Source organism: Pogona vitticeps, chromosome 2 (assembly GCF_051106095.1).
Source record: "Pogona vitticeps strain Pit_001003342236 chromosome 2, PviZW2.1, whole genome shotgun sequence".
Taxonomy (NCBI): Eukaryota; Metazoa; Chordata; class Lepidosauria; order Squamata; family Agamidae; genus Pogona; species Pogona vitticeps.
The window spans coordinates 136,297,125-136,355,702 of record NC_135784.1 but is presented as its reverse complement, the minus strand read 5'-3'; the positions used below and the strand labels follow the sequence as shown (position 1 = coordinate 136,355,702).

The 58,578-nt window shown below is 42.6% G+C and overlaps 2 protein-coding genes across 2 annotated transcripts; one reads left to right on the top strand and one right to left on the bottom strand.

The window, feature by feature from the left end:
* The first annotated feature begins 1,548 nt into the window (after nt 1–1,548).
* Nucleotides 1,549–9,706, top strand: OTOP3 (otopetrin 3). Its single transcript, XM_072988893.2, has 6 exons — nt 1,549–2,001; nt 3,342–3,478; nt 4,293–4,351; nt 4,970–5,061; nt 5,982–6,943; nt 7,324–9,706. Exons 1-6 carry the CDS (start codon nt 1,551–1,553, stop codon nt 7,492–7,494), a joined length of 1,872 nt encoding a protein of 623 aa, XP_072844994.2. The 5' UTR covers nt 1,549–1,550; the 3' UTR covers nt 7,495–9,706.
* A 1,852-nt stretch (nt 9,707–11,558) lies between these two features.
* HID1 (HID1 domain containing) lies at nt 11,559–56,747 on the bottom strand. Its single transcript, XM_072990573.2, has 19 exons — nt 56,548–56,747; nt 45,628–45,777; nt 43,811–43,981; nt 39,328–39,441; nt 32,602–32,708; nt 31,797–31,913; nt 30,178–30,400; nt 28,215–28,271; nt 27,984–28,124; nt 26,649–26,739; nt 26,193–26,344; nt 25,671–25,749; nt 23,471–23,635; nt 22,262–22,489; nt 19,752–19,885; nt 17,364–17,444; nt 17,085–17,176; nt 14,998–15,156; nt 11,559–13,136 (listed from the first exon to the last, which is right to left on the bottom strand). The coding sequence occupies exons 1-19, from the start codon at nt 56,611–56,613 to the stop codon at nt 13,073–13,075; spliced, it is 2,391 nt and encodes a 796-aa protein (XP_072846674.2). The 5' UTR covers nt 56,614–56,747; the 3' UTR covers nt 11,559–13,072.
* Nucleotides 56,748–58,578: the final 1,831 nt, after the last annotated feature.

The following is a 58,578-nucleotide window of genomic DNA, read 5'->3' as shown; positions in this document are numbered from 1 at the left end:
AGTGCAGTGGTTCTTAACGTGGGCGATAATGCCCCCCAGGGGGCGATTTCATTTTTCAGGGGGGTGGTAGAATGAAAAGGGGCGGTGCGGGGGCGCTGGAGCAGAAGGGGGGCGGTAGGGGGGCTCTGGAGCAAGCCAAACCTGTGAAGATGGCTGCAGCCTTTTTACAGTGTGCATGAATATATATTTTCCTACAATTTTAATTTAGTTTCAGACTTTTTGTCTTGAAATTTTTAGTTCCTGCATTTTTTATGCCCTTTTTATATTTCATCTTGCGTCTTAAAATTCACTTGCAACTAAATCATTAAATGTTACTTTTTGGGGGGCATTTCATTTTCTTGGAATTCAATTTTGTTTTCAGGGATCATTAGATTTAAGTGTCATAGATAGATAGATAGATAGATAGATAGATAGATAGATAGATAGATAGATAGATAGATAGATAGATAGATAGATAGATAGATAGATAGATAGATAGATAGATAGATAGATAGATAGATAGATAGATAGATAGATAGATAGATAGATAGATAGAAGATATCACCGCGGGGAGGGGGGCGATGATAACTTCCTCAATGGCTCAAGGGGGCGTTTCTTTCAAAAAGGTTAAGAACCACTGGTGTAGTGGATATAGTGACAGACTAAGGACTCAGGAAACTACGGTTCAAATCATTGCTCTGCCATGGAAACTCAAATGGGGGTAGCACTTGTAAAACCACTCCTTAAATATTTCACATACCTTGCAAACCCTATTAAGATTGCTCTAAATCAGCTCTGACTTGACAGAAAATAACACACACAACCTTATGCCAGGTTAGATTATTGGTCCCTCTAACCCAATATTTTTAACACTGATTGGCCACAGCTCTCTAGGATTTCAGGTTTCTCTCATCTCTCCTAGAGATGCCTAGTAGAAAACCCAAGACTTTTAAATGTGTATTCAAACTGTACTACTATCATTCCCAAGGACACAGGGGCTGGTGCGGATTACTCAGTGGTGATGGAAGAAGAACACGGTCCCTGTTCAGTATGCTATTACTACTTCATATAATTTTAACAGTATACAAACAGGCTTGAGAACTGTGGAGGACTACGGACAGTTCAGATGATTGATAGGCTACATTTTTTTATTTGGCATTTCCAGATAGGATTTGGGAAGACTTCCACTGGAGACCCTAGAAAGAAATCCTGCCACCTTTACCCAAAACAGAGCTAATATTGATCATTAATCTAATCAGTAATCTAGCTATGAGAGAGCTTCAAATGTGACATTTCAAACCCGTCCTGTTGCAATCTTCCATTCCTTGTTGGAGCCTAGAAATAGGCACATCTAATTCAACAGTAACCTCTAGATCAGGGCTGGGGAAGCCTCGGGCATCATGTTTTCAGCTGGTACCCCCACAGGCCCTTACCATTGACCAAACTGAGCGAGACTGGGAGGCATTGTAGGATGACGATGTTAGAAGACCAAAACATTCCTAACCTCCCTCTATATTCTCTACCCATGTACTCCATAACCATAATCAAACTTTGTTTAGTTCCACAGGATGATGGAAGCAAATACTCCTTCCTATCAAGCAGCCAAGGAGAATAAGGACTTGACCATGGACAGCAAAGAAGCAGTGTCGCTGAACTGCCAGCCTCAGGAAGCAGAACGAGAGGAGTCAGGTCCCACCAAAGCAGGAAGCCAGAAGATTCGCAATGAGAAGTCCTGGCTCAAACGGCATCGCTCTTCATTGCTACGCAGGGACAGGCAGGCCAGGAAAGCTGGGCAACTCTTCTCAGGCCTGATGGCCACAAATGTGGTGTTTCTAGGTAGCGCTTTTATCTGCAGCATGATTTTTAACAAGGTGGCCATTACCTTAAAAGATGTCTGGATTTTCTTGGTTATCCTCAAAATCTTGACCTCAGGTTGGATGGTATACTATTTATTCTTCACTAGGTTGAGGGCAAATGCAGTGTTATGCCGGGATCCTCATGCAGGCCCCATCTGGGTTAAAGGTAAGTACTGCTACTCAAACTTTTAACAGTGTGCTGGATTCAGAGCTGAATACAACAGATCCAGGGAATATCCTTATGGTACCCACTAAATAGCACAGTATACCACATTTCCCCCCAAATAAGACAGGGTCTTATATTAATTTTTGCTCCAAAACACATTAGGGCTTATTTTCAGGGGATGTTTTATCTTACAGTCACTTCATCTTCTTCTGGTTGCTGCACAATGCGGCACAAGGGTGGAGGGCGGGGTTTCACTTAACTGGGGCTTATTTTGGGGGGTAGGGCTTATATTATGAGCATCCTGAAAAATCATACTAGGGCTTATTTTCAGGGTAGGTCTTATTTTCAGGGAAACAGGGTATTTTTTTTACTCCATGTACAATTAAAGGGTGTTATATATTAAACTAGATATTCTTAATGTGATGTTCTTCAGCTGTACTGGACTACAGTTCCCAACATCAAAGTATTATCATTGGCCTCTCTCAATGTTTCTTGTTTCTCTCATACACACACCAAGATCCAAAAATCTATGCAGCCATTAACCAGGCCTGAAAGTGTAGACTATGCCTGGTCATGCATGAATGTCAAACTAAAGCAAAGTGGGTGCTGCTTATATACCAGCCCATAGCACTTAAAGCTCTCTCTGAGTGGTTTACAATTTACATGCTTCCCCCCCCCCCAATGAGCTGGGTACTCAATTTCCTGACCTCAGAAGGATGGAAGGCTGATTCAACCTTGAGCCAACTACTTGAACTGGGATCAACGTACCCTCTAATTTTCAGCACCACTGGGCTCTGCCTCTCTCTCTGACTTCACCTCTGTGCACGCGTGCGTGACTTGCCTCCCTGCATGTGGAGTTCCATTGCGACTAGAACCAAAAGGGCTGAAAATTATCGCTGCACAGAGAAGAAGGAAAGCTGCACAGAGGGAGGTGGAGGCATACGCTCAGCCGTGCGTCTTAGAAGGAACCTTGACTGGGATCGAACTCAGGTTGTGAACAGAGTCTTCACTGCAGTATGCAGCTTAACCCCTATGAGGCTACACAAACCGAAACCAGTAGAATGTCTCCTCCTTCAGACTTCTAATGTCTCTTAATCTGCCTTAGGGGAACTTTTAACTGTTGACAGGTTGGGCAGGGGTAGGTATGTGATTGTTAGAAAGCTAATAAAAGGGACAGATAAGAATTGAGCCAGCCACAAGAGGACAAATACTGCAGATGGGAGAAACACACACAACTCTGTTTGGCCCGTTTCCTTTGGTCTCTGCTTAGTTTTTAAAAGCTACTTTAAAAACCCCTATTGTTAGTTTGCTTTTGACAATCTCTCTCTCTCTTCATACAGGGTCTCTCCTACTGTTTGGAGCTTGCAGCGTGCTTCTGAACATGTTCTGGATTGCATATGACATTATCCACATTCATTGTAAATCCCCAGTGGAAATTGTTTTCCCATCCATAGGAATACTCTTTATCTGCATCCAGGTATTAGACCCTTCTTTTGCTACATGCCAACCTTTTATCTACAGTGTGTAGAAAGGAAAAAGATCAGAGATAGCGTATCTTCTACTAAATGAAGGGCAGTTCAGAGATCAGTTTGTTATAGATCTTATATAAACATGCGCACAGAAAGACAGAGAGAGAGCGAGAGAGCGAGAGAGCAAAATCATGCTCTGATGGACATGTTAATCTTTAAAGGAGCCACAAAAATATTTGTAGTTTTTAAAAACAGAAGTCGTTGTATATTGTTTTGTCAGGCTTCCACTCGGAAATTTTCCCATACATTTAAAGCGGCAAGAGGAAAAGCCGGTTCAGCCAGCCCAAGCGTCCTTGATCTTTCCACTACCTGCTATCTGCAATGAGCAAGACTCCAAAGTATGCTGAACGTTAAGCAAAGGTGGCAGATACGGGTAGGGGAGGGGGAAGAAGAGGACAGACCAGAGACGTTGTGACTATTCCCAGTTCACTGCTCAAATTAAATATATTCCTGCCATGTATGTGCATGAGATCTGCTACGCTGTGTCTGTTTCTGGAGATTTATTTTGTGGTTTAGTATTATGCATAGTGAGATACAAAAGATGTAATCCCCACCCCTCACCCAGTCCATAAATGATATATCCCAAGGAGTGCCACTGCATCTGTGGGATACGATCAAGAGATATTAGGAAAAAAATTACTCTCCTCTTGAACAAGGATGCAGCATACTAACCCAGTTCCACTTCAAAGTACTGTGCATGTTTGTACAGAACTGCTTGAAAGCCTAATGCTATACTAATATCCCTCTCTATGTTGATTTCAGACTTACTTTATATGGTGCCACGCAAAGGACTGTACCCAAGTTGAGCACAACATCACCAGGTAGGAAACGGGCAGCTGCATCAGAGCTACTAAAATGGTCAGATGAAAGGCACATTTGGGCCTTGGAAAGATCTTGCACAGATCCGTTTTGACTGCATTGACCCGTTTTCAGAAGCCCAAACTTCAAAATTTCTTTTTTTGCAGAATGCACATGAACACACAAAGTATGCATATTTTCCCCAGAAGCAGAACATTTGGACACACTTGGTTTGAAATGGTCATCTTGTAACCAGATTATGTTCCTTGTGTTGTAGATCCCCACAGTTTATATCTTCCTCTGTCCAGCATGTAGCAGGGTTCAGTTTTCCCAATTCCTGGAGAGTAATATAACTCTTAATTCAACTTTGTATGAGACACAACATGTCTCAGTTTTTTCTGTTACAATCCGTATTCAAACCTCAGAGTGGGAGGGAAGCGTGACTAAATTAAAATGAAATTCATCTTACTATTGGTATGGCTCCTTAGCTTGCGCATCACCCTCAGTTTAGATATCCCCATGTGTTTTATGGTATTCTGTACCAGGAGGATTCAACACCAGTATTTCATGAATAAGTGGAATACAACTTCATTCATAAAAGCCAAAAGCAAACATAACAAATGTGTGTTTTTCCTTGACAGATGTGGTCTAATGTTGACCTTGGCCACTAACCTACTGCTGTGGGTCTTAGCAGTGACCAACGACTCACTTCACAAAGAGATTCAATTAAAAGGTAATGGAACTGAAGGCAAAGTTCATTCTTCACTTTCTGAGGAAGTGTGGCTGGTAGACAATGAAAAACACGTCAACTGAACACCAAGTAGAAGCCATGCACACATCCTCAGAAACTGGCGATGTTTGTGAAGACACCAACCCCTACAAACTGCTAATCTAGGTTGTGAAATCTAATCACAGAAGCTCTCGTTGGAAAGCCTTTCAACCTTCCCCATTACTAATATAGAAATTAATTAATTCTCAGAATCCTATTCCCCTATGGACCCATATAAAGAAGAGAAGCAAAGTCAGTCAGTCACCTGTTTCCCAATCTATTTTAGAACCCTATAGAGGGTTCCACCTCTGCACCTCGATACACGGAAGAGGGAGAAAAGAGCTCCAGATCTGCCAACACCCTCCCACTGTAGCAATTTGGCAACACAATATTTTAATCTCAGGGGATTACTTGGACTCTTGCCTACCTAAGAGTTTCAACATTCCAGTGTTAAGAAACTAAAACACAAGACACCCAAAGCTGTTGATAACCCAGAAGTCATAAGGAGGTAAGGTAAGGTAAGAAACAACAGGGTCTTGTGGCCCCTTAAAGTCTAGCATGTTTGCTCTGGTGTAAGTTTCCATTAGACTACAACCCACTTCTGCAAATCCATGGAACTTCATGCCAAATATAACTTGTCCAACTTTAAGGCACCACAACACTTTGTCTTGGTTTTAATACACCAGAATGACATAGCTACATCCCTGGAAACACATAAAGGAAATAACACTAATGCCAGCATTGAAAGGCCAAGGAGCCTCTGTCCCATGCAGGCTGGCCGTGAGCATCTCATAACTGAAGGAATTAGATTGAAGGAATGAATGCATAACAGCATTGTGTTCTGAAGGAATCAAGCTGGAAACTTCACAGCAGCCTTCTATAAGACCCTGCTCTTCTCCCCCATCTTGCTGCAGGCAACTGGACCAGTTCCTGCAAATGCTCAAACACAACCACCTGCCAGGTCTTCCAGAAAGGATATATTCTGTTATACCCCTTCAACACTGAATACTGCCTGATCTCCTGCTCCATGCTTTACATCATGTGGAAGAATGTTGGACGACACCTCACTCAGCATCATACTACTTGTATCAAGCCTAGACTGAGACTCCATGGAGTCATTTTTGGGCCTCTGCTTGGCATTTCTGCAGTAATCATTGGCATCTGTATTTTTGTGATATATCAAATTCAAGCCACCAGTTCCACTCTTAGCCTGCAGGCATTCATACTCTATTATTCCTATTACATCTGTTTGTTACCTGTGATGACCATAGGGGCTTTAGCTGGAACCATCATTCATGGCCTAGAAGAGAGGGAGCTGGATACAGTAAAAAATCCAACACGGAGCCTTGATGTGATCTTGCTTATGGGAGCAGCCTTAGGCCAGATTGGCATCTCTTACTTTTCCATTGTAGCCATCGTGGCCACCAATCCAAAGGATCTGTTGAACAGCATCAACCTGGCTTATTCAGTGAGCATCATCATTCAGCACATTGCACAGAACATCTTCATTATTGAGGGGCTCCACAGGCAGCCACTCGTGGTGAATGACGTCCCTAGCCATGCAGCCTCTTCTATGGGAGATACTACCTCAAACCAGGGTCTCCCCAGTGGACACATGGTTGCATCCCACGTTTGTCAAGAGCATGCCCAGTCCACGTCCAACAAGGAGAAAGACCAGTTTGAAAAAGAGGGCTGTGAAGGTAGTTCCCCAGTTGTTTCCCACCTAGAAGAAAGAGAAGGAATCAGGAGAGCCTCACAGAACTACATCCAGACCTACCACCATTTGAACTGGAAGAGGAAAGCTCTGAAGGAAATCTCCAGTTTTTTGATCATGTGCAACATCATAGTAAGTATTTAATTGCAATGCAGGTAGATGAAAATAGTTTGCAGTATGGCATTAAGGCCATATCCTTTTAAATGTCCTCATCAACTTTGGGCATAGATATGGGATGTTGGCCAGGCTGCATAAGATGACTGATGGATCTTTGCACATGTGGCAACACCAGCCACAGTGGGCATCGATCAACAGTATGTGGTATCAGAACCAAGACTGTTATGGTTTTCAGTCACTGATGGCAGTGTCTAAAAATGGTGCTCTAAATAAAGACAGTTACAGTATATAAATGGGGTGTTAACATACTAGAAAGAAATCAAACATAATGCGTACCAACCAAACTAAGATAAGCAACTTTTGATTCCTGTATTCTTTTCACATTGCTTTTCCAGCTGTGGATCATGCCATCATTTGGAGCACATCCATCATTTGAGAATGGATTAGAGACATCATTTTATGGCTATTCCATCTGGTTTGCTATTGTCAATTTTGGGCTTCCCCTGGGTGTGTTCTACAGAATGCATTCTGTCGGTGATCTCTTGGAGGTGTATCGGTTTGTTTGAAGTTAAAATAACCCTTCATTCATTTATAATGGAGTAAGAATAGCAATGAAACAATTATGGGTATTGATAGCTCCTCCAACCTATTCCGACATTTCAAATTAAAAAGGAAGATTTGTAATCTCTTTCTGAATACTTACTATGTGGATCGTGGCAATCTAAATGTGCTGATAAGTAGCTTACTATTTCGTGGAAACACAGAGACACCATAGTAGCTTATGATAGGATTGCCTCGTTCAGTTCCCATTACTGTCTCTAATTAAACTGATGCTAAACTATCATTAACTCCAACGTATACTGCTAATGCAAATTTTGGAAGATGTGGAAACTACGCTTAAGATGATAGACTCCATCCCCTGCCAAGAACATCTTAATCTTTCAGGGTGCAACAGTTGTCTGGCCGGGACCAAAAAATAGGCCATCTTATGTTAGAGCAACATCTCACAGATATTATTCGGAAAAGACATTGTTAAGAAGGAACACTGAAGTTGTGCACATAGCCATGCCCAAAGAGGTATCAAAATATGATGTCTGAATATAGCATGCATCTCACACAAGACAATTCCAGGGATTCTTCTGAAGCCTTGTCCTACAAGATGCCCCAACAGGCATAGAATAAGTACTGTAGTAATCTTCAAGAAGAAATATAACCTAGTATCAAGTAGAGAAACGGGATCAGGAGCAAATAAGATGGTGCCCTTAGCCTGGATTTAGAAGCAATGCTCCCTTAAGTGATGAAAGGCATCTCCTTCTCCTTTCTTAACTCCTTACTGTGCTAGTTAACTTGCTTTGATTTGTGATTAGTTACTGTCAGGTAAACATGAGCTTCATTTGCCAGTTGGGATGACATAGTAGTTTTCTTTAGGGAAATCACTTAGAAGAAGAATAGGCTTATCCTAGAGAATACTTACTTATCCATATACCTCATTTACCTCTCAGTCCCACCAATTCTCTCAGCTTTTCTTGTTCAAGACTACTTTTGGAGTCTGTTTAGATTTTTAGCCTGTTCATGCTGGCACACAGTTATGGTATATGGTGCCCCCCGAAAAAAGACCTGATCCTTTTGTGTTTCTACTTAAAATGAACCATCCTTTCCCTTTAAGAGCTGACCTGTAACTGCCTGGCATGGGGTTAAAGCATGCAATCTTTTGGGGCCAATTAACTGAGATGCAAAAATAGCTCTTTGTTCTGCCTTTGTGGATGAAATTAGATTAGGCATCCTTCAGTCTCGAGAGACTATGGTAATGTGCTCTGTATGGGACTTGGAACAGCGTCTAGTGTGGCTGAGGAGGCCAATTCGAGAGTGACAGTCCCTTCCACACTGAAGACAAATACAATCTGTGAATGGATATCAAGAGTAAAAATAGATTGCACTGAAGATAAGGGCCCTTTTGATAACAATTGCACTAAATTTCAGTGTGGACAGGTCCTTAGCAATCCTTTTAGTGTCAGAGCTATAAAAGAATAATAAAGACTTTAGAGGGTACCGAAAAGGTCACAATTCCTTCCCACAAAGTCAACAAAGAAGTTCCCTGAGAGTTCCCTATTGCTATGGAGCAGCCTTGTCAAGTGTTCAGATAGGGATCCTGTGTTTGACAGGGTAGAAAGGATCTATCCTCTTATTCTGTTTTTCATCTTATCCAAATATTACCTACAAGTGTATACTGAAATGGAAACAAATAGTTTTAAAGGACAGCTGTGTCGTATTGTACTAAGATCGCAGCAGAAGTACTGAAGGCACTGCTTTTGATGGATGAAAACGTACAGAAATGGAACTGTGATGAACCCTGAAAATACCCCAGCATCTCAAAAAAAAGTTGCTTCTCCACCCCCCTTCAGAGGACACAGAGAAGCAAAAGAGAAATAATGGAAAGCTGCCTCTAAATTATGATAGGTCTTGACTCAGCCTGGTTATCGATTTTAAAAAAGGGAATAAAAGCTGGCCCCAGCTTTGTGATCAATTTATCGTTTAGCACTATCTAAATACTTCTTGTTTCTGAAGGCTAATAGATGGAAGTGTAAACATTTCAAGTTTTATTGCTCTCTTGCAAAATAAATCATTCTCAAGAGCTGGGAGATCAGGCTGGGCTTGGCTCTCTCAGAGCGCTCATCTTTTCTTTTCTTTTTTTTTTAAGGACAAGCCAAATCAGATGCAAAAGGCTTATTTAGGCACCTAGCTCAAGGAAAATCTGTACAACAGTGCATTTCTCTCAAACTTAGAAGGACAAAAGATCTTACGAGTTTGGACTCTGCATCTATACTAATTTCATTTAGCCGTATGTCAGTGGGAATTGTTAAAAGGAATAGGAGCTGGATAAATTAGCACTCTGAAGTTAATGATTACCCCGTTCCTCGCAGGTTGCAGTGCAGAATCTCATGAAAGGTCCTTGGCAATGGTTAGGGATTTGACATGAAGAAGAAGGGGAAAGGTTAGAGATCATACAAGAAGGAACAGGCAAGGAAAACAGCTAGGCACTCACAGGGTCTGAAAGTGTGCTCTTACAGTCAAGTTCACAATAAATGGGTGGCACCAGCTAACTAGGCTCCAAGCATGCTATTCAGTTTTGAAAAAAGAAAACTCCTACTGTATACCTTCATTGGAGCACCTTGCACATTGGTGTCAAGGCCTTAGAATTGCACCTTGCTTTGTACACACACTCATCCTGCACACTTTGAACTTACAAACCCCTGTGGCATTCAGGAACACCCACACACACACATCACAGCAGACCCAAACAACTGTGAAAATGCTTTGTACCATGCTGCCCTTTTTTCTTCTTCGGAGTACTGCTTCCCATGACAAACATGCCTAACCAAGAGCTCCTGCATAGCCATGACTTGAATGGAAAGGTACCAGATGCAAAGGGCCCCAGGTCATCATAAATCCAACAGGAACACAAACACACTCATAAACCTCTTATGGTACAGAGAGACTAAAGCCACTTGCAGTGTTTAAGATAATTTTATCTCTATATGTAAAGCAAATAGTTTACAGTGCAACTTTAATTTTTCATGGTACAAAGAGCAGACTGACAACACCAAAAAGAAGGCAAAAGTCAAGAGAAATTCACAAGAGAAAAAAAAAGCACATTCAAATAAAATGAGTTGGGAGAGGTCACAAACATGTGGGTAAAGGAATAAGAATCAGATCAGGATCCCTCTGCAGTGAAGAGCAAGTGTGGTACAATCAGACACACCCTTACTAGGGCACTACTAAATCTGATCTCAATAGCAAAAGTGACTCCAAGGAAAATGGAGACTTCAATCTGTCCATATCGGAGAAAGGTAAAATAAATAGATGGATTTTATCAGGTAGAAGAGATTGTAGTAAGAGAATTCCAAGGGTGAAGAAAAGAAATAATGACTTTTTAGTCTGTTCTTTTTCATCTTCTGTCTATCTAGAACCTGTTGACTTTGTTCCGGAATGGAATAAAGCAAAAAACATATACTGAAGTTCTTGAACAAAATAAGCAAACCATGTTGATGCTATGTTAGGTGTCCCTAGTTATAGCTTTCTGTGACACCCAATGATAATCTTTAGTCTTAACTTCAAATTTGAGGATGGCAAACCTTTGGAAGAGGAAAGATAAAAAGAGGGGCTTACAACAAAATGGCCTCCCAAATTTCAGTCAATGGTCAGATTAAAGGTGGCAGAGTAATGATAACTACAGATGGGCACGAACTGAATCGCGAACTAGAACAACTGATGAACTGGATTGGTTTGTGGTTCAGTTTGTGACCTAAAATGGTTCTGGGATCACGTCTTGTCAAAGCAAATACTAACTTTTTTTCTACCTCCTTCCTGCTGCCCCCATTGCCTCTGCCTACCTGGTCCTGCCACCGCTGCGGCCCATCAGTGCCACTTCAGAGGCAGCGGCAGGCTCCTGGCAGGGAAGCTGAGCCTGTCCTCCCTGCACGTGTGCCCACCTATCAGCTGGCGGCTTGCTTGCACATGTGCAGAGGCAGCAGGCTCAGCTTCCCTGCCAGGAGCCTGCCGCTGCCTCTGAAAATGGCACTGGCACGTCATGGCAGTGGCAGAGGAGGCAGAGGCAAGCAGGACCAGGTAGACCACCCTGCATGAACAGAAAACAAACAAACCACAAACTGCTTCCTTTTTCTGGACAGGGGGTTTAGTTCGTGGCTAGCCATGAAACATTACAAACTACCGATCTTCCCGTTCATGCCCATCTCTAGTGATAACCTCTACTAGACCCACTTGACATCGTCTGTGGTGAAAAAAGAATGGCCTGATACTCTTATAATTCTAAACTGTGGACCACAGATCCTGGAAATCATGTAAGCAAGTGATGACCATGCCAGGAGATCACCTGTCATGATGTTGGTTTGCATCGTGAGAAACAAAACTGAATACTCAAAACATGCATTCTACTCAGGCTTAGCAAGTCCTCCTAAACTCTATTAGACAGAAACTCCCAAATCTGGCTTGCTTTGAATGTATTACAGTGTAACTTAAACAACTGAGAAGAGAAGGCACACCATGCCACTCTCTAAAGAACAAACAGCTAAACTCTGTGGGCTAATCCTGAATTTCAACTAGAATAGACCCAGAGAAGGAATGGGAATTATTAAACTCAAAATGGGACAGGTGTCATGGATTCAACAGGTCCACTCTAGCTGGGATTAACAAGAGGATTAAGCCCCATTACAGCAGTGTTGCCGCCTGCTTTCCCCCTCTTATATTTAAATACAACCAAAAGTTTTTCTCTAAATCTCTGAAAAATAGCTTATGCCTACACCCTCCCACCCGTCATATAATGCCCCACATTAGAATAACTTTTTCTGAGCAATAAATTCTTACAATTAATTCCAGTTCAAAAAATGTGATAGATATATATTTGGTGCACACCCGATTAAAAGGAGTGCCTCCAAAGCTAGGAAGGAAGGTCAAGGGAAAATGGAATTTGGATGTTACATTACAGCACCAGTATAAAGTAGTTAAGCACATTTTTGTGTGGAAGGGAAAAGAGGGCCAAGCCAATAGACTGACCTGAAGTGATTTAAATTAATAGACACCTAGTGAGTGAAGCTATTGCTTCTAGGTACAGTAAAGCAAGACAGCAGCATGAGGGACTGCAATACAAAGAGGTGTTAGGATACATTCTTTGGAAAAGAACCACAGAGATACCTCCCGCAGTAGTGCTTCCTTCATTGGTCCACTTTTATAACTCTTTACATTCAGTGTCTTTTAAATCTAGAGACTGAATCTGACCAGGGAGTGAAGAGAATCCTCTCCAACTAGTCAGGTTCAGCATTCCACCCAGACAGCACACAAGGAGGATTCAACAAGTTGAACTATTTGGTTTTCAGTGTAACCACCATGGCTGGTTTCCTTTGCACATTCCCTTCTATCCGTGTTCCTTGAGTGGTGGGAAAGAAAAAATGTTAGGGAGGGTCTCTGAGCTTGAAAGTGGCAGGCCAGTAAATGGAAGTGATTGTCCTTTGGATCGACTCAGCAGGCAGTGAAATGAAGGAAGAGCTGTGATGAAGAAGCGCACAGCAAGATCCTTGCTTCCAGTGTTTTCCTTTAAAAAGAGTCACGTTCCTCTTCTCTTCCCGTTCCTTAGACTCGCTGAATTTCAAACAGTTTCACATCCGTGTCATACCAGATGGGAGGATCCACATTCCTGGAGAGAAACAGGCATTCATTTTATTGTGCAGAAGATGAAATCCTAGTTTTTTGGCCTAGGATAATGACCCTCTCCCCAAAGCTCTTACAGCTTTGCAAAAGGAAGAGCTTAATGTACCCAAAGGCACAGATGGGCACACGGTTTTGATGCTTAGTGGTGCACACTACTGATTCCGCTCACACCTGAACTCTTCAGAGTCCCTTGTCAGTTTGTGATCTATGTACCAGAGATCCTTAGCCCAAGGAGACTTTTATGCAATGCACACAAACTGCATTGGCACAATACTGTAAGAACATGAGAAAAGCTGGCCTAGATTACAACAAATCCCTATATCTAGCCCAGCATCCCATTCCCATTGTGGCCAACCAGATGCTACGATGAACCAACAAGCAGGCAGGACGTGAGTGCCACGGCACCCCTCCAGCTATTCATATTCAGAGGCATATTCCCTGCCGGCAAGTTTGCTACCCTGCTGCCATCCAAAATTCACACTATTACAATACTAAGGTATTTGCAGCTTCCATGACACTTAGCTTTGCTATCCAATGTCACTAGGATAGATATCTCATTACCATCCTGGAAGTGCCCATGTCATCTGAAAGGGGGAAATATACATATGTAAACAGTACTCAGGGCATGGGAGCAGGCGTTTATAAACTGAGGTGGTAGGTTGCAAATCAAAGCTAAACAAACCTATTAAGAAAGTAATGGCTATAGAGTCATTTAGTTCTAAAATAACCACCTGAACAAACACTGTGCCGTGTGCATATGGCCTCTGCTTGCCCTCTTGCTCTGGATACATTTCAGCCAACAGTTTTCTCAGAGTACGAGACTGACCACTTTTGCTCTTGACCCCTCTTCATCCTGAGTCTTTAAAGTAGCCAGAGATAAACTGATCATGCAGATGAGGAGCAATAAAAACACTTCATTATATGAAGATAAGCTACCAAACATTTTGAAATTGTGGTAATGAAGGAGTCTTCTTTAGAGTAATCATATTACATAATTATCAAACTACAGCTAATGTTCATTTTCAGGTCCTTGAGCATATGGTAGTGACCCAACTCCAATAATTCTTAAATGAGGGCAGTCATTTTGGTCTGGCTTCCTGGTTCTGGGACACTGGCCACCCCCGATGGATGATCTATAGTAGAACCCAGATGAAATGTATGTATGCTTTTAGTTCTGCTGACTGTTTCAGTAGCTTTTGGTATCATCAACCGTGGAATCCTTCTCTACTGCCAAAATGCTAGCTGCACTGCTGGGTTTCTACAAGTTAAACCTAGAAACCTAGATAGCCTTTTGAGCGCGTTTCTCTTCTCACCTTTCACACACACATTTTCACCACCTCAAGGCAGCTTCACCATAATTTAATTACTCTTCTACTTACTATAAAAGGATTTAGTTTAAATGCTTACACTACAAAATAGTTTACTGAGTTTTAAATTTACTTTCCTGTAATTTAAAACCAGAGATTCTGATGTTACTTTTCAGTGGACTTCACAAAAATTTGTCTTCCCTTGCTATCATCAATGCACAATGATCATGTTAAAGTATCCTTTCTAAATGTTGTTTTCAGACTTTTTAAACTTAAACCCATTTCATTCAATGATGAAATGCAATCTGTAGACAGAAGCTGGCAACATGGGTCAAGTGGCTTTCAAGAAAATAATAGCATGGCGTTTATAGAACTTGTCACAGATAGGATGTACATTATACATACAAACGTGAAGTGAGCTTCATCCTTCACAAAATAAAAATAGCCTCTAGTCTCAATCCCGGACCATATCTTCTGAAATCTAGGGGATTGCTCAGCAAACAAATATTTGGGTAGGGAAGAGAATTGGGATGGACTTACCTCAAATAAATTACTCCCCACATGTAGGTGCGGAACCACATAGCAGTACCAGAGTTTGCCTGGTATTTGCGAATCAGGATAGGATGAGGGACAGGAAGTAGCCCTACCAATGTGCCGTGTTGCAAGAACTTCAGAATCTCAGATTCATCTGTGAGTCCCCTGTAAACAAAAAAAAGACATATCAGAAACAGTCTTGGATGCTGCAACCGGGGGGTGGGATGCTTCCATTACTGTAACAAAGGGTATTATCCAACTGGGAAATAGCTCACAGTTTGGACTGCTTGTGGCACACAACATACAGGCAACAGCACTCCATCGCAACCTCCATCCAAGCCCAAGCTGGACCTTTGGGGTACAATGGCAGGGCTACTCTTTTTGGGAGCCAGACTGGAGTGATTCCCAGACAGATGGAAAGATGGCTTTAAGGGAGATTGCTCCAGCAAAATAAGCCTTCACAGCGCAACCAGGCACAATTCTTTCTTGCTGCCTGATCATACCCTAGGCTCCCCATAAGGGATGGAGAAAAGGAATATGAGAACACATATAGAATTCTCAGAAATTCTCAGGACATTCTACAGAAGGCATTAAAAATAATTTACACTTCCTATCGCTCGTCCTATCCTGATTCGCAAGAATGCTGGCTTGAGCTTGATTTTGCAACAGGCTGAGGGAGGGGCAAACTACATATTACATGGGAACTCCCAAGATAATTCCTTACTTGTGAAAAGAGACACCTGGCCTGGGAAAGGGGTTAAACTCATCATAGAACTATGTCATAAGGAAGCGGGGAACCGATAAGAAAGTTAGCATGTATATCAAGGGACAGACTCTGCCTTTTAGTTCCCATGCCCCCAGTTTCAATACTTCTGGAAGGTTAACACCTGCTTGGCCCAGAAAAGAATTCTGTCTCAAAGAATGCAGAAGAGTTACCACACAGGGCAGAGATTTGTTCTCTGCTGCTAATGAGACAGCAGACTTCCTCATTACAGACATATTTAAGTATGTGTTTTCTAATATTAATAGCAACATGCTTCTCATACTCATTAATTCACCATTGGCTTAATAAGGAATATTGCACTATTATATTACTTACTATACTACACGTGGGAAATTTCAACCTAAGATGGTTTTATTAGTTCAACACAATGTTGAGATTTAAATCCCTTGTTTCTAAAGTATCACTTTTACTCTGATTGCCACCAACTACCATCTGTTTCTTCTGGACTCCCTGAGCTGAAACAGTCCTGTTCAAAACAAAGCTGAAGTGGATGAAGATCTCCATCTAAGGAGAAGTGCAAGTTGAAAAACCGCACAGCAAATGTAGCAGCAAACAAGGACGGTATTATAGCTGTGGGACCGCATGTCCCTTTGGCAGCCACTTCTTATTTGCCATGGGGTGATCTGCCAGCCAGCCAGTGCCAAGCTCCCAACCCCATGCTAGGCAACTGAGAGTGGGTGACCACATGCATGTGTACACCTCCCGGATGCAAGACACTATAGAGGAAACCCACTGCCACCTGTTGCAGGGGACTCTCAAGCTGGACATGCCCTGTCAGTCCCTCACTCCTTGATCCCTACTGGAAGATAACTCTTGCCTGGGATAGGGCTGCCCATCCCTCTCCCTTGCCAGCAATCCACTCCTATATGCAAAACCGCAATCAGTGAAGTCAAATCTAAAATAATCACAGAATCAAATCTAAAATAACCACAGAGACCATTCCCCCTACCTTTCCCCCAACAATACACACTCAAATTACAATTCTACTATAAAAAGGAGGGTGGTTGGTAAAGACAAGCAACAAACTGCCAGAGCTTTGGCCAGGTGTTCCTTTTATTCTTCCCTGGCCAACTGGAGTAGAAACCTCCCACTTTCTGGTCCACCAGGGAAGGCTCCACCCATCCACACTTGGCCCGCCTCCTTTTTCTGCACTGCCCTCCCAGATGCAAAACAGCCTGGGGAGGAGGCGCCGTGATGTCAGCAACATGGCGGCCAGTTTCCTGTGCTTTGGAACTTGCCAGGCTGCAAACCAGGCCGTAGGGTGAGTGGACTGGGTGACCTGAGCAACTCACAAACCTTAGACACTTACTTGTCAATGCAAATCTTCTCCACCTGAGGGACCAGGACTTGTAACAGCCGCATGATGGTCTGCAGGGGCAGCTTTGACTTCCAGGATACCACCTGCAAATCAAAAACAGTGGCAGATTCAATCAGTAGGTTTCTCCATTCCAAACAGCGTAAGAAAATATGTTATTTTCATTATTTAATGAAGCAAGAATTGTAATTTTTAGATTCTAAAAAAAACTATTACCATCAACAAAGTTTTCTTAAAAGGTGAAAAACCCCAACAGTTGTCAGCTTATCTCACCCATTCAGGAGTTGGAGTCCACTGAGCAGCTGAGGACACACTAGACAGGCGCCGCCGGTCCCTTCTGGGCTGTGATGATTCCTAAGGAGGTGACACAAGCAAGGTACTTGTCCATTCCTCTGCTCTCCATTGCTACTTGACGTGTATTATTTAGGTGAGAGCCAAGCATTCAAATAGATCATGAAAAGTAAAGGACAGTACATCACATGGACTCAGGGGAAAAAGGAAACGTGTAAAAAGACATCCCGAATTGCAACGCTTTGTTTTGCCACCATATATTCTTTCCTCATTAGTTCTGGGGCATTTCTTGAAGTTTTTTTATATGTGAAGTTTACATGCATAGACATGTCTTGAGATCTGTCATGGATGTGTTCACTGATTTCATGGAACTAAACATTGCTTTTGGCGATTTCATGTTCTGTATAGTCCTCTTCAGAGAACAATATTTATTTTTTCGTTTGCTTCTCCCAAACCCACACTGAAGGGACTTTGTATGGTCTTCTGTCCTTCATTGGCCACCATAACAGCATCTCACCAGGAAAAAGCTGTTATAAATTTAGCATCCACATCCATGCATGTCAAACTGTGTAGCCACCGAAACTCTTCACTGATAACACTAATCTTCAGAAACACTGACTAGCCCACTAAATCACCAGAACTCTTAATGCTGCTTATCTGAGAGACAAACAAGCCACAGGACGTCCTCAGTCCGGACCACTGCTGCCTTCTGGATTGATTTACTGCTGCTGTAAAGTGATAATGCCAGCCTGCATTATTTATGGTGGTGAGAACTTTATGATTCATAGACTTAGGGACTATCATGGCCCCCAATAAACTTTCTAAAGATAAATGCATAAAAATACCTGTTTGGGCCCCACTTGTGTACTTTCCAGTCTCCAACACATAGGAACATTCTGAGCTGACATGTTGATGGCACACTAGCAATAAGTCAAATAGATAAACCTGCTAGATTGTTCCTGATGGTAAGGTAAAATCACTTGTGTTTAACAACTTGGCCTCAAACCCCCTGACCTCTCTCCTGGGGAGAAAATGGTAGCATGGACTAGCTTCCAAATTGTAATGTGCAGAGCTGGGATTTTTATTTTTATTTTTTTACTTATAGAACTTCAAGTTCCAGGAGTTGCTTAGATTCCTCCAGGCAGATATCTGGCACTGGGAGAGAAGAAAGAGGAACACAAAACATCTGTCAGGTGGAGAGAAGGAAATGCCCCCTCAGTCCCACTGCTTGCTCAGAATTGCCTTACTGCAGTATTGGGGGGGGGGGGCAGGTGGTCTTGCTGATCCTTTAAGCGGAGAGCCTCAAATTGAACTACCCTCCCCATGAGGCACAAGGGTAATACCCAGCAAGCAGCGGGACTGAAGGGGTATTCCCTTCTCCCGAGCTGATGCATGTGGAATGAAGTAGGCAATGGTGGTAGAAAGATAGCTCTTTTTTTTTTCTTCATTCTCCTCTCCCAGTCACAGAAGTCTGCCTGGGGGATTATAGGCAACTTCTGGAACTGGAAGTCCTAGAAGTCCAAAACTCCCAACTGTTGAGGTACGCTTTTCTCCCATATGGTGGAAAACAATTTGGATGATGAGTAGTGAGAGTGTTCTTGGCTCCTAGAGGAGTCTTCAGGTTCCTGTTGGGGAGAGAACTCACTCAGCATATGCTACATAAGCTGACTCCACTCCAGGGACTGGCTGAAGGCTGGAGACAAAGCCTAGAGACCAGACGTTTCCTCCAAGTCACAGCCGGTCCTCCTGTTCTTTCTCTGCAAAGATATCTGGTTGTTGGTGGCCATTTTCTTTAGACTTTTTTGGAACCACAGATTGATCCTTGGATGACTAGGGTTTCTGCTTCAGCTTTTCCCCAAAGAGATTTGAGATGAAATCGTTGGTTTCACATAGTGGCCTTCGTAAATTTATTACAATGTTGACAAGTCTGGGTCTGGTGCCTCTCACTGAGGCAAGACCAACATTTAGAAAATTTGTTGGTCCAGGGAATTTTGTTGGGACATATGACACACTTTTTAAATGGGCATGACAGGGCCATAAATGGTAGGCAGCCCTCAAATGATGAAGACTATTTCTTTCTTTTTCTTAGGGCAACTCACGAAAGGGTTGAACACCAAGGCAATGACACTCTGAAAAAAGTCCTCAGCAGCAGCTAAAGGGAACTTAAGGATAACTGCTAGGTCCAAAGATATGTGCACTGGAAGGGGGACTGCCCTAACAGTTGTTTGCTTTAAATTCTAGAATGTTCTGATGAGTTTCATGCAGGCATAGAAACACCCACACGTGTGATTCACAGCAACCACAATGAAGAACAAAAACATTACAAAAAGTAAAACAGCTTTATTTATCCTTACACAAGAGCAGCCTTACCCCACTCCATGACTCTGTATCACTGACAACGGCGGGTGGATTGCCTTCTGTTGGGGACGGTGTGGACTCTGGCTCTAGAGAGCGCATCGTGCCATCCTCTGATACCTGGGATTTCTCTGTGAGTTTGTCAATACCTACATTCGAGACATCAGCAAAAGATCTAGGTGGCATCAGCAACTTAACAGAACTGAAGGCTAACATTCAAGGCATTTCTCTTTCTACTATGTAGAGTCCATCTCACCACTCTTTTAAGAGCACATTTTACCTCTTTCTAAAACAGCTTCTCTAGTACAGTGGTGCCTCACTTAACGATTACCTCATTAAACGACAAATCTGCTTTATGATGGTTTTTCTGCAATCGCTATTGCGATCGCAAAACTATGTTCCTATGGGGAAAATTCACTTCATGACGATCAGTTCCCTGCTTCGGGAACCGATTCTTCGCATTACGACGATCTAAAAACAGCTGATCGTTGGGTTTCAAAATGGCCCTCCCTGTGCAAAATGGCTCCCCGCTGTGTTAAGGACAGATTCTTCGCTATACAGGCACCGTAAAATGGCCACCCTATGGAGGATCTTCACAGCACAATGAGGTATTTCGCCCGTTGGAATGCATTGAACAGTTCTCAATGCATTTCAATGGTTTTTTTAATTTCTCTTGACGATGATTTCGCTTAACAGCTATTTTAACAGAATGCATTATCATCGTCAAGCAAGGCACCACTGTACATATGTTTGGGTTCTAAGAAAATGTCCATCTATAGATTGCATGTTTTCTGGACATCCAATGAATGATGAATGAAACTCTCTTCAAACTACAAGAATTATTTATTTTTCATGCCACTTTTCTCCCAGAACTGGAATGCAAGGTAGCTTACAATACAGGTAAAAGCAACAAAAATTAAAATACAGTAAGGTCACATATATTAATATAAAATTTAAAGTATGATGGTATTAAAATACATTTTAAATTAAAACACTTTAAAATTTCTTGTTTGAAATACTATTATTAAGTGACTATAGAGAAGGCTTTCTCTCAAGTCCCCACCCAATGGACCTCTGAAGGTGGTAGAACCATGGAAAGAGCCTTTCCAACAGATCTCAAAGCCTAGGTGGACTTGTATGGGAGAGTGTGGTCTTTTAGATAGCCCAGAAACAAGTCATGTAGAACTTTATTGGTCATAACCAGCACTCTGAACTGTGTCCACAAATGAAGCAGTAGACAGTGAAGAGAGAGATAGGCATCATCACCATACTGGCAACACTAAACTCCCAAACTCCAGACAACCTCTTCCAGTGGTTACATGTTGTGAGGGGAAGAGTGTGCTGAATAGCTGGCATGCTCATGATGGGCCTGTCTGGCCCTTTTAAGCAGGCTAGGAGAGATAAGGCAGAGAAGAATGTTAAAACCGAGGAGGGAAGGGAAAAGGGAGGTGATGGGAGGGAAAAGGGAGGTGATGGGAGGGAATCAGCCTGGTGGGCACTTGGCCAAGGCAGGATGGAAGCAGATAAAAGTAAGGGAGAACAGGGCTTTGGGGCCTTCGCCTGAAGAACAACAAATGACGAATCCTGGGTGGATGCAGAAGAAGAACTGCTGCTGCCAGCCGGGGCTGATGGGGTGGTGTGTTTCTGTCCAGCCAGAGGGTCAGCTGTTAACCGACAGTGGACCTTGCACCCATCCATCATCTGGGGCAAGCAAGGAGGAGGGGGAAGGGACCGGTTGTTTAGCCAGAGTTCTTGCCGGGGACTGCAGTTGTCAAATCCTACCCTGCTGGACTTGGACTGTGGAGAACTCAGTGAGGGTAACTGGGGGCCCTCTGTTAGGGGAGGACGCCCAGGGGGTCAGTGATAATCTCTCAACCCTCTGCTCTGACAGTGAAAGTGACTCTGCAGGAATGTGCTGTAACTTCAAATAAAGCTCCTCTATGCCTGACATCTGAAACTGGGCCCATGGATTCTTTGCCAGATCACCCAGCTGTGACCAGCTCCCTAGGGCAAGAGGCACACATGTATATGTTAAATAGTATAGGGGTGAAGACAGAGCTTGGGGGACACTACAGATCGACATGCAGTGTTGAATAGGAGTTCCCCAACACTACCTTAAGATTTCTTCCTTCTAGGAAGGACTGGAGCCACTCTGGAAGTCCCATTCCAGAGAGGTGGCCCAGAAAAATATCAAAGTCAATGGTATTAAAAGCTGTTGAAAGTTCCAGAAGAACTCACAACCTCTTGTGTCAACTTTAGCCAACATATTTTTTTAAATATTCCAGATTTTTTTCACATAAAAGTGCAAAAAATACTCCAAGCAGAAAAGGCAATCAGAAAAATTAAAGAACTCATAAAAATGATGGCTTCTTGCTGTTTCAGATCATGGAATTAAGATTCTTTCCCTGCAAGAATTTAGATCTTGGTCTTTGATCATCCAGAACATATATCACAGGTTGAAGAAATCTTGACCTGAACATATCCCCTATTGAAGTTCTTGTACAACAAACAGGATATGTGCTGACCTGGAGTTGCCACCAGGCTGGTCTTCAATGTCCCAGGCTCGGCAGGCACAGCTGGCCTTGACCCTTCCATGGACATGCCCTCCTGCGAGTTTGTGCGAGATATGGGTTCAGGAGCTTTCTTTTTGCGCTGCAGAGCTTTCTGGATAGACTGCAGGTCAGTAGGCAGGTTGGCCAGCTGATGGAACACATTTCGCTTCCGAATAATGGCATACACCAAGTTGGAATTGCCTGGGAAATCACAGCAACAGGAGAAACAAAAGAGCATTAAGATATGCCACCTTTTATTTGGAAGGAGAAATAAGAGAATAACTTGGAGTGCATCAAGGGTGTCATAAGGAAATGCAACAATCCTTTTCTGTAACTGCTCTGCAATACTTTTTTATTAAAGGTAGGGTATGTATTCTTTAAGTAAATAAACAAACACAGTGTTTTAGTAAATAAAGCTTACCTTCTCTGGCAAGGACTTAAAATCTTTTCATGCCCTTTCCTTTAGTCATTCTAAAACAAAATCTAGGCTACAAACCTACGGCACAGCTCTTGAGCTACTACTCTTTATGAAACTCGCTCTACATCCATAAGGTCAAGGTTCTCAAGGCCAAGGAAGAACTAACTGGTACTGTTGGCTCCCACAGAACTATAGCTGCTCCACCATTGCATCAAAATACATTTCTGAAGCATCTCCTGGCTGATACTGCCAAGAAACCGGATGCTTAAATACTAATAGAGGAAAAGAAAATGTGAAGACTACTATTGTCCCCTGAGAAATGATTCTGATTTGAGAGAAACTTTGCATTCAATTTTTTATTTGGCAATTCACTCATTAAACTTTTGGCTACCATGACAGACATCATAAAGTTTTGCAAAAACAAGTGGAAAAGCAGGTCTAAACTGTGTATTAAAACTGACATAAAACTGTGTGAAGAAATGTAAATGATAGCAATCCTTATAGTAGAAGTAGCTATAAATAAGGAATTATTTGGACTGTTCCATATAAATAAAGCAAAAATTGAAAATGTTGGCAAAAAAGCAGAGCCTACTCCCAGCAATAAGAATCAAAATGTAAAAGGACTGAATTGTGCACTATTTCTATGACAGGGAATTGGGAATGATCAGTTTGTATAGTTAGAGCAATATATTTCCAGAAATGCTTTTAACTGGCCTAAGTTATCCGAAAGGGACGTAGGGATACCTTATGGTTTAGGCACTCACCATCAAACTGATACTGGATGATATTGTTGAAAACCTCCAGCAAAAAGAAGACAAGGTGGTGGTTCTGGACAGTGGAGAAGAGGAACCACGTGGTTGAAAAAGCTTCCAATAGGTGCAGCAGTTTGTTGGCAGCTACCATGGAGAGGGACTTCAAGTATGGAGATACTGGAGGGGTGGAACAATAAAGAGAAAGAAAAAAGGTAATTGTGGAAACCAAGAATTCACATTATAATTAAGTGCATAGCACGATCCATCTGTTCAGCTTTTTATGAACTCATGCTGGCAAAATAGTAAAAATTAGACATGGGCTATTCATATTTGTATCTCCGGGGATATGAATATGATGCCGTGGGGACCCAATTCCCTCCCCCAGAACCCTCTGGCCCACTCACCAGGCCCTGTGCAGCGCTGGGGTCCTTCGTTGTCGTTGTCATGCCAATCGCAACAGGAGCCCAGACAGCTTTTCCCACCTCTCCATGCAGCCAACGACTGATCAGATGACCGGGAGATCTCCCGTCCAACCTCCTCGTCCAAGTGGTCAGCTCCATGGGGAGGCAGGGAAAGTAGGCCAGGTTCCTGCTGTGATTGATGTGACAACAATGACAAAGGACCCCAGCACCACACAGAGCCTGGTGAATGGGCTCACCGGTTCTGGGGGAAGGAATTGGGCCCCCAGAGCACCTGTGGCTGACTTGCAGCATTCCTGAAGAATGAATGACTTCTAAAAGTATCCTGTCATGGATAGCCCTGCTTGTCTCTTGCAAACTCAAGCTTAAGGCTTCCTTTCGGGAGTCAAACCCTCTCATATTTTGTCATCCTCTTTTCCTGCTGTCTTTAACTTTTCCTAGCATTACCATCTTCTCCAGCAACAAGAAGCTCCTGGAAATGTGGCATGCTAAGTACAAATTCAATAAATGGAGGAAATGGCAAAATTGTAGGCTCATAGACTCCATTGGAGGGAGCACATTCCCTGAGACTACTGCGGACTGAAAATGCAAAACTAAAGTTGAGAAACAGCACCACCAACGGATATTGAAAAATATTCATTCACACTAAACAAAAGATGATTTCAGGCCTCTTAATAAAGGGTTGAATCACACTGGTGGAAAGAACGGGTGCCATCTACTGCAAAATGAGTGGTACTACATAGTAAGACCCACATAATAATATTTTAAACCTTCCTAATGAAACATAGGACTTCTCATAAAACTGAATGCTTCAGATAATGCATTAAGTAAACATTGCAGAGTGTGTCAAAAGGCTTGAATAGAGACTGAGGATTCTTATCAATTAATAACAATGTGCCATCAAATCAATTCTAAAGGAAAGAGAGCTTTTTTTTAAGTACAAAGCACTCAGAAGTGATTTATCAATCTCTCCTTCAGATGGCACACTGAGACTATGCAGCTTGCCCAAGGCTTTATGGGTGGCAGAGCATCTAACCCCATCAGCCACATGTGGTTCAGGTGATCTTTCCTGGCCTTCTCCCAGAAGGCACAATGGAGCCCAATTCTTTCACAGCCCCTGATTCCATAGCCAGGCACTCCAAACCACTGAGCTACATCAACTCCAAGATTATGAACTAAATATATATATTAACCAGCAGTTCTCTTTAGTCTTCTGTTTGGACTAGCCTCTGAACCAGTGACTGATTCTGGAAATCAAACCACCCACCCAAACTTCCTCCTGCTTCACTATCACTGCACTTCAAAGTCCCAGCTTCTCCTTATCTGAGAGGCTGGCAATGGCTTTAGCAATGATCAGGAAGTTTATGAAACCACCATTTTAAGAGTAATGCTGTCGTCACTCTGAAATGTAATTGTCTGTGCCTATATCCATCTTCACTGAGTTCTCACACTCAACATGTATACTGTATATAAACTTGTGACTAATTATTTCATAGGAAGTGGAATGTAATCCACAGAAGAGCACACTGAAATAAATCCGTTTGTCTTTCAAGTGCCAAAATATTATTGTTTTTCTATATCACTTTTGTTATATTTTTGCTGTACACCAGGATCTAGAGTGAAGATTTTTTTACCCATGATAACGGCATGCAGAGTCAGTACATCTTCAAGGTTAAAAAGAAAACACTGCTCTGCTATTTCTTAACAAAAAGAGAGAGAAGTTATTTAAAAATTGGTTTAAATACAAATCCCAGTACTAAGGTCAGAGTATCAAACTAGTTCAGGCAGCTTACCGTTCACAATGATGGTGAGGAGGCAGTCGAAAAGGGGCTGCAGCCGCTGGTGCCCACTGGTGATTATTTTGTGAAAGACCTGGAGCACATAATGAAAATGATATTAAAGTAGGAATGCCAAAATATCTGGACATGGCAATTCTTGGCAATATTAGTCTCTATCAAGGAGCAATGGATATGTTTCCTGTCAACTCTCTTAAAATGCATTCCTCCTCATTTCCCTAAATAGCAGGAAATTTTCAATTGAATTTTCAGTTTTGGTTGAATATCAGGAAAAACGTCCTAACTGTCAGAGCAGTAAGAGAGTGGAACCAATTACCTCAAGAGGTGGTGAGTGCTCCAACACGGGGGGGGGGCATTCAAGAGAAACTTAGACAACCACCTGGCAGATATCCTTTGATTTGTATTCCTGCATCGAGCAGGGGGTTGGACTCGATGGACTTATAGGACCCTTCCAACTTCACTATTCTATGATTGTATGATAACTGAAGCACGGGAATCATCGGCAATTGTGGCACTCACAATGATAAGAAGATCTGCATGTGTTCCTGTAAATACAGGAATGTCCATTGGTACTCGTACAGAATATGGCTTGTTCAGACGAACCCCAAAATTTCTCTCCCCGCTCAGCAGCAATAGAATGAAGACACCGATATGCATAAGCCCAACTCGAGCTGCAGAAAGAAAAACAGTGGGGAGATTAAATTGTTCAATTGATCAATGGAGACAAATCCAAAAGGTAAAAACAAAACAACATCAAAAACGTGAAAATGGAACATAGAAAAAACATCCTACAAAGGAAATTTTACTGCCTTTCAGAGCAGTAGCCATGATGATAGAAATTCAAGAATCAACTGAACTACGCAATCGGCAATCTCTGTTGAAGTCATTTCTGGTATGAGGAGACAGTCTATCGGAATGATTGCTTAAACAAACTTTTCCATCACATTTTTTTAAAATAGACAAGACCAAACTTACACTGATCTGCTCTAGCATCATTAAGGAAGTACAGAATTGGCACCAGGATATCGAGGACATCACTACTCTTCAGGACAAAGAACAGAAATTTCTGAAAGGAAGAGAAAAGAACTGAAATTCTTCACACAGTTTATTTTTTCCACAGGGTCTACATACACAACCTGGCTGAATAGCTCAGTAAGTTAGTGGAGGTTCTGATTCCCCAGGGCAACCCCAGAAGAAGGGAGTAAGTAGTAAACCACTTCTGAGTACTCTTACCTGGAAAACCATGAAAAGGGTCACCGGAAGTCAGAACTTACTTGATGGAACACAATTATTATTTATTAGACACACAAACTGCCAAATAAGGTGAAGCTGTTGATCCCATGAGCTTATGTCAGCAGAGAGGAGAACTTGCATGTCCAGAAGAGTCTCCCAGTCTTCCAGAAGCTTCATCTTTTAGAATGGTGCTTTGTGAGGTCCTTTGCTGAAGGCTCGGTGGGCAAAAAGATTACCTCTGCAATCTGAGATACATTTACCTAGGAGAACCCCACTGAGCATACTGTGCTACTTCGGAGTAGCCATGGATTGACTGGAGGAAGGAAGGACTATTTTGTTAATTTAACCTCAGCCCCTCTAAGAAAAAAGCTCTGCATTTTCAGTGTATGCCAACAGCCATATTAGCAGGAAGAGATGAAAATGTCCCTTTTGATCAAAGACTTTGAATATGTGGATCAGGAGAAGTTGAAGATGTTTCTCATTTGTTAAGCTGTCCTTTATATGATCACCCCAGGAGCAAATTCCTTGCAGGAGTACTTAGAACTCTGTGTGACACCCCAACATTGGCTCAACTTTGTATGCTGCTTGCGGGCAGGGATGTATTTACTACCCATCAAGTAGCAAAATTTGCCCCAGCAGCAAAGAAGATTTGCACCAAGCTTCAAAAATCATAAAGAAGGGAAGTCTTTTTTTAAAAAAGCGAAACTGTGATACGACAGTGTTACACATGTTTGATGCTGTCACTGACACATTGCGATGACCTCTGGTTTTAAGCAATCAACCAATAAATAAATACTCCAATGCACACATCCTTTCTACTTAGTGCAGTGGTGGTTAATTCGTGAGGGCAGCTCTACGGGGTCAAATTGCTCCCCTACATCTTCACCCACACGCCAAAATTGTTTTTTAAAAAGTCCGCTCAAGAGAGTATGGGAGCAAGTCTGCCATATTTGGGGATGACAGACACACCAAACTGTAAATTAAAAAAAAAAAAACACCACCCCTTTGTTCTCCTTTAGCAAGCTGCCAGGGCTCCCCTCTGCCTCGAATCCACGACAGAACCAAGCAGACACGTACCTTGTTAAAATCACACAGTTTCCAGAAGAGAACCAACAGCTCTTGATGGAACTGGATCTTTTTGGTAGAGTTTGGTAGGTAGGTTTGGAGCAATGGGTTGGACAGAAGGCGGGCCACTCCCTTCAGAATGAACTGGAAATCCTGCCAACGCAGAAAATGCACATGGAACACAACGAATGGCAGCCAGAGGTGAGACAAATTCACAGCCAAGAGGAGAACAGGGCACATTACCTCTTCTCTGTGTATCCTTGAAAGATAATTGACAAACAGATTGTCTGGACCTGGAGGCTGCATCAAAAGGAAGCTGGATAAGTGTTTTTTTGTCATTAAATGCATCATAAAGACATGTGAATTATCTAGCAAGTGAAAATGTCACACCATCTATCAGAAAAAAAACCCCTAAAGATTGTAAAATGCTAACCTTTGGGACTTAAGGGTAATTTTCAATTTTAGGAAATCAAGAACAAAGCAGTTTCGGTAATTCAAAGTCTAAAACATACACATAGAGTGAAATCCCACTGCACTACATATACTTGAATTCTGATGCTGGGACAAAGATACATTTCACACATGCACTGTTTGGGCACGTCCAGACAGGGGAAATTGGAGCAGTCTGGTATGTGCTTAAAAGGTTCTTATCTTCAGTGCAATCTACTTTATCTCTCACTTGAGCAATCTTCTGTTCACACTTATCAACATTTTTTCTCCCATGAGAAGGGTCCAGACAGGTCTTTGGGTATCTTCAATTTGTCCCCTTTCAATTAATCGCACTCCCCTTCCCACCTTCTTCCCCATGGCCATCGTTCACTGGGCAGCTGTGATGTTCCTTTTCGTTGTTGTTGTTAAATAAAGTGAAACAGCTTTGCATCTATCTGACGCTGTACTGCAAGCTAAAACTGTGCTCACGACCTGAGGTTCAATCCCAGGTAGCCGGCTCAAGGTTGACTCAGCCTTCCATCCTTCCGAGGTCGGTAAAATGAGTACCCAGCTTGCTGGGGGGGCAATGTGTAGCCTGTATAATTAAAAATTGTAAACCGCCCGGAGAGTGCTTGTAGCACTATGGGGCGGTATATAAGTCCAATAAATAAATAAATAAATAAATAAATAAATAAATAAATAAATAAATAAATAAATAAATAAATAAATAAATAAATAAATAAATAAATAATACTGTCAATACTACTTCATCTAGAAAGGGGACAAATAGGAAAATATATTAAAATGTTGGAACAGTAAAGTAAATGAAAACAGAGGAGTGGGAGACTCAATCCTCCCTTTCAATGCCACAAACCACCAAATAAGTCACAAGACTGTCAGTTCAGATCACATTGCCCACAGCCCTATTTGAGTGCAAACTAACCATCCACATGGGCTACACAATGTGATAATGAGAAGATATCCACCAGCCTTGTTTCCAGCTTGTAAAAGTAGCTCTGCTCTTCCTGCAGATTTGGACAGCTACAGCAGAATTGCTTTAAGAAGCCGCAAACAAAACCAAGCGTCCATTTCCTCTCCTCCCTCTGCTGACTCCTGTGTAGACTGCTGAAGTGAATTAATCCAGGAAAATCCAACTTACAGCAGATTCATTCACATTTTCCCCACTGTGTAGTTGCACCCTGAGTTTCCTGCCCAGGAAGGGATTTTGTATTGTACGATTTTCCAGATTAATGAATGCTAATGTCAACTTTTAGACTTGTTATGATTGAACAACACATCATGTATCATTCTGTGATTTGTTTGCCCCAGGCTTTTCTTTTTTTTTAATTGCATATCGATGCAGCAGATATCTTTGGATTGAGCAAAGTTAAGAATGAAGCCGAAGGCTGAATGGGGATCTATGTCTTTTTATTATTGGAAAGAAAAAATGCTTAGGTGCCATGGGGGAGCATAAATCTGAACTAACAGTAGCTGGTTAGGAAAGAGTTAAACACTCCTCCTCTGTGTCCAATTGTGCTTTGGCACTGCTAGTGTAAACCTCAGACAGACCACTAGGTACAGACTCCCCATGGGTCTGGGCAGCAGGTGACACCCACCTCAAAACACACACACTTATACAACAGCAATGGAAAACAGGAACACAATTGTCTGACTAGGAGTCACAAAAACGTAAGCTATGAACTGGAAAGAAAACCCAAACCAGCTGCCACAGTTATACAAAATATTCCCATCACAGCTAGACCAGGGAGCAACTCACCTCCGCGTCATCCATGGCTGTGCCAGTGGTAGTGCCATCTATGGTGGGACTGGAACTGGTGGAAGTGTCATAGTCCAGTGTGACTATCAGAACTTGGGCCGCCTGTTCCACCAAGGGCTCACGATAGTCCGAGAACAGCAAGTGGTTATAAGGGATGCCATAGCCCACTGGATCATATGCACAGACGACATTCAAGAGGGAAGTGAACAGTGGCAGCGCATGCCTGAAAGAGGACCCAAAACATTGCAAGGGGAGGGGGGAAAAACACATTTGTAGCGCCTATAAGGTTTCCCAAAACAGGCAGATTGCCTAAATAACATGCCTTCTATCAGCACGGATTTACTGCTCTGCAAACGTGGGAGCAGTGCCTCAGAGTCAATAGAGGAGTGAAAAGGAGACAGACACGATCCGGTTATTTTGGGAAAGCCACATACTATTCTGTTTGCTTGACAACCTAAATCAGACTTGAACCCTCATCGCTGTTATTTTACCTCCAAACCATTTCCAAAGACCTACTGCGGTGAGAACAGCCTATTGTAGTACAGCCTAGGGCTCTGTGAATGGCTGCAGAATCACTAACAACACAGGAAGTCTTTTAAACTCATCAAATCCCCGCTCAAAAGTCTTACTTTACAGTAAGTAACAAAACAACACACATTTCTATTGCGGAATTTAATGCAATAATTTATTTTGCTGCTTCAGAAATAAGTGTTTCCTGACATGGAAACAAAGTGCTCTCTTGCTGAAATGCTATATATATTCTCTCCAGCACCACAGCGTAAGTCTTTCGTCTCTGAAAAGTGGCACTGCTTCCTTCCAGGAAAATGAAGAGCACTGCTGCCATAACCCGGCAAGGCACTTGTTTAGCTTCAAATAATACAAAATACAGAAGGAAGGCTGAGCTGCACATATCTCTTAATATGGATGCCCAAATGAAACACTGTAAGCTCTGTGATGAATCTGTTATATCAGTTTATGTGGCAGATTCGTTAGTTATACTTGCAATTCATCCAGATACTGTTTAATTAACAATGAAGTCGTTGCACGAAAAAGGCCATTTGAAAAACAGCTGCCCTTTCTAAAACATGAATGTTAGTGGGAGAAGTTCAGTCAGCCACCCTGAGGAAAGTGCTGCCATTTTGAGACTTAAAAGATTCCAGGAAACTGACACAAGAGGGCAGGATGCACCAAGGATCCAGAATTACGAATCACCTAAGCAACCTGCCAGAGCCACCAAAACTGTCCACATGTGGGCTTTAATAAATCTCTGAAAATCAGGTGGGGATGAGATAGACAAAAAGGTCAAATCAAATCCATTTTCTTGTGCTTTGGTAACTGGAGTACAATGAATTCTGCTTACAAAAGGAAAGGCACAATAGACCAATTGTCTGGGTAAAATGTGTGTCTTGCACATCAAGTTAGGCATGCAGGGGAGTGAGGCAACAGTAAGAAAATTAATAACACATTTTTAAAACAGGCACAAGATAGGGAGTAGAGAACACGGACAAAGTGCATCTAGGGAGGCCACGTGTAAAATGTTTTCATAACAGGACAAAAGGAATTAAATTAATCCAGAATTGCTTGAAACCACCCACCACGTACAATCAGCTCCTTCTCACCTATTCTCAGTGGAGCAGAAGAACTGGACCCATGGATTTGTGTTGCTGCTATCTGAGGACGGGGGCAGGTACATGACCTCAGAGAAGCAAGTCAGCAGGAGTTTCAAGAGCTCCGTCCTGAAAAACAAAACACAATCATGACAGCTCAGCTGGAGGAGGCCGCCCAAGGGATGTGTGTTTGTTTGCTTGTGGTGCTCTATTTTGCTAATTTATGGGATCACGTATTTTCCTTTGGATAAAAATGTGTATCCACGAAGAGCCGTGTTAGAATCAGAGTTAGTGAGTCTGCCCTACGTTTTTTTAAAAATGCTTTTTAGGTTACTAATGAACAGCAATGTGATAGTCAACCAAAAAGGTCTCTTCTACTTGGCACCATCCCACACCCAATCTTTTTGGCTCAGATCTGGGGAACACAGCTTTTTTAGGATGATACCTCCCAGAAGCCCAAGCCAAGCCAGCCTGCCCTAAAGAAAGCAAAATTGTGACAGCAAGCAAGAAAACACAGTGCTGCCACTGACATGGTCTTTGTATTAGCATCATCAGCTCACACAGTTTCATACATGAAGGAGACCTGTTCTCAATTCATCTTATATGGAGCACCGCACAAACTGTGGAAAGGCTTCCCTTCCCTGAAACTGAGAGCCTCCAACTTTCCTAGCCTTTGTTACAAGACAGATTTAAGCTGCTAGATGTCTACCCACAGGCATAAAGATCACGGGGAATGTCACTTCTCAGTATAGCACCAGCCATCTTGTCTACCGCACTCAGCAGGATTAGCCTTCTTCCACTTTTCTGAAGTCCTCACCTGTTTAAATCATGATTGTAGCTGGGTGGTGGAGAATGAGCAAACCCAACACCAGCCTCCCAGATGTATTCACAGCTATCAATTGCATGGATATCCTCAGCCGTGTCCTGGAAAGAAAAGAAGAGGAAAGAGCAATATTTATGCTAACAGAACCTGCAGGTGCATGAAACCCTTGTGGTATTGTACCAATTACAGACTACTTGCTGAACCTTCCAGCTGCCTGAATAAACAAGATTACAAAGATCGTGGCCTGCTTATTCTATGGCTCTCTTGTACATATCAACAAAAGTCCGAGAGATTCAAGTGGCACAGAAGAATATAACATACGTAGACACCCTAAGACATCAATCAAAAGGCACGCCACAAATGCTTAGCCATTCTTTCTTTAGCAGATCGTCTACGGTAAGAAAAAAATATGTATAGGAACACATTATGATTACAAATCCAGCAGTTCTATGAATGAGACAGAGTGATAACATAAAAGTCTAGAACAGAAACTCTCCTATACCAATAAATAGTCCTAAAAACATTGTGAGCGACTGGCACATTACAGTTTGCTTTCATACTTACAGTATAATCATCTTCACTATTATTTATATGTTAATATTTTTAATCTTCCACTTATATCACCATGCATCTGATGAAACTCTGGTCACTAAAGTTTATGCTTCAGTAAATGCTGATACTGTATAAGACTTCATTATTTCTTGTCTTGCCTTTATGAACTTAGTAGATTGCAGACTATCCAAGGATTTAACTTGTTTTATGTAGATGATTTATATCCTGCTTTTTAATCAAATGGTCCTCAAAGCAGTTTACAATATAGTCATAACACACACACCTATGCACCACAAACTCATAGAGCCCAATAATTCATAATCCTATAGATGACAAATCAAACCAACTCAAATTCTACTCCAACTCTACAGAACCAGGTCGAAGGGGACTAGAGAGGGACATTTAGCCACCTAGAGTGCTCGTTCTGAGCAGATAGGTGGGGTATAAATTAAATAAATAAATAAATAAAATAAATGTGCAAATCTTTAGCAGCAAGCAGGTCCTGGTTTTCAAACTGGGAAAGAATTAATAGTATTTTACTGATCTTTCTCAATGGGTACCGATTTAGCCATTTTAAATCACTACAGTACGCCTTGCTTTTCCAGCATCACATTGCAATAGCAGACCTTCCACATTCCTGTGGTATGTTTTCAAGATGACAAAACAATCCCCCAGGTGAAGACCAATTCCCATCAGTGCTGCAGTGCAAATAGTCATCACTGGGTCCTTTCGAGGAGAAAGGCAGGGTAAAAATATTTTTAAATCTATGTTTTTTATCGAGTGTGGTATATCAAACGGAAACATCTATTATCTATCTGGTATTCTCTTTTGGAAGTAGATCTACACTACAAACAAATCACTAGGACTAATTTTGTAGCAACAATCACTGCAAGCTGTATTCTTTCCAGGAGCAGCTGGGAGTAAATGAAGCCTAAGATTGATATGTTCAAATCAAGCCTTATTAAAACAAGTTCTTTCAATGCTTAATTAGGCACATTCTCTGTGCTGTCCTTTTCCTGGCACATGCAGATTCACATTGTAACATTTGCTGGGTGCCTCTGAATGTTTATTCTATAAATGGCAAATCTCACAATCACAGGCTCACAGCAAAAAGGCAGGGCGGCTGTTTGAAAGGCAGGATCTGAGCGATGTCTTATCACCCCAGAGACCACACCATACTAATAAAGGAATATAACTACTAAGGGCTCTTGAGCGGGAACTGTTGTTCAGAAAATGCTCCACTGATTTCTGCTACACAAGACTTGCTTGTGTACATAATCAAATCAGGTTTGCAAAGCTATTTGGAACAAAACAAGAACACAAATGAGGTCACGCCTCACTTCGCTGAAGTGGCCTTCAAACATCAGCCAGATAAAAGAAAGCCACTTGGTATCTGTCAGCAATGGGGACTCACTGTCAAGTACATACTGGTGACTCGAATCAGGGTTTTTTTTAATGACTCGGACTCAACTCGTAACTGGGAATCCACCCACCGTTTTTTTTTTTTTCTGGAAAAAACATTGTTCTCCAGGGAGAAAACTCGTTGGAGAAGACGCTGATGTTGAGAAAGTGTGAGGGCAAGAGAAGAAGGGGAACGACAGAGGACAAGATGGATGAACAGTGTCATCAAAGCGACCAGCATGAATTTGACCCAACTCTGGGAGGCAGTGGAAGACAGGAGGGCCTGGCATGCTCTGGTCCATGGGGTCACAAAGAGTCGGACACGACTTAACGACTAAACAGCAACAACAACAGACTTGGGGCTTGGGACTTGGCACCAAAGACTTGTCGGACTCAGACCAGTCTGGGACTCAAACTCAAAGACTTGCCAACATCCCTGGTATCTGCTGAAGCAATAATACCAGCCTGTTTGCGGTAGTTAGGACTTCAGCAAAACAACAATGGGGGCACAGTGAGTGAAACCAGTCACCAGTGTTCATCATGCTTCTTGACAGCACGTAGAAACAGCCCAAACAGATAGCTGCTTCATCTTCTGAACAACACACACCTCACCCCAATATAACAGTGGTTCTCAACCTTGCTTAACTCAGGTGCCCCTGGACTGCAACTCCCAGAAACCCTAGCCAGCACAGCTTTAAGACTCCCTGGTGAAGGCTTATGAGAGTTGCAGTCCAAGAACACCTTGGTAACCTAAGGCTGAAAGGGATTGCAATATCACCCGTGTGAAAATCTGTGAGAGAATGGGGTTTTTCCATGCTCCGTATTTAAAAAGACACATGGATAATTCCTTAGCCTTAAAAAAAAATCTGATATCCATCTTGCAGCATAGCAGGTACGTGACCAAACAGGTCAGTGAGAGGAGTGTGCCCCCTTGTTCGAATGTGATTGGATTTTCCCTTTCCTTTTGCATTTCTAGTCATGGTCTGGAGAGTTCCAAAAAGTGATAAGTGAGAGAGGCACAGCAGGACACGTGACACTTTAGGTAAGGGCCAAAAAAGATTAACATGTAAGAAAAGAGTGCTGTCTAGATCCTGTCAGATTGCACTGCTTGAAACTAAAAGAAAAAAAAAATAAAATCTGCATAGCCCCTGCATGCTGTAAACTGTTCCGCAGACTGAAAAAAGCTAATATCATACATATTTCTCAATTTTATGAGTGCAACAAAAATCACATGAAATTCAAGGCCAAAGCAATCAATACTCATATCTTGTTCCAAGATCCCCAGTCCACCACCACTGTATTCTTTGTGTGTTCTTTAGGTCAGTGGTGCCCAAACTTTTCCAAACCACGGATCACTTGAGGGGAGGGGCACCCCCCATGCTCGCGGGTGGGGCATGCTTGCAGGTGGGCGTGCGTGTGGAGGAGTGTGTGCGGGGGGGGGGGCGGAAGATCTGTCTCCATGGCCGGGTCCTGCCAAGGCCACGGACCAGCACCGGGCTGCGAACCAGGGGTTGGGGACCCTTGCTTTAGATAGTTGCACCCATGCACATTTTCAGCTTCCCATCTAGTTCCTAAGTGCACTGCTGTGTACAACCGTTGCAGATTATACAATATGGAACCACACTTTTCAGTTCCAGTAGCACTGTAGAGTCCTAGAGTGAAAATAGCAATATATTTTCAAAAAAATTCCAGATGTTAAAAAAAAACACTCCAAGTAAAATTTTCAGAATTTAAAATAGAAGCCTGTGAAAGTGGAACCGGTGCAGGGCATGTCACCTCCTGTGTTATCAAAGTTCAAGTCTTTCCCTCCCCCTCCTCTCATTAAAAGCACTTTGATAAAAAGATAATGTGCCAGTTCAATCGCTTTGCTATGTTCCACAACATAGCAAAGAGATGTTGTTCCTTTACAGATCTACAGTAACTGAGCAAACAGTTCTAGAAGTGATGGCAACATTATAAAATAAAGTAAAAAAGAAGGCGGGGGAACAGAGTTCAGGTTTTAGAATCCATTTAAGGGTTGCCATTTAGAGGCCTTGACAGGGTTTGCGTTATTCTAGGAAAGGGGTGCTGCTCACACAACAAGAAGCTCTATCACAGCAGATCTGTATTAGCACCCTTTCTTTTCAACTTCTATATAAACAGCTTGATCCCGCAAATGGTTTCCCCCTCTTTTTTCTCCCCAACCATTGGCTGTAGAAAGATCTCCATGTTGCTTTATGCCGATGACATCGTTTTGCCATCCCTGAACAAAATTGGCCTTCAAAGAATGCTATCTAAATTTGGGCAGCTCTGTAAAGAGGAACGGCTAAAAATCAACTACACTAAGACAAAGATCATGGTGTATGGGAAGAGAGCCCCTAAACATAATTGGTCATTGGATGGGCATGTCATTGAACAGGTTCAATCCTTTAAATATCTGGGCATCCACTTTTGTGAGAAACTCTCTTGGAAACTACATCTAAATGCCACTATATTGTTGAGCTCCAGATTCGATAGGGCAACTACAGTAAAAAGATTTTTTATAGTAGAGGACAACTGATAAATCCTGCAGTCAAGGTGTTCTCTGTCAAAATCTTAGCACAAATGCTTTATGAGGTAGAATTATGGGGAGAAGCAGCTAAGCCAAAACTGGAAATTTTGCAGAATAAATTCATGAGGCTAATACTGGGGCTCCCTCCGGGAATTCCCTCAGCTCATCTCAGAGCTGAGTTAGGCCTTCCTTCAATTGCTGCTAAAACAACAGACCTAGCCTATTTTAGATTCTGGTACAGATTGAACAACCTCCTTGACAAAGTGCTGCTGGCTAGAAGAACTACAGTTTGGTGGATGGGCACAACAGTGCTACCAAAAAATAAAAGCCTATAACCTCCCCCTGGAAAAATTCATCATTCTAGCCCCCCGGGACCTTCGAAACCGGATTCTCAACTTTGATGCCAGTCAGGACAGGGCTGTTATTGTCGGGTCCCATTTTTCCACCTGGTACCCCCAACTTCAGTTGAATCATGCAAAACCAAGTGTATTTTGAGTCACTGACTTTTCCTCAGATCCGCATAGCATTCACAGAATTTAAATTTGGGCAGATGAGCACAGCATATCTTGAAGGGAGGTATACAGGAATCCCAGCGGAGGAGCAGAAATATGTCTATGGCTGCAATCAGATTGAGGACCTAACTCACTACAATACTTATTACTCTGTCCTCTCTATGAAAACCCCAGAGAAAGATTTTTGTCTCCCATTATTTAGCTGTATCCCAACTGTACTTCAATGAAAATAATAGTAAAACTACTCGCTGATACACAGCTGTATATTACATACTCTGTCGCACAATTTGCTGTGGCAGCTAAGAAGTTGAGACTTCGATTTGTTAAGGTTCATAATATTACATAAATGTTGAATATAGTGACTTTGATATTATACACTATGCCACAATTCCCAGAACGGGTTTACTGACCCCGGGGCATCCTTTTGTTTTAACCGTTTTTATGTAAGTCTGCCTTTGTAAAGGCCTATGGCCAGAAACAATAAAGGTGCAATGTGTATGTACTGCTCAGACAGTTAGACTAGATGCACAATTTTTAAAATGCATATAGCCTCTGCCTTCCACGAGACAGTGAGAGACTGTGTCTTTCTTAGAATGATGACAATCCCTAAGAGGCCTATGATACAACAATGGGGACAGTGCCACCCTCCCAGCCATGGTTATGGTTCACCCAGCACTGCCAGACCACCCTGCCAGCAATGTTCTTTGCACGTCCTGTCCCAGGCAACTTCAATGGGTCTTTGAACAAACAATGCAAATCTCCCATGAAAGGGAGATGCTGCCTAATTTAGCAGACCAGGCTAAATATTCAGGCTAGTCTACCTCACACACACGGCTGCAGCTTAGGAGCAGCATGCAAGGTTAGCAAAGGCAGAGACCCCAAAAAACTACCATTTCCTCATGCAATACAAAAATATTAAGACACAAGTGGCAGATTCAGTGTTAGTCACAGTAAGCCCTATTGCAAGTCACTGTCCTGTGTGAGTCACTATTCTTTATTCAGTTTTTCCACAATTGTGCCGGAGATACTGAGTGACACGCAACAATCATTTCTACACTACAAAACATTAGGTACAAGCAACACTGCACGATACAACCCATAGACACTAGCTTGAAGTTTCTTTAAGTCCTTGTGGATTAAAAAAAGACACATAGATTGATTTACTGTAGATCAACAATTTGTCTAAAACATGCATCCTAAATAAGCAGACTGAGGAACATTGTGCTGAACATTATCCGGCACAATTATAATTGACCATTTCTAAACCTGCTGCTGTAGCTGTCCTTACAACAGTATTTGATCTGCTGCAATTAGCTAATTATAAAGTTTAGTTCCATGTCATGGGAGGCGGGGGGGGGGAATCACTTCAGCAATCTTCCACTAAAGGCACAGAATCAGGTTAACCAACTTTTTTTTCCCATGTCCAGCTGGCAATCCTAATGCATTTTGTACCAAAAGAGATTTTGATACCCCATAATTAGCATACTTTCCACCAAACAATACTTTCCACATGTATCAGATGTATCAGAATTCTATATTTCCAATGGCAAATGATCCTTAATAGAAGGACAGTCCAGGGCAACCACAATTTCGTTTTCTGGGAAGTCCATTTTAATTCAGGAGGTGAAAGTATTACAGTTGGCTTACATGGAGAACGCAATTCTTAGCATTCTTATTAGAAGCCAGCTCTGTCAGAATAGAAGCAAAACAAGCTGTTCAACTTACCACATTGCTTTTTCGATGGCTCTGGACAGTGAATTCTGGACAGAAAAGTAAATCTGCAACGGCCAAAAGCAACGATTCAGCCAGCGGCCTTGCATTCTCATCATCTTCATCTCCCTGCAAATCAAGAATAAGTTACAGTACTGTATCTTCAATCTGAACGTGACGCCCACTACAAAGTATTAGTAAAATAAATGGCATATGAGTAAATGACCATTATTAACCAATTTTATGGTTAATAAGCGGAATAACAGACAAATGGAATTTCCATGCTTTTCTACCATTGGTTGGGTACAAGTGACTAATGGGGGTGTGTCCATCTCCAACATGCCTCTTCTATCAGTTTCCTAAAGGTATCAGACAAGTCACTACTAAGGGACAGATTCATGACTGACTGACCTGAATTCATTTAATAACTCAGTGTTTCTATTTTGCCACCAGGTATGCACCCAAAGAAAAAGTGATTCTCTTGCAATCCCTAATATTATTACAAAAGCGATGACTGCAATATCAAAGAGATTGTTATACTTTTCAACAAATAGGGGGATGGAATTGCATGAAGCACAATACAGTGGGGCCGTGACTTACGAACGTCCCTACTTACGAAAATTTTGAGTTACGAAAAAAGCTCCGGCTGCAAAATTTTGCTTCAACTTGCGGCCGGAGCTTTGACCTACGAAAACAAAAAGGCAGGGGGAAAGGGTGGGAAATTCAAACCATTGGTGGTGAAGAGGCTGCTTCTTTGCCCCAATAGTTAGGAGAAGGGAGGCTCAGCCTCCCAGGCTTCCATCACTGCCCCGACCGCCACGCCGGATGCCAGTGCTTTGGAAGCCCGGGAAGTCAGCGCCCAGTGCGGCAGTCGGGGCGGTTTTGGCAGCTGCTTCCAAAGCTGCCCTGAATGCCGCACCGGGTGCTGGATGCCCGGGCTTCCAAAGCTGCCCCGGATGCCAGCTTCCAAAGCTGCCCCAACCGCTGCACCGGGTGCCGGATGCCCAGGCTTCCAAAGCCGCACCGGGTGCCAGCTTCCCGGGCTTCCAAAGCTGCCCCAAACGCCGCACCAAGTGCCGCCTTCCCCAGCTAAAGGTGCCCTGACCGTCACGCCGGATGCCAGTGCTTTGGAAGTCCAGGAAGCCTACACAGCAAATTTTTGGATTTGTTTTGTTGTTTTTCTAGCCCCAGGGGCTTGCAGTTTATTTTATTTTATTGTGATTTTTTTTTTGGCCAGAACGGATTAAATGGTTTTCAATGCATTCCTATGGGAAATAGTGCTCCGACTTACTAAATTTTTGAGTTACGGCCACCGTTCCAATACGGATTAATTTCGTAAGTCGAGGCACCACTGTATATTTCATTAATAAAATTCTAGCTGAGGCAAAATTAATGCAGATGGTGTAGTGGAAAACTAAAGCAGGCTCCGTTCCCCCAGATCACATAATATAGCTCTACGGCTTTGGCTTCAATGATGCTAGATGACATTTTCCAGGAGTATAATTTAAACATTATGTGTAACTTCATGTGTGATGCACCAGAATGAAGCAACAGCAGTTACTCAGCGAGCAAATCCTCTTAGGTTGCTGAGGCAGAACAAACATCCTCCTGCAGGGTTGCAACAATCTGTATGCTTCCAGGCATCCAAATCAAGGCCTATTCTTCTAATCTTGATGCTGCTGCTTCAGTCACAGGCCTGCAACTGTTTCCAAGGGAACCGCATGCCCTGTCTGCAGACCTACAACACCCCTGCTCAAAGCTCATCTCCCTCTGCCAGAAGAGCAACAGAAGCTTATCTGTGACAGCCAGGCCCGTATCAGCTTGTGCACGACACGGAGCCCTCCACTCGTGGCAAGGAGGCCGGACTAGGGTAATGATGGGCATTGATCTGACGTTGTCTAGTGCCACAGCAAAGCAACCAATAAAAGCATTCCAAGTGCAGACACGGACACAAAAGATGAGAGCAGAACAACAGCGGCAGAGGCTTCCCACGAGCTTTGAGATCAGAAAAGGGAAATTAGGATCTCAAGGGCTCAAAGCACGGCTTGGTTTAATTGCCGACATCAGTCAGTCACTTCATTTTGACAATGGTGATGCTGATGACAGAGCCCTGTCCTGCAACTGAATATTTAATACCCATCTCTTAAGTACTGGTCAGAACATCCTGACCACCCTTCTTGAGTAGGAGTTTCTCCACCACAAGCTTCACTGAAACAAGTGGAGGAAAGACAAAAGCACAGTTATGCCTCTTCAGCTCCTGATTATTTCAATGCAACACATCGGACTATGTTCTGGGAAGAACACAGTCCGATACGTTTCCCTCCCAATCAGTTCATACACATGTTATTTACTTTAGAAAAACTATTTGCATACCTATCCCAGGATTTCAATGATTGTAACTTTTAGCAGATTATCAGCAAGGCTATACTTTTAAATCAGACGACAATCTCTCCAAGGCGGGCTGGCTAGCTCAGTGGTTTAGGTGTCAGAGGCTTGGCGTTCAGTTCCCAAAGAATGAACTGATCAAGGTCAGTTGTAAAAGAAATCTGCCAGGCTGATAGCATATACATCTTTGCAACTGCCTTAAAGAGCAATTTGCAAGCAAGTCATACAACAGATCTGTGGCAGAAAGGGATTTCTGGATATTTTCAGTTGAATAAAATTGTGATTAAAAAAGAAATTTCCCATGTTAGTGAGGTATCTGGCTGCAGAGCCAGATGGTGGGAGTTCAATTTCCCACTGTGCCTCCCTAGCCTCAGTAGCCTTGGGCAAACTGCCAATCCTAGGCCACCCCGAGAAAGGAATGGTAAATTGTTTCTGAATACTCTTACAGCCAGAAAAACCTGGACAGGTAGTCAGAACTGACGAGATGATGCATTAATATGATTATTTTTTGGCTACACAATGATTGATGACACAATCAAAAATCTTTCCAATTCATAATAAGGAAAGCCCAACTAAGAAAGTCGGCTTTCTTAGGAAAGCTAGACAACTGCCATTAAAAAAAAATACTGGCTGAATGGCTACTACTTGGCTGTAAAAATGGCCCTATGTTGCCAGATCTGGTCACCTGATAGAACCTGAGAGGTTTGGAGGATAGCACGATAGCCTTGTGGTTAAAATCAAGATGATGGCACTTGGTTTTTAATAAAGTCTGTTTTTTTAAACGAAAAAAATTAGGGTTAGGGTTAGGGCTAGGGAAAAGCAGGCAAAAGTGATTCACAAGCTACTGCAAATCACAACAACACTTTATTTCCAACAACTTTTATTCCAACAACACTAAGATAAATCCAAGTCACCTTCGATGCTAATTTTATGTTTTCTAATCTCCACACAGAGGACACATGTGCAGCATTCAAAGGAGTTCTCACTTTCCAAAGCTGTTCTTAGAGGGATATGGGATTAGAAGAAAAGTAGCTTTGGGGCTATTGGAGAGAAAATACAACTGTATTCTTAAGAATAAGTCAGTGTAGTGTGTTCTTGCTCTTGAATAGTTATTACTCACCATCAAGCGAATTCCAACTCCCAAAGTTTTCTAGATTTAAAAAAAAAAACTTAGATTTGGTTTACCAATCCCTTACTTTTCATGGCACTGTGGGCACATATAACTGCTCATGACCAACCAGGTGGTAGGGCATGTAACCCCATCACCACACAACTGCTGGGTGATCTCGGCTGGCCTCCTTCCCATAATGCACAGGGGGATTCAAACTCGTGCTTCAGTTTGCAGAGCTATACTACTCTTAGTTTCCAAGGCGCTATAGGTCACTCCGGCGTATTAGGACTGCAGGTACTGTGGAAACAGAGTTGCCGTCCAATAACATATAAAATGACCTATAGCCTTACTGAACCTAAAGCTACTGCAAGGCTTGTTCACTGGCCCTGAATATGCATGACTTAGAACAATTGATCAATAGTACAATCAGTCCTTGCTAGTTCCCACTGCAACCACAGACCAAAATTACACTGAGTAAGCAAATGTAGAATGCTGAATAAAACACAACATTCAGCAACTGATATTGCCTAAAACACAACAAAAGGCACCTTTCACTGTCCTTCATAGGACTATGCATGTTTCATTCTCACCTCCCATTCCTACCTAAAGAGATACAGGTAAGGGCTTAAAATCCGAAAGGTGAATACAAGGACGGGGAATTCTTTTACTCCTGTCTGCAGCTTTGGGATGGATTTTGTTTTTAAGTGAGAAATTTGGGCAAAACCAGGTTCCTGCTTCACCAGCCCTCTCCACTAATCCTTCAACAAACACACTGCACTGCTCCTTTCTAGAAAGCAGAATGCTGCACAGATCAGAGGAAACCATATGAGACAATACAGCCTTGCGCAGGCCTGAATTAGATGTTCTTGCCTGAGGTAAATGTGATTTAGAAGTCAAATACACTCAGATTTGACTGACTACATTTTGACGAATGAGGGGCTTTGCTTTCCACGCTCTTCAAAATCCCAGAAAAGGAATTAATGCAGCCTGGCAGATACTCACCCCTCCTCGCCCAGCTCCAGGGACAGTGGACCAGAAGAAGCCTCTCCAGTCAGGATCTTCGAAGATGTAGGGCAAGATGCGGGTCAAAAGGCGGCTGCAATTCAGGACAATCTGCTTTTCCTTTTCAGAATGGCAGCCGCTCTCAGCTCCCTGAACCAGTTTTTCCACTGCCTGGAGCAATGGAGATAAAGCAAATGGTGGAAACCATGGACATCCCGCTACTAAGAATTGTCCAAAATAACAGTGGTTTTTAACAAGCATATTCCATCTTCATCACACCACATTATTTCTTATTGCCTAAGGCACTCATTTCTTGTTGCTACTGGCTTCATCATATAACACAACTATCTTCTCAAAAGAACATTTTCTCAAAATGTGACAACTTGGAAAACATGGATGAGTGTGTCCCTATGGGATTGCAAGAAAGACCAGCCTCAACATTTAAGGCAGGGGTCAGCAACTGTGGCCCTCTTGTCAGATTGGAACCCTGTCACCCCACACTATTGGCTTTGAGGGCCTGGGCTACTGGGAGCTACAGCCCAGCTAGAAAACCCCAGTTGCCCACCCCTAAGTTAAGGAAAAGCAATTTTTCTCCAGCTAGTGCTGTGTTCCAGGCACTGCTCCTCTAGTATGCACATCTCTGCGAGGGGTCACAGGATTCCAAAGATATAAAACAGCCTAAACTGACATCAAGGCACAGAAAGGCAGCTCAACAGATCCATTGTCAGCTGTGGTTTATGGTAATCTCAAAAAAACCAAAATGGAGTCAAACTATCAATGCCCTGCAGGGCAGACAAACACGAAAGCTCTAGCTCACTTCAAAAGGATTAGCAGTAGCAATCGGCCTTAGACAGAATTAGTCTGCAAGGCAAGAGAAAACATGCACAGATCTGGGTTACAACTGCAATACTTTTAAGGAGTTCTCACTCCAGATACTTATATATGCATAGGATCAAGAATCAGAAAGGATGCTGACTACTTGAAGAAATTGTATTCAGGATATATATTTATTTGCAAAGCTGAGCTCATCAACACCACACCACCTAATTCCTCTCCACCAACCCCAAGACAGTATACCTTTGCGTTAAAGTGAGGTGACATTAGCCAAAATGTTGACTCTGATGATTTTACTCTCCATTAAACAACCAACCACCCCAGTATATCCACCCTAGAATTTCTGTCTGTACTGTTTTCACTCTAGATTGTCCGTCTGTACAGCCACCCAACCTTCAGCTGCAAATACCGTTTCCCCAAAAATAAGACCTTACCTGAAAATAAGCCCTAGTATGATTTTTCAGGATGCTCATAATATAAGCCCTACCCCCAAAAATAAGCCCCAGTTAAGGGAAACCCTGCCCTCCACCCTTGTGCAGCAACCAGAAGAAGATGACATGACTGTATTTGGAATAAATGTAGATGGTTGTACATGAAAAAAATAAAATATTTCCTCAAAATCTCTAATGCATTTTTGGGAGCACAAATTAATATAAGACTCTGTCTTATTTTTAGGGAAACACAGTAGATACTTCAAGAGCAAACACTAGCATGGAGGAATGGAATGAGAGGGTTTTAAAAACCACTCCCCTGTACTGTGGTCCAAATATGGACTAGGCCCCCGAGTGGTCCTGAGCAATGGAGAAAAACATCAAGCAATCATGATCGGGGTACATTACAAAGGGTAATGTCACATTATCATTGATTTTAAGAACAATCATCTTGTCTTGGATGAGCTCACCTTTGCCCAGAGGCCACCTTAAAACAAACAGGTGTTTCCACAACTGAATGTCAACAGGGGGAAAAAAGCGCTTGGAACACACCTTATAACACAGAGTAGCCAAATTTGAAGGGGATTCTTCCCTCACAGCTCTGATTTCTGCAGCAGGAACCAGAGCAAAGACGTCTTGGACTGAAGTAGCTGTATCTGCCCAGAACTGGTCCCAGAAGGCATCATCTGTTGCTTCTACAGGCTGCAGAGACATAAATATTGCAAGAAATTACTTGGGAGCCACACAAGGGAGTAGGTTAAACAAACAATTATAACCGACACAGCTTTGTGCACTGGCCTTACCCTTGAACTGATCAGCATATAAAGTTAGCAGGTAGACATCAGAGTCTTACTAAAAGCCATAGCTAGAGAACATTAAATGTGATACTATGAAAGCAACAAAACATGGACACATAGGTCAAATGTGACTGCAGTATTAGTACAATATATGATTCTTGAAGAGACATGAATAAGGAAAATGGAAAGAAAGAAATATGGAAAAGCAAGATCACAGGAAATGGGAGCAGTGGGAGGTTATAAGGAGCAGAGGTGGAAAGAACAGTCTGCTGCAAAGCTGAAGTTCTGCCTACATTTCTTCCGTATCTTTTAGATGTTAAATACGTACTGTATTTTCTGGAACAGTCATTAGAAACTACACAGACGGATACAGGTTCATAGATACAACAACAGCAGTCTGCACAAGGCCTTCCATCTATACACAAAGTGTGCATACACTATTACTTTATCTCTCAACAAAAGGCTATTCTTCTTCTGTAAGAACGTTTTGAAGAAAGTCTTGAAAAAAGGATTCTTCAAGAAGATGTGAACACAGCCCTTCAGTCACTACAGATTCACGAATATTGTTCAATTTAGCAAAATGGCAGTGACTACAAGCAGTCAGTGCTGAACGGCTTGTGCAATCGACATAATAAAAGCTCAAAAAGCAAACAACAGCTTTTGCCCTGGAGTGGTTATCCTAAGCAGTCAGTGGCTTGAAATTATGTTTGGGAAGGGTGAAGGGAAAGAGATATGTTTGTTTAAACTAAAAAAATGTCGTAGCTAATAATTTCCTGGTGTTTTAGCAGCAGATGCATTATTAAAGGAGAATTTATAAAGCAACAGATGGTAAGAAACTCTACCACACTGGATTAATATTTGGCTGTCACAAAAGAACACCACCTTATATGAGAACAGGTGATGTGTCACTAAAACACAAAACTCAGAAAGCTAAAGCAAGCAAGGTGTAAACTGGTAGAACAGGTTTCCTGTGTGTTGCGGGGGGGTATTGTTCTGTGAGAGACTGTTGCCAACTGTGGCTGTGACTACAAGTTTAAATACCACAGAATTTGCTCCACTTATAAAATTGGTGAATTCAAAGTCTTTTTTTTAACTGACCACATGATGCAAAGGCTTATTCAAATCAGTCCAGCCCTTTTTGCTCCCAAAGCAGCTTTTTCTTTTCTGCCATGGGGGGAAGAGTGGCTTCTACTTTTTAAAATACGAACAATTGCAACAGTCTTTTTCCCATGTGGTTAGTTGTGATACATTTTTGTAAAGATGGCAGATCCTTTACAAGGAGGCGTTTTGGGGTTTTGGCATTTGGGGCATGATGTTCAGGACCCAGCAAACATGTCCTTGCACCCTTTCTGCTCCCCTGATCATCCTCTGATCTTTTTAATTAAATAAAAGAGACTCTTATGTAGCTCTAGATCACACTATCATCTTATTGCTAGGTCCTCATTATTATTCCCCACATTTACACCCTATATATCAGGATTGGCAAAGGCAGGAGCAGAGGAAAGAAGGGGGAGTTGTGAGCTGGAATGCAAATCACATTGTATCCAGTATGAATGGTGAATCCCCAAATCAATCCACGGATCGTGTGTTATCACTGGTTGCAATTTCAAACATAATACAGACTGCCAATCCAACTGCAGCAAAGACAAATCAGTCTGATTTGGCTTTCCAGCATAGTCACACCTTAGTCCCTGGCACTGTCCTTATGGCCATATAAATCAGCCTCTTTAAAATCTCTGGAGGTAGGCACTTAGTCATAGGTGACTGCTTCAATATAGAAAGTATTTGCAAGGTCTAGCCAATGGGCAATGAACACTGAAAGTCTGCAATCAGTTCCTCCCATTAAGAAAGTGGGAACGAGGGTGCAGGGTGAGACAGATTTCACAAGAAAACTTATCTGGGACAGCAGATCCCTGAGAAAAAGGTATTTTAGTGGGTCCTATGTGCAGCCACATTAAAATCTATGAGTGTATTTACACTGGCATTTGAAGAATTTAATAGAAGGTTTTTATGAGCACAAGCAGCTCTTGATTTGGACAGAATAATCAGTAATCACTATGGAGAATAAATGTAACTGAAACAAGTTGGGTGCACTGTATTGGGAAATGCAGGCATATCCACTTTCTTGACAGTTACTAGATTTTTTTATATGGCTGTTTTCAACATGGCTCTGTAGCAAATTACTGAATTCAGGTGACTGTGAAAAGAAAAAACAGCACAAGGAAGATCCCAAAGAATTCCAACAGTACATTACATTGAGCAGAACTTGCAGATAGAAGAAAGCAGCAATGTTCTTTATTTATTTATTTGCACTGCACGGACGTTTTCCTCAGACATACACAGCTGAATCTGCATTGTAACAAACTGTTTGAATATTGCTTCTTCAGATATCATGAGGATACATACAGAAGCCAAAATTCTTTGTATATAACCTGGGGGAGCAAACACACTTATGACACATTCTTTTAAACATAAAAAACAGGTGTAATAAAGTTATTCCAGCATAACTTTATTCAGCTTTCTCACACTAAGCTTCCACTGCCTCTGCTAGAATCAATTTGTAGCCGGATGCAATGAAATAAAAAGCCATTCTTTGTGTCATTCTGTGTTACACTGTAAGACACTTGGATGCAGATTTGCCAACATACAAAGTAATATATCTGACTAAGCCACAAGACCAAGCTATTTAGGCACAGCTTCAGCCACATGGCAAAAAAAAAAAATCATATACTGTACAACCAGTACATCTCAAATCATCCATGAGTGAAATTAGCAGGAGACACGGCAAAGACAGCACAAACCTATTATGTATTTATTAGGATCCCCATTGTACCAATTCAGTTTACTTCCAGATAAACAAAAATGAGATTGTGGCCTTTGCCAATTAAAAAAAAAGGCATGAGAGAAAACACAGCTCAGACTTGGCATCTAGTTTATCAGCCACCATTCTGAAAGATGCTCAAAATTCTGTGTATCACGAGTTACTGGATACCCTTCATCTTACTGGCCCTGCGGAAGTGGACAAAACCTTTACAGAGCTGCAAAGTGCCACCTGTGTACGGGCTTTTTGTCCACCCTTGATGGTGAACTGAGTACAGACAGAGGAATTCGGAGCTGTCTGGTGTGCATTTAAAAGTTTCTTATCTTCAGTGGGATTTATTTCATCTTTCCCTTGAGTGATTCTTTCCAGTCACACCAGAGATGTTCATTCTCCTGCAAGAAGGGTTTACTTGTGTGTAAGAGTTCCTGTTTTACTCCTGAGTAAAATTTAAACAGCTTACCAGTGAGTAAGGAGGCATCAGCAGAGGGTGGGGAAGACAGAGCAGTCTCGTGGCAGCAGTACTGGTATGAGGGGGAAATGTTGGGGAAATGGAAGGGAGGTTAGCCATCCGTTTCCCCACCCTCGTCCTCCTCAGCTGCGACTGCGCTGTCTTGTGGCGGGGGAGCCCATGAAGTTCACATAGCTCCTCTTCCCTTGCCTTTTCTCGCAACTATCATTCAGCTAACCTTTTGTTGTTGTAAAAGAAAGTAAGTGGCATATCAACAGAGCAATGCATCAACCAAGTACAGTATAGTATTAGAATTGTGTGTGTCAGCTAGGAAAATATTAATAAATAATAATGACAATAATAAAGAGGATGAAAATGGGGGGGTCTCCATCCTCCCTTTTAATGTCACAACCCACCTATTGCATCACTGAGCTGTCACTTTTGCTAATGCCACCCACAGCTTCATTAATGAGATAATTAGGATCGTGCTGAAGCATACCAAAAATAATACATGCTCTACTGCTGTGCCAGAAAGTTGCATGATAGTTTTTAAAGGAACAGGATGGATAGATTTAAGTTTAAATACATGTGGACACTGTCATTTTGTTTAAACCAAACCATACCAACAATGCTCCATAAGCAATATGGCCCCCATATCCACTGGGGATTGATTCCAAGACCCCTGTGGATGCTGAAAACCACAAATAGCAAATACGATTACCAGAACTGCCCACGAGAGGGTGCCAGCGACCATGCTGTGTATTCTTCATTGATAAGTATTCATAGCATGTTCTGGCTCCCTCTAGTGGCCAGTTCTGGTAATACATGTGAAAATAGTTTTTTCTGGATTTTTTCTTTTACTATTTTGGACGTGGATAAGTGAAACCAGTGATCCAGTGGACAAGGGGGCCCTACTGTACCTTAACATAACAGCTTGTGTCCTTATAGAAGATCATGGCCAAATATCATGATAGTGATATGGGCGATGAGGATGGGCCTTTGGAACCCCTCCTGAATCTTTACTGCCAAACATCAAATATTATTTTAAAGATAGTGTGTGGGTGTGGTTGAGATACAATTCATGGGGCTTCTGGAAGATACTATTTTCACAGAGGTAGTGTTTCAGAAGCCACAAGAACAAAACAAAATAAAATACAGAAGTATTGTGGCACCCTTGAGGATGATCTTTTGTAGATTAGTATCCCATGTGTCTGAAAAATGGGATTGTAATCTGTAAAACCTCATATTGAATCTGTCAGTCTTAAAGATCTCACCAATGCTTTATTTGGGGCGGGGAAAATAAACTATTTATTGAGCGCCCTTGTTGTCTGGTTTTCAGCTTGATTTCATGAGAGAAACAGAAATGGATTATTTGCATCAAGAGAAGGATTAGGGAATCCTGGTTCTCGTCAATGTCCTAGTAGCATTCATAATGTCAACCCTCTGGGTGACAAATGGGACATGGATTAGAGCCACTGCTAGGTTGTCTCTCCCTACTCCTAAGACATTGCACTCAAGAAGTGGTGCTGTAGGATGACTGCTTTTCCACTTGACCAGTAGGATTCTACAGATTTTCATCTTGCTTCTCACTCTTTCTGTTCAAACCTACTTGAAACCACTGAGCAAAGAGTTCTACAGAAGTCAACTGTAGACGCATCGAATATGCAGATGGCCACTGTACTCTACTTTTTGTTTCCATCTGGTCCTAGAGAGGCACTAGAAATCCTTAACTGCTATTGGTCAACTGTAGAGGAACAATTAGGTAGAATACACTGAAACTTAATCTAAACAGAACAGAAATAGGTGGGTCATCTAACTGCAGTCTGCTTTTGATGGGATTATACGCCTCCTAAAATATGTTTATATTTGTGACCATTCTTATTAAATTTGTAGTATCAGTCGGCAAAGCGCTTTTTTTGTCCTGTTTCTGGTGGTCTTCCTAACTCTTGCCCTTCCTGATTAGGTGAGATCTTGCTCTAGCCATTCATGCCTCACTGACCTCCTGACTGGACTATAATATGTAACTGGTAACAACACATGTTTGAAAAGTAAAGACTGCTACAAGTAATAAGAATAAAATGCTTATCAAAGTAACTTTCCAAATTCTGGCTTTAAATATTACTTTTTTTGAAAGTCTATAATTTTTCTTTGGGAGAAAGTAGAATATAAATGATCAGCTAAACAAGGGATTAGATATAAAGTAGGAGATTTAATTCAATCTGTCCTAGCACCGGAAAACTGATGATCCAATACTGCTGTTCTTAGATCATGGTCTAAAGAAACCGACTGTGTTTATCAAATAATTTGAGGATCCCATCTATTGTGAACATTCTCTGGAGACATTTTACATCTCTTTGTGTTAACAATGTTATCTTTAGCTTCAAAAAGAGCAGGAATTTGGATTTCAGTTGTCTACATGATGTTCAAAGAAAAACAGCACTGAGAGAGATTTCTGAGGAAACAGGATACGTATGGGGAAACAAGAGTACACTTTGAAACAGGAAGGTCATGATGCACTGTTCCAAATCTATATGAATGTTAGCCAGACTTTCAGATAATGATAACTAAAAGATACAGTGATCCAAAATCTTGAACCTGGATGTAGAAAATCTGGGTTCAAATCCTTGCTGAGTTAATTAGGTTCCCCTGGCTTACATCAAGTCACCGTCTCTTATCCCTCCAACAAATATGCAAAGATTTTAGTCAGCAAGGCTCAAGAATATTAATGTACAGTGATGCCTCAACTTACGACCATAATCCATTCCAGAAGATGGACGTAACTCGAAATGCAGAAAGTAGCACCTTACCTTACCAGGCAGTCTGAAGCCTTCCTACAAACACACACTCTCTCACTCAGAAGCAGAAGCCAGGCAGTCCCAAGCCTCCCATGACGACCCACTCTCTCTAACTGCTGGGGCAAAAGAGTTACAAAGAAGCAGCCTCTTTGCCACCAACAGTTAGCAATTTGAATTTCCCGCCTTTTCCCCCCATAACTGGAAGTTCCGGCCGCAAGTCGAAGCAAAATTTTGCAGCCGGAGCTGGTCGCAACTCGAAATGGTCGTAAGTTGGGACGTTCATAAGTCGAGGCACCACTGTACACAGATTACGTATGATAGGGGAAAAATGGAAACTGGAGTGGCCTAAAAGGTGGGGACTCTATTTAGGAAGATAGTTTGCCTATGATTATATTATTGTAGTAAATGTACATGTTGTTGCCCACTCTGCTAAAGACCTCCAACAACTCATGAATCGTTTTAGCAAGGCCTGCCAAGACTTTGGACTAACAATCAGCCTGAAGAAAACACAAGTTATGGGCCAGGGCGTGGACTTACCTCCTTCTATTATCATCTCTACACAAGAATTGGAAGTTGTTCATGACTTTGTGTACCTTGGCTCAACGATCTCTGACACTCTCTCCCTAGATATTGAGCTGGATAAACGCATTGGCAAAGCAGCTACCATGTTCTCTAGACTCACAAAGAGAGTATGTATGCCTCAATGAGAAGTTGACAGCATATACAGTACTGTACCAAGATCCAGGTCTATAGAGCTTGTGCCCTGAGCACACTCCCGTACTGCAGTGAGTCCTGGACCGTTTGTGCACGGCACGAGAGGAAGCGGAACACGTTCCATATATGTTGTCTCCGACACATTTTTGGTATCACCTGGCAGGACAAAGTTCCAAATAGAATGAGCTGGAATTTTTAGCATGTATACATTACTGAAACAGCAACGTCTATGTTGTGAGAATGGCTGATGGTCAGATTCCAAAAGATCTGTATGGAGAATTAGTGCAGGGAAATCGCCCCATAGGGAGACCACAACTGTGATACAAGGGTATCTGCAAGCGGGATCTGAAGGCCTTAGGAATGGACCTCAACAGATGGGAAACCCTGACATCTGACCGTTCAGCCTGGAGGCAGGCAGTGCAGCATGACATGTCCCAATTTGAAGAGACCCTTGTCCAGCAGGCCAAGGCAAAGAGGCAGTCCCGAAACCAGCCAAACCAGGGAGCTGGACAGGGGACAGATTGTATTTGTCTTCAGTGTGGAAGGGATTGTCACTCTCGAATTGGCCTTCTCAGCCACACTAGACGCTATTCCATACAGAGCACGTTATCATAGTCTCTCGAGACTGAAGGATGCCTAATCTAGGAGCCAAAACTGCACAGAAGCTATGTAATATCTACAGATATATGTTGGCTTGTGTATGTGTATTCATAAACGCACCACAATAAAGCTTATTATATTCAATCAGCCACTTAACATAACAGCTTCAGGCAATGCAATTTTTATTTTGATCCAACAATCAAATGTAAACATCAACTTATCTGTCCTTGCTAGACATGAAGGCTCTGCCTTTTGCTTGTCTTGTTAAAACAACAGAGGATTTTTTTTAATTGTGTGGGTATGCATTTCTTTACCCAGAAAGATATCTGATATTGTACAAGAACTAAAAACACAGGATGTTTACATAGATACATCAGTAGTAGCTGATTTTCCAGCTTAAATAACTGTAAAGATTATAATTTAATTGGTCGTGCCGACTGCTGAAGTTTTGCAAAACATAGTCCAAAGAAGTTACAGCTGTACTCTGATGATATTGGGCTGAGCGCTGGGGTGAAGGGATAAAAAAAGTCAAGGATGTAAAAAAAAAGTTGTAGGATTGGATGCCAGGGTTTCTCTAGACCTGGGAAGAGCTGAAAAAGTATCACAGTGGGCTGAGAGAGGGAGAAAGGCAAATTAACTAACTAAAAAGATCACAACTAACAAAATAAATTTCCCTTCTGTATACCAAGTCAATACTCAGGCCATAAAACACAGAGACATTTCACACTAAGACTGCAATCCTATAGTCACTGATAGGTCAATAGTTTAGATACCTGTCAAAGGAGCCAGAGGTTGGGAGCCAATTCCTAAGGTTCTGGGGAAGTAGACAGAAAAAAAGCCTTTTTGTCCCATGAGAACAAAATAAATGCAAATCCAATTCTAAGTGTTTGTTCATCCCTTCCTTCATTATAAACAGCACAACTATTCTACTGGAAGTTGGCATCCCTATGCTAGTGAGTCTGACAAGAATTCTAGGATATAGTTCAATTTCAGAGAGTTACTGCCCCAGGTAACTAACTACAGGAAGGATTCTTCTGCATAAATTATTTGCAGATTCAAGACCTGTGTCAGAAGCATCTTAGCAAGGAACGCCCTAAAAAGCAGGATTTGTTCTAGGAACTCAAAGAAAATGCTCTATCACTTTTTCATGTTGTTTCCAGTGATGTTTAAACCCGGTACATATTTCTAAATAATCTGGAAGGAAGGAAGGGTATAAAATATAGTATGTAGCACATACAGAAAAGCAGAGTCAACATACTTTTAAATAACTTCCAATATAAACATAAGAGTTACTTGTAGGATTACCATCAAGGTACATTATCATAAAGTTGATGACTATTATTAACCATACAATAATCACTCATTTAAGACCATGCAAAATTCCTACTAGTTCCTTATTTTTAAAAAGGATCCAGTTTTCTATAAAAGATATGCATGCATTTTATATATTCTTTAGTTGCCTTTCCAGATCAGAAATTTTTCAAGGTGGTTTATAATACAAACTGTCAATATTATAACCTTCAGTTAAACTCCATAAATAAGATGCCAGGAATTCTGGCCTAGTAGCCTAAATTCAGGGAACTCTGTGCTGACAATCCCAGTTGGAAGTGATATGTGCCAAGTAGAGTTGTTTATTGTCACCTTACTCTGCTTTACAATACAGTACATACTGTATCTCTATCCATATTTCCTGCAATAGTTGGCGAAATTACTGTAAAAATTTCACCAGCTATTGTATTATGGGCACATAGCATTCTTATACAAGAACTACAAAGACCAAGATTCGAATATCAAGCTTCTCACAGAGTTAAAAACAGAATTTTTGAAGGCCTTTTGTAGCTATGAAGAATCTTCAGCTTTTACCCACCAAATCCAAAGAGAAAATCTAGTTACACCCCACTCTTACTATTTTCTTGCCAGTAAGCACTGCTTCGGGTATCACAACCTGCCTCTGGTGTGTGGGACATTTCCAAAGTTGTGGCAGCTGTTTCACTGGCCAATAAGCAGTTACTCCACTGTTTGATTGTAGGCTACCAGTTACTGCCTCAGAATTTCTCGCCATTACACTTTTATGCACCTATCCCTGCATTTAAGTTTTAAGTGAAAAAAGATAAAACACACACCAATGTCCTTACACAGCATAACCATTTCTATCTCCTCCCCCCCCAACTTCCCAGAAAGCACCGCATATCAAAGATAAACCTAAATGTATCCTCAATGAGGATTGGAATCAAGGAAGGAGCTACATGTCCCTAAATGATCACACAACTTGAAAAGACAGATAAGGATCTGAGCTCCTAAGTACATCTATTTTTACTTCTATGGTGGCAAATGGTGATTGGTAGGTCTCCCATAAGATGTGCCTACACAGTATTGCCAAGGTGAGATTTCTCAGTGACTGTGAACCAACAGGAAGTCTTCCTCAGATCTAATACTCCGGCCCTCTGTCCACATGTGGAAACCCAGTTTTTCGAGTTCGACTACTCCCCCCCCCCCAATGCCTGCCAGGCCCTTGCAGTCACCAGGCCTTTCCTGCTCAATAGGCCCAAATCCCAAAGGCTGTAACGCAGCCCCCCCACACACACACACACAGAGTCTCTATACCCACATTCAAGGTAGGCAGAGATGGCACATATGGAGTCGGTTGCACGGGCACTTTTTACGGGGGATGCCATATCAGAAGCCACCTTGTGTGGGGCTGTGGAGGTAACATATGGGTAAGGAAAGGAGCCGTATACATAAAGCTGGCGCGGTTCCAGTGAGAGGGCGGGCAACCCAGATTTGCCTGGGGGGGGGGGTCTCCTTGTGCCTCTCGAAGGAGCAGCCAAACCCCCAGAGGCCTCGGAAATAACCATCGCCTTCCCTGCACAGGGAAGACCTTTCCCGTGCCGATCGGCAGCAGGGCTGGATCGCTCTCAGAAACGCTACCAGCACCACCATCTCCCCCCTCTCTCTCTCACACACACACACCTGATTCATCTGGGAACCCCGAAACTAAACCCCACCCGCCTTCCCCACGCCTTTCCTTCGGCCAGTCTCCTCGCTGTCCCGACCGCCGCCTCCCCCCCGGGGACTCCCTTCTGGCAGCCCCCTCGCCCTCCTCGCCCGCAGCAACCCTTCTTCGTCTGCCTGAGCCGAGGAAGCTCAAGCCGCCGCCGCCGCCGCCGCCTCCTCCTCTCCTGTTAAACGGTTTTTTCCTCCTCTCGATCCAGCCCCTGCGACGCGAGGAGAGGACGGATCCCGCCCGAGCAGGTGCCCTCCGCCTCGCCACCCATCACCCAGCCCCGTTTTTATTACTTGGGTCTTGGTGGTGAGCTGGATCACCGCCTTCCTGAAGTTCAGCTTGGAGTCGGCGTTCCCCATCCCTGCCGCGCCTGGATCCGGCTCCGCCGCCGCCGCCCTCCTTCTCCCGGATCGCCCGCGATCCCTCCGGTCTCCTCCCTCCGCCAGCCGTCACCGCTAATATCCCTCCTCCTCCTCCTCCTCTCCTCCGCCTCTCCTTGACGCGGCGGGCTCCATCCCTGCGGCTTCGTCCACCTGCTGCCGACGGCCGCTGACGGCCGCTCCCGCACGCCACCGGGCTCCGTCCAAAGCAGCTGCGCAGCTGATGCTGGGGCCGGCCCTGCCCTGCGGCCCGCCTCTTTCCGTCAAGGAAGCGGCCGCTCGGCCGGTCGCCTTTCCCTTCCCTTCCCTTCTCTCTGGCCATGCAGTATCCGCCTCCTTTTCCTTGCTGGAGAGGCCTCGAGCGGCGCTGCATGCTCGTTTGGCCTCGCCTACCGACCTCGCTGCTCCTGAATCCTAGCTGGGGGCCCTATCCTGCCCTCATCGTCGGCCACATCGTCTGGCCTCCCTCCGCCCACCCCGCTTCCAGTTATCAAGGCCCTTCGCCCCGCAGCGCCAATCGCAGGGCTTCAGGGTCAGATAGATTCCCCAAACCTTCCGCCTCTCCCATTATATCTCTCCATTTTCCTCACACACCCAGGCCCGCCTCACCGCTCCATCGTATAGTCACTAGGCGGTGAGTCCCACTGTTTCCAGCGGGGCACAAAGAGTGCAGCCTGAACAACAGGGCCTTGACTAGAGGGAGGCAACTCGGCGTTTGCCTCTGGACATGAATCTATGGGTTAATACCCTGTTTCCCCGAAAATAAGACAGGGTCTTATATTCATTTTTGCTCCAAAAAACACACCAGGGCTTATTTTCAGGGGATGTCTTTTTTTTTTTTTCATGTACAACAATCTACATTTATGCAAAGTACAGTCATGTCATCTTCTGGTTGCTGCACAACAGTGGGGCAGGGTTTTACTTAACTAGAGCTTATTTCGGGGGTAGGGCTTATATTACGAGCATCCTGAAAAATCATGCTAGGGCTTATTTTGAGGTTAGTTCTTATTTTAGGGGAAACGATATTAGGAAAATAAGCTGCAACATTTCCTTACGTTGTCCACTTGTATTTCAAAGTATAAACATTATTTGGGGCCCTGAGTTCTCACTTTCTTGGGGCTTATGCCCATGCATCAGGATGAAATAGGTGGGAAATGGTGCAGGTTGGCCCCGCCATCAAAATTGCTAGTTATGGTTTGAAGTCCTTCTTCACCAATGTTTCATATCTGCCTTTGCACAAAGAATCATATATTGCTTCTTTTGCATCTTGTTTATATGCAGTATTTGTTGGAAGAGAGCTTTGCGGAAACCACAGACTGCCAGAAAGACAAGTTAGATCACAAGCTAAATATGAGCCAACAGTGTGATGTGGCTACAAAAAAGGCAAATGCTATTTTAGACTGCATTAATAGAAGTATAGTTTCCAAATCCCACAAGGTGCTAGTCCCCCTTTATTCAGCAATGGTTAGGCCTCACTTTGAGTATTGTGTCCAGTTCTGGACACCACACTTCAAGAAGGATGCTAACAAATTAGAGGTGGGCGACAAGGATGATCAGAGGGCTGGAAACCAAGCCTTATGAGGAAAGGCTGAAAGAATTGGGCGTGTTTATCCTTGAGAAAATAAGACTGAGGGGTGATATGATAGCACTTTTCAAATATTTGAAAGGCTGTCATACAGAGGGGCAAGATCTCTTCTCAATCATCCCGGAGTGCAGGACGTGCAACGATGTGCTCAAGTTAAAGGAAGCCAGATTTCGGTTGAATATCAGGAAAAACTTCCTATTAGAGCAGTGCGACAGTGGAACCAGTTACCTTGGGAGTTGGTGAGTGCTCCAACACGAGGCATTAAAAAAACCCTGAAATGATAACCTGGCAGATATGTTTTGTATTCCTGCATTGAGCAGGGGGTTGAACTTGATGGCCTTGTAGGCCCCTTCCAACTC

Coding starts and splice junctions, on each gene's coding strand:
- OTOP3 (XM_072988893.2), top strand. CDS start 1,551: ATGGAAGCAAATACTCCTTCCTATCAAGCAGCCAAGGAGAATAAGGAC. Junction 4,352..4,969: donor GTTGAGCACAACATCACCAG/GTAGGAAACGGG, acceptor TTTCCTTGACAG/ATGTGGTCTAATGTTGACCT. Junction 5,062..5,981: donor CAAAGAGATTCAATTAAAAG/GTAATGGAACTG, acceptor GCCTTCTATAAG/ACCCTGCTCTTCTCCCCCAT.
- HID1 (XM_072990573.2), bottom strand. CDS start 56,613: ATGGGGAACGCCGACTCCAAGCTGAACTTCAGGAAGGCGGTGATCCAG. Junction 32,709..39,327: donor GCCATCGAAAAAGCAATGTG/GTAAGTTGAACA, acceptor TTTTCTTTCCAG/GACACGGCTGAGGATATCCA. Junction 30,401..31,796: donor TTCTGCTCCACTGAGAATAG/GTGAGAAGGAGC, acceptor GTCCTCTTTCAG/GCATGCGCTGCCACTGTTCA.